Raw genomic sequence first — 72,089 nt, forward strand, 5'->3', positions numbered from 1 at the left:
AAAAAGTAATTTCCCCCTATGACACCTTACGTGAAACGTGAAAAGAATTTTTGGGCGCGCGTTGACACTTGTTGTGCATAGTGACTGCTTAGTGCAACGGACAAAATGCCGAGGGAACGAGACCGAGGAAGAAAATGTTAATCGGGTGCTGAAAAAAGAAATACAAATAAAAGAAAGGAAGGCTTCAGGGCCTCGCTTAGAGGTTCGTTCGAAACATTTCTAAAAACAAGTGAGGCTCCCGTTAGCACCGAAGAAGCTAACGTTACTGCTAGCACTAGCAATGCTAGTAGTAGCACGGCACAGCCCCCCCTGAGAGGCAAAGATGATGTCTCTGAGGTGGAGGAGGACAACTGCTACACCGGCAGCAGTGGGGCTGCCCAGCCCCAGGTGATGATGGTCAGGAGTGGCGAAGTAGAGGATACGGAGGCGGAAGATGGAGCTACTCAGAGCAGCAGCAGGGCTGAGAGTGATGGAACGCAAGACGAGCCTACGGTGTTAGATATGTCATGTATGATGATCCTGGTAAATTGGCCGGTACATATGGACTCTATAGTTACAGAAGTGATCATTAGAAGAGGTCCCCCAAAGATGAAACCTGGATTTAGTTATCCTAAAAATAATGAGAACAGGAACTTTAGTGAAACTTTATTTCTCCGAAAACTACCAAATGGGGAAAAAATAGAAAGAAAGTGGCTTGTGTACTCTCAAAAACGGGACATGTCTTTTTGCTTTTGCTGTAAGCTTTTCAACATAAAGGATAGGCCTACATGGTGGTGAGTAACATCTCTATTCATGTCAATAATGGCTTGTGCGTATTTAATGTTGGGTATGATGACTGCTTTATCCTAAATCCTAATTCTTTACGAGTATAAAAGGTTTGAAATGAAACAAACATGGTTGTAAACTATCTAAATAAGTAGATATGCTATTGTCTATCAGCACAGCATGTGAGCGCATTTCTTGCAATATATCGGTGCGTGCGTGTCGCGCGGTTATAACAGTAGCCTACATCATTAAAAAGAAAAAAAAAGAAATAAATAAATTTAAAAAAAAAAAAAAAAAAAAAAAAACATTATAAAAGGCCTCGCAAATCTGACTTCGCACAGGGCCTCGCATATCTCCCAAGCGGCCCTGGCTGTGTCCATACACTAGCTGTGTCCAAACGTTTGGTGTATTGAGCCAAGAGAAGGAAAAATGCTTCACTGTCCAAACACATATGCAGGGCACTGTAAGATATAATGAATAATACAATATTGGATCCAGTTTGTATGTTTTTCCTCAGAACCAACTTGCTGTCAATATCTTCTCCACTTCCTCCTCACAGTAGCCATCCAGCTGCTTCTTCTCCTGGACTCTGATCAGCTCTCTTTACTTCAGTGCCTCTTCTCTTAAGGGAGTGGATCACCGCAGCAGATATCCTATCACTGTCCTCCACTGCTGCCTTTGCAGAATGTTTCAGTGACATTATAGACTTGTTGAGCTGTTTTTTTATGTTGGAATATTTGACGTCTACTTGATACAACATTATGCAAACAGACATAGCCCTGCCCTGAGTTAGAACAAACTGTAAAGAAAGTTAATACACTAAAAAGAAAAATTAAACAAAGTTGCTGACTAAATCAGAATTTCCAAGAAGAATTTCCAGTGATCATACTTTCTAGTGAAGAAGTAGACTTCATCTGTTTCTAGGCAACCAGCCATATACTGTAGCATAGAAGATAGGTAACCTTGGTCTCTACCTGTTTCTCTGCTGCAGCTGAGACTGTACCATGGCCTTTATGAGCATCTACTGTAGATAACAGATACATTGATTATTAGTCCGGCAGTATATCTCCAGCAGTTTGTCATGAGGACAGCATATCCCAGCCTGAAGTTGTTCAGTTGTTCAGTGGCACCAATAACCTTGTTTTTTCCCGGGGTTTAGGTCATGGTGAAGTTTAAGTTGACTCTCACAATAAGTTGTGTATCATAGCCCACACCCTGTATTTTTGTATACTATCTGTTACGGTCAGATAGGGAACCCAAGCGCAGACACAGACAGAGACAGGTTAAAGTAAAATAAAGTATAATTTATTTTAGGGAGTAGGCAGAGAATGGTCGTAGGGCAAGCGGGGGGTCAGGCAGGGGGCGTAGTCAGCAGGCAGGCAGGGTTGTCGGCAGGCAGGCAGGGGGGTTAGGCAGGAGGGGTAGTCGGCAGGCAGGCAGGGGCTTAGGCAGGAGGGGTAGTCGGCAGGCAGGCAGGGGCTTAGGCAGGAAGAGTAGTCGTTAGGCAGGCAGGGGTCAGGCCGGTAGGGCAGGCAGGCAAGAGGGCAGGTAGGACAGGCAGGCAGGAGGGCAGGTAGCAGGAGTCCGGTAGGGGTACTGGGGTGTAAAGGCAAAACAGGGGTAAGTAGGAGGCAGGTAAGTAAATAGGTAGGGGAACTGGAAGTGTATCTTTAGGGTAAGCTGAAGCTACTATCTGGCAGAGAAGTTGAAGAAGACTCCTCAATGTCTGTTTATGATATTTATTTGGACAAAGATGTCAACACCCTGAGGGTGAGAATACAGCGTATGAGTAAATACAATTACCATAACACGACATACATAACAAGATATAAACAAACATGAGCGATTACTGTTCACCAAAATCTGATAACAAAATACATATAACTAATAACAGACTTACGTATAACAGGCAAACACGTCCTAAAGAGAGAGGAGAAACACCGTGTATACTCTGACCACCTGGCATCCACAATGGCAGCCACAACTTCTCCTAACTTTAACCTCTTAACAGAGAGTACTAATACCACATACCCCAGTACTCCATCGCCCCCTAGCGGTCGGGAGTACACTCCACCCTGCATCCCCCCCAGACCGGGGAGCCACGAACAGGCTCAAATCCATTGGCCAGACTCAGCGTCATATTGCTTAGGTGGCCTCCTAGCACGGGCCGGGCGGGCGGGCCACAGTGGCGACGGCGCAGGAAGAGGTGTAGCGGGAGCCACACCAGCGGGAACTAGGGGCGCGGGGAGAGACGACGCCCCGCCTGAAGGCCCTAGCAGAGAGGGGCCCAGAACAGCAACACGGGCCATATCCGTCCTCTCTGGCGTCAGGCATGGGCTGTGAAGGAGGAGGCCCTTCGTACGCGGATGTCCCGTACCACCGAGTCTCTGTGTTAGGAGTACACTCCACCCTGCAGAAGTGAAGGCTGGAACGGGTCTTTATGCAGGGCTAACGATGAGGTAATAGCAGTGGCGGGCGGTGCATTTCACACCTAGGCCTTCAGTGATGTCCTACCTGAATTATTCCACCTCTTAATACCATCATTATGACGCCATGGCTCTAGAAACTATACATTTAGACAGAAACGCAGCATAACCGGGCGTTGCCATTGTTATTATAGCGGCACCTTGTCTGGGTGTATTCAATTCATTGCATGAAAACGAAAGCGTCAGTTAAGTTCAGTTCCCGAACTTTGGGGTCTGTCGATCTCGATAGGAGAACCGTTTCGAGGTTACATTTAAGGATGGTTATCTTCCTCGTGTTCATACGGTCACGGGGGTGTGTCGTTTTCCATGGTAGCAGCCCGGGAAGTGGTTAGAAGATCGCATTGAAGCCCCACTTACTCACACAACTGAGCCAGGCAACACAACACACATATCTCTACGAACCCCAGGGTCGCTCCGTATGTCTACATCTCTTGCAGAAAACATTAAATGCTTTGTACTCACCAAAACAACTGATTATTTGAACACAAAATCCATCCTCCTTTCTTTCCTCAAGAAGACTTCAATGACTCTGTTGTACAGTTGATCAGTTCCACCAATAAGTCCTTTTACATGGATATCGTCGCTAACGTCGGGGTTCGGCTTGTAGAACAACACCTTCCATCTACACAAATTAGCGAGATCAAGTTTCAGTGTGTTAGCTCCGCCTCCCAATAGTTTGTATCCAATCAAAAGACGTGAAGGGGCTGATCAGGTGCTCCGCCATCCAGAAGGCCCCTTCGTCGGATTTGCTTGGATTTGCTGCCAACTCGAGATCTGACCACGGCACGCCACAGCTCTTTTCTCGCTCACTTTAAATTACAATCTGTACTCGCGCCACTGTTGAATCTGCAGGCGGGCAGATTTCTTGGTACCCTGGCAACACATTATGGCTGAATTTGATTGGATAAAAGCTAAAGGCCAGCCCTCCAAATGTCTGGAAGCAGCGCAACCAAGAGGAAAGCTATGAAATGAAGAGAATAGACTACGGGAATAATTTAATACATATTTGTAGAAAAAAAATATAAAAATTAAATGTATATTCTGATGATGTTTAGGCCAGCAGAGAAGGCCTTGCTGGCCCTGACGGCACACCACTGGGTAATAGTGAACAGCCGGACAAAACGCACACCTGAAGCCACTCCTGCCAATGAGAGGGAGAGAGGGAGAGAGGGAAAGAGAGAGAGGCACTGCCCACTACCTAGAGGTAGAGGGCGTGACACTATCACTATATAATTTAAATTTTAATTTTGCCATTTAGCAGACGCTTTTATCCAAAGCGACTTACAATTACGAATTACAGGGACATTTCCCCTGGAGTAACTGAGGGCTAAGTGCCTTACCCAAGGGCACACTAGCAGTGGTGTTGCTTCAGGCGGGATTTGAACTCACAATCTTCCGATCACAAGTCCAACTCACTATCCACTAGACCACCACTACCCCATCATATACCCCCTATATACGACATATTTATCATATATATGTATATTGTCTGTAATATTGCATGTTCTTGTAGCCTACTATGTAATGACAATAAAGCGAATGTAATCTAATCTGTCTGCCCTGGGGGCAGCTGTACACATGCTTCTGATCATCTTGATCCCAGCAGTCCTTAATACAGCCCATACAGTAGCTGTGTCCACAGGCGGTGGTCACCGGATCCTTCTATAGATCCAGACAAATCGTGCAGCTGAATTGGTCCTTCTCTACAGACATGTTAGTTGGTAAACTGGACTGTACACAACATATTTGTACTACCATTGTACTAACACAACACTTCTAGTAATCAATTGAATTTCAACCATGAAACAAATAATTATTGACCCTTTACTGTGTCCTCCAGTCACAGTGGCAATAATTGTTCATATGACTGATGGTTGAAACTCAGTTGATTCTAGAAGTGTTGTCTAGTACAGTGGTAGTGGAAATCATGTTTAGCCTTGGAAATAATATTGAGTACAGTCCATTATGTGTCCGCTATACAGTACAGCAAGGTTAATTTTGATATTACGAACCCTTAAAAACACATATTATACATTGAGATGATTATATGTTTATATAGCCTCCCAGCTATGGAGGACCAAGTCTGCCAAAATTAACAATAAATATATAGACACATAAATGAATGTATGAACAAATACATCAATGAATAATACACACAGTATAACGCAATACATTTCTATATGTATTTATTCTTTTACGCATTCATTCTTTCATTCTTTCTTTTCCACATTCATTCTTTCTTTTCCACATTCATTCTTTCTTTTCCACATTTATTCTTTCTTTTCCACATTCATTCTTTCTTTTCCACTTTATCAGTAATGTATGCAAATATATGGGGGCGTATCTTGCATGTTGTCCACGCCCCTACGCATTTTCATTGGTTGATACCACGCGTGACGTATGAAAGCAGCGACACTGTTATTACCACAGACGGGTAGAGAGTCTATAGCCCCGTTCTCTCACAGCGTCTTTCTCCCTATAATTTCCATGGAATCCCAAACTATGTCTATGACATGTCTATGACATCCCAAGCAAGTGTTGTCCCCTTTCACACATGTCGGCAATGGTCTATACTAGTCCATCAGCACTGTATGGGAGAACTTGGTGATAACCACAATACCAGTTGACTCAATTAGACATAGCTCTGGGCTATGCGCGATGCAAGACAGCTGAGAGTGTCTGTGTCTCCACTGCGTTTATATCACAAAATGTACATTTGATAAGTAAAAGTAAGCTAGCTAAGTAAGCAATCTAGCTGACTATGACTGGAAACGAAGTACTATCCAGTTAGAATTATAGAAGATCTAGTTGTGTTTTCCTGCTGGTCTCGCTGCCTGGGTTTGAACAGACTTGTGGTGACTAAAAATGGCTTTAAAAAATGCCTTTCCACCAAAGAATATATATATATATATATGCCATATATATGCGATATATCATACCTCCACTATGATTCATATGCCCTAACCCTTTTTTTTATTTTAAAAACATGCTATGATTGGAAATTAGAGTGTCGGCTTCATCACGTCTCGCGCTGTATCAACCAAAGAAAATGCGCAGGGGCGTGGACAACATGCTGCATACATTACTGATAAAGCATACATTACTGATAAAGCGAAAGACAATGTTGTTTTCACCTAGCTATTCACATAGAATAGTTTGTCTTTGTCATTGTCAGATGTGTATGCAAATATAGGGGCGTATCTTAGACGCACTCTACGCATTTTCATTGGTTGATACTGCGCGTGACGTGGTAAAGCACTCAGCCAAGATTACCTGAACATTTCATTACCATCTGGGTGGGCAAATTCTAGATGTGATTTTTTAATTCCTATACATCCCTAGAAAAGTCTGGGAAAATGCCTATTTTAAGTAGATAATGTATAATTTGTATATTTAAACTTAAAAATTCTGAAAACAATAAATGTACCCATCCATGGGTTTAGGGTTAGGGTTAGGGTTATACATTATATATAATTTGTATTGTAATCTGTAAAATATACAGACTTTTCCAGAATAGAAATCTAATCAGTAAAAACTAATCTAAAACTAATCTAAGCAAGCCTTTAGAATATGGATAATAGCACATACAATACATACAAATCTTACTTACTCCTCTTACTGTAGGCTATTGTCTTTATATAATGTGTGCATATAATGCACTTTGAATTGCCCTTGTCGTATGAAATGTGCTATACAAATAAACTTGCCTTGCCTAAACCCTTTTGGAAGGTTTTGTTTATGTCCAGGTTTCACACATCTCTGTAGTTACATGTTCAGTGAGTGAGTCTAGTTGCTGGTGACCGCTAGGACCATAGGCAGATGCCTTGTTGGTAAGTAATTTGTTCAAAGCAAAAAAACAAATAAAGTGTGTGTTTACCCCCTCAAATAAATTAACTTAGCCCCAGTCAGATCCATATTTAGAGGTAAGTTACCTCAGGTAACTTTAGCTAGCAAGCTAGTTTAGAGTTAGTGGTAATGTTTATCTAGCTAGTTACTAAGCGTCCTTATTACATTTATTTTGAACTTATATTCTCAATTGACTTTCACATTGATCTAATTACAGTATAATCAAAGCTGTAAAGAAAATACAGGTGATGAACAAGAATAGAAATGAAAGAAGCAAACTAAGATTGTTTTTGCCAATAGCTATGAAATACATCTCTTAAAAATGTCTGCAAATGCTGAATCACAAAACACGGACGGAATGTACACTATTTTCACTGTCACTGTCGAAATACAGTATTATGTCTGAAAAATCTCAAATAATTCAGAAATAACACTGGCTACAATTGTGTGTGCATGGGTATGCCTGTCTACACAACACATGAAGCACAGAATGTGACAGTGTGTGTACCTCAAATGTACTTTTTGAAGTTGCTGCATACTTTCTGTACAGAGCAAGAAAATTTCAAAATGTTTACAATGTTGCACTTCAAAGAGTAAAGAGTGCAGAGCAGACGGTACTTGGCGTGGGAAAGGCAGAGCAGACGTGTTGACCCGAACACCACACAAGGGTTAAGAGGTGATAACCACTAATAAGCTGCCAAACCAAAGTCTACCACATCAAAACATAATCTAGGGATGTATAGGAATAAAAAAAATCACATCTAGAATTTGCCCACCCAGATGGTAATGAAAAATGGTTTGGCCCAAGGACTATAAAGCAGGTTTCCCAACGGACCATAAAGTCGTGGAACAAGGAAGGTGTGAGCTGGAGCTAATAAGACAAACTATTTGTAGACCAGAAATTGTACAACATGGCAGGGCACTTAACCCTCGTAGAGACAATTCGCCAAGCAGGGTCTCTTCTGATGAACGCGGCGGAGGAATTGCAGTGTAAGTATGATTATTTGATATAGTAGTTTTACTTGATAAAGTAATTTATTAGTGCTAGCTAAAAGCCCATAGCCATCGCTGTGCGCGCACGATGCTGCTCGATGCTGCACGATGCTGAAGGTGATTCTTCAGTGAGCTGCATGAAGTTTCAATGAAAGGTAGCCTACCTACAGGGTTGCAAATGTGACACCGTTAGGTGAAAATAGCTCTGTTTTAAATCCAAGATAGCTCAGTTGTTTGATTTATGTATCAGTTGCATCTTTGTCACATTTTTCACCCATGATGGGTTTACACCCCTGTACCTAGGCTATTGATAGCTAGTGTTAGCTAACGTAAATTAACCATGCACTGGGCAGTGTTTGAATAGGACCAACATATGCGTGGCGTGAAAGACAGATGCACATCCAACGATTTTTTTAATAGGAATGAGAGCAGGGAGGCAACTGGCCATGATTTAACAATACATTGGAGAGGATTTGGGTAATGTTAGGCTAGGACCAGATCGCCTCTGTCAGGGGAAGTGTTTGATCGGTCAAAACTGGATGTGTAGAAAATGAATGTGGTAAATAATTAAGGCCTCGTAGTAACGTAAACGACAGTGACTGTAGTGTGTAGCCAATCTATTGGATTAGTGAAGCAGCTGTGCATAGACTACGTGCATAGCTAGCAAAGAGCCAGTCAAAGAGCCCACATGTAATGGATGTTAAATGGATAGGCGGAGAGGTGTTATTGAATACATAAATAAGAGGATTAGGGGCTGCTTAGGTGTCCCGCCGCACCTGTGCTTGCAGGAAGTCAGTTTGTTGCGGCTGACACCAAGGCTGTTACTGTATTGAGAGTCGACTTGTTTAACAAGGAGCCTGTCATCGCGGGATATCTCTTGCGAACGCTCTCTATTCCCCCCCCCCCCCAAAAAAAAAAAACATTGCTTTTTTGGGGGGCCCAGAGAAGAAGTAGATATTTATCAAGTTCGCATATGTCATTCGGTCGCGTGGTTGTTACCCCTGGTTTCCACGGACACGCCCACTTAAGACTTTTGGCAGTGTTATTTCAAATGTCTAGTGGTTGCCTATTCACCTTTATTTTTAGGACCATGCTTAGCCTCTCTTTACTTAGCTTGTGTACGAGGGAACTATACATTGTAGCTAACGTTAATTTATTACCAGCAGCAACTTTTTCTGGGAGTGGCACCGGAACTCCAGCGCCAGGAACTCCAGCAGTGCTAGGAACTCCAGCAGTGCCAGGAACTCCAGTGCCAGGAACAAGCACCCCACGGCACCCTGTTGATGGTAGGAAATTATTTTTTACTCAAACTGCATTTACATGCATCTACATCAGTTTCAAATGAATATAAGCTGTGCGGGCCTGTGTAGCATAGACGGATCATGAAAAAATGGGCCCCTGGGCCTGGACGTGTAGAAAGCCCCCCCCCCCCTCCCCAGCGCAAACACATGTTTTTTTTAGAGCGCAAGTAAACACAATGCCAACAGCATATAAGACATAGCCTACGTTCACCTGCATCTCAACAGGTTTTACAGCGGAGGAACACTCAAAGCCAACAGCACAATAACTAGAAAAAATTCACCTGTATTTCAACGACACAGGATTTACAACACAGGCATGCCACACTCAATTGAAGCCAACAACAGTACATTAACAAAATACACCGCTTTCAACCAAAAACAATTGGCAACACTATGGTGTCATATATAGCAACCACAGGATGGCTTTATAAGACTAAATTAATAATAAAATAGTCTTACCTTATGCAATGCATTTTTTCCTGGCTCTGCTTCGTGCAAAATCATCCACGATATCATTAAAGTCCAGTGATTTGGTCAGTTAAAGAGCCTTGAGACGGTGTTGCGTCATTTTAGTCCGCAATTGGTTTTTAATCCTGGACAGCACAGAGAATGACCGCTCCCCTTCGCAATTGGTTACAGGCAGAGTCAAAAATAGCCGCAGCGCAACATAGACATTTGGAAACATAGATTGCAGGCCACAATCGATAATTACGCGGAGTAGTCCTTGTGGGCTTTTATCATCTTCAGCCTTAATAAAAGATCTGTAAAAGACCTGCACCAGTGTGACCTCGTGACCTGTCCCCAGTACACAAACTTTAATGGCGCCCTCTAGTGTCAAGTTTCTATAGCCTACTCATTAATCTAATGGGAATGTCGCCTGTATTCGCATTAGAATCTGAGTAGGCTATAGAAACTATGTAGCCCACACAAGCTTCTCTTTTTTTTGCAAGACGTGGGCCCCTATAAAATAGTATATTCAAAAGTATATTCAAAATAGTTTTTTTTACGTTCATATAAGGAATCTCATTTGTCCCAGTTACAGTAGGACATTTTCTACCGGCATCCCTGCGACAAGAAATGCAAAGGCCCCCCTGATCTCTGGGGCCCCTGGGCCTGGGCCCGGTAGGCCCGTTCAGTAATATGTCTTTGCTGTGTAGTAGTGGCTCTGTGCACAGCAGCCTTGTCAGACACTAGTCTGCACTAATCTGGACTCAAATGCCTCAAATCCTGGTGAACGGGGCAGAGGTAATCTAAATACCTGGAAATCCAGGAATTGAACAACATGACTTTGGATTAACTGTCAACTTTTCTTTTGTTAGCAGAAGTTGTGAGACTGTTCCTTCCTTACAATGCAGCCTCCCGGGGAAACAATACAGCCTCCAGGGGAAGGCGCCTCCAGAGAAGCCCAGCTCAGGGATTGGGGGTAACCACCTACACCCACAATTTCTGCTGCCTGGAGAAGAAAGATATGAGGATGGTCCCTACAAGGGTTGTGAAAGACAACCTGCTGGGCATGGGTTTGGGGGACGGTCGCCTGACCTTTCGAGGTATGTCACCTGACAGTCTGTACTGTGTGTAGCCAGTTGTACACTGTAGTGTGTAGCCAGACAGTCTGTAGTGTGTAGCCAGACAGTCTGTAGTGTGTAGCCAGTTTCTGTCATCTCAACCCAGCACCTGATCTGTGCATTATTTGTCTTGTCTGTCCCTCTCAATTTCACAGGAAACCAACACAGTGCAGAGGAATTGGCAGAATTGCTCTTCTCAGCCTACCCTAAACTGCGTGAGGGGGGTGGGTTTGAGCTAATGAAAGTTGCGGGGTCTACACGGAGCCGCAATTTGGAAGTGATTCCATGCCCAAATGAGGGGTACACGGTTCAGTATCTGAAGGAGATACTGAACCATGCAACGGTTTATGTCCGGCCACTGCAACGCAGTCTGACCTCTGTGAATGTAAGATTCGATATCAGTTTGTGTTGTGTCCCAAATATTAATAAAATACTGAATGAATGTTCCTGAAGTTGAACTAATTTATATTTAAATGTGATTTGTCTCCACAAATAGGTCGTGAATAACAGACAGGCCCAGTGTGGACCCTCGGTCCAGTGTGTAAATTGTGGGGAGGAGTTTGACTTCTCCACTATAAGGGCACACAATGCAGTGTGTTCCAGGTAATACTGAATGTAAAGCAATTTAGAAAAGTATCTTCTAACATGCTAAATGTAATTACTTACCCCTGATTCCGTATTGTGAATTGGAAACAACAGTGTTTGTTCAGGAAATACTGTGTCTACTCATTATTACAAGTACTGCAATACTCTGGTAGGAAAATAATGATTTACTGTTGTAAATATATAGTTCTTGTGTGTAGACAAGTATAAGTATGTGATAAATCCCTGATGTTATTAACTGTTTTAACGCCCTCTTAAGTATACTGCAGGGTGAGAGAAGGAGAGCTGACAGTGCCACACAGCAGGATCTTATAGGTTAGTCAGTGTAGACCGAGGGTTTCTGACATTTTAGTGCTTTAAGACATGGCTCAAATGTGAATTAATTTCTGTGAAAATGGCGAACTGCTTTTGTATTATGAAAAAACGGAACTTTTACTGTTCACGTTTAGATTAAGAATCTGAACTTTTATTGTTTACCTAGATGATCAAAACATTTACAGTTTCCTGGTGACTAAGCTGTGGACTGTGCTAACTGCTTTTACTTATTATTTCTTTATTAATTGAACCAGCAGGATCCTCCACAGCCACTCGCCGCTCTGCTGCAGCTGGGTCCTGTGCAGCCTCTCTCCCGTCTGCTGCAGCTGGGTCCTCTGCAGCCTCTCTCCCGTCTGCTGCAGCTGGGTCCTGTGCAGCCTCTCTCCTGTCTGCTGCAGCTGGGTCCTGTGCAGCCTCTCTCCTGTCTGCTGCAGCTGGGTCCTGTGCAGCCTCTCTCCTGTCTGCTGCAGCTGGGTCCTCTGCAGCCTCTCTCCCGTCTGCTGCAGCTGGGTCCTCTGCAGCCTCTCTCCTGTCTGCTGCAGCTGGGTCCTCTGCAGCCTCTCTCCTGTCTGCTGCAGCTGGGTCCTCTGCAGCCTCTCTCCCGTCTGCTGCAGCTGGGTCCTCTGCAGCCTCTCTCCTGTCTGCTGCAGCTGGGTCCTCTGCAGCCTCTCTCCTGTCTGCTGCAGCTGGGTCCTCTGCAGCCTCTCTCCTGTCTGCTGCAGCTGGGTCCTCTGCAGCCTCTCTCCTGTCTGCTGCAGCTGGGTCCTCTGCAGCCTCTCTCCTGTCTGCTGCAGCTGGGTCCTCTGCAGCCTCTCTCCTGTCTGCTGCAGCTGGGTCCTCTGCAGCCTCTCTCCTGTCTGCTGCAGCTGGGTCCTCTGCAGCCTCTCTCCCGTCTGCTGCAGCTGGGTCCTCTGCAGCCTCTCTCCTGTCTGCTGCAGCTGGGTCCTCTGCAGCCTCTCTCCTGTCTGCTGCAGCTGGGTCCTCTGCAGCCTCTCTCCCGTCTGCTGCAGCAGGTTCTGCCGCAGCAGCAGGTTCCTCTGGCACCCTACAGTCAGAGGATCACATCATGGATGGTAAGCACATGTACAGTGTTAAAGCTGGTTGCTAGGAAAATCAGCTAATGGGGATCCTTAATAAAATGCAATAAAATACTGGTGACAACTGTGGACTTATACTGGTGACAACTGTGGACTGTGGACTTAATTGATTATCTTTTCTATATCGATAACAGACCTTGATCCATCTGAGTCGTTGGACTCCATTGCTGGTAAGCACAAGCTGTGAATAAGAAAAACAAAGGTTCTACACTATGTTTAAGTGTGTGTACACCATGGATGGGGTTGAATCCTACAATCACATTGAGGCTATTGACAGGCTACATGTCTGACTAAGTTATATCAATTTAGAACTGTGTACAGTGAATGCAATCTTGTGTGTAGTGTAATTTGAGTTTCTTTCTGTTAAAGCGTGGATAACGGAAGCAGACTCTGCAAAGGCTGTCAAGCTCGTCTGCGCGTCGGCCCTCGCAGATATGAGTAATCAGTTGCCGCTCAACTTCACTCTCAGTTTGAGCGGTTCTCTGGAGGAACGAACACGAGCGATCGTTTCGTTCTACAAAAGGCCGAAGGTGAACTGGGCGAGTCCTCTCACCTGCAAACTGATTGGTAATGATCTTAATACTTTTTCTTGTTTTTAAATGTATTTTTGGGGCATTTTATGCTTTATTGTAGAGAGATAGTAGAGACAATGACAGGAAAGGGGGATAGAGAGATTGGAGAGGACATTTGGGGAAGCACAAAACCAGTTACCCATGGGCCAATCAGGATAATCTATAGATCGGTACAGTACCATTACACTAATGGTTTTCAATAACTTGTTAAGCTAAACTTGTTATTTAAAAATTACGGATTATTTCATTTTTACAAGGGGACCCCGCCGTCGGTGAGGGTGTGGCCAGATTTGTCCTCGCCACCGCAATGGAGAGCCTCCAATATGGCTTCCACCTTGATGAAGAGAAAGGTAATTAAGTCTTGTTACTCGTACATATGTGATTTTTATTTTTTTAATGCATAGGCTATATTTTCCTAGCCTGGTGGTCATGTTAATATTTTCCAGATGTCTAAAATAAATGTTTTACCTTTTTATTCTTTTAAGGGAAAACCTTACTTTTCCACGGGGAGACGGACCATCTGGTTCCGTCTACTGACCAGACCCTCCTCGACAGCGACTTCTTCATTGTCGCGGGCCGCATGATGGGGCACAGTTTCCTGCATGGTGGACCATGCTTGACCGGCCTGAGCCCAGCCATTGCACAAGTCCTGTGTGGGGGGGCGCAGCACATGACAATTGTCTCCCCATTGGATTGTGTGGACATGGATGTTCGGGAGGCGCTGGAACTGGTTAGAAATAGCTTTTTAATTGCTAGTATTGTGCAGTATTTCATGATGTTATATTGCTCTCTATTTACAATGTGTTAAGTAATTGCTTTTTACATTTGTTACATTTCACAATTACATTTCTTGTCAGCTGAACAATGGTCATGACCTCACCGAGGACAACAAAGAGAAGGTCCTCTCCCTATGCCAGGCATGGGATTTCCCAGGGCCTACATCAGCAAACAGGATGTGGCTGGCGGAGAAACTATTGGTGCATGCTGTTTGTCTTTCTTAAGTCTTTGAATTTAAACGAAACCACTGGTTCTCATTGAATTCACTGTTGCCTTAATATAACCATGACACGTTTTTGGGGGGGTTTATTTGTTTTACAGGTGCTGGAAAGGACGAAAAAGCAGGTCAAACACCTGAGGAGGGGGCTAAAAGACACCGGTGGCTGGGAGCTATTAAGTTCCAGGCCGGACACTGTGCCAGTCTTATGGCCAAGAGCCGCAGAAACCAGGATCACGCCACAGGTAATGCAAATGAAAATATTAAAGCTACATGTGACAGCATTTCTATTGCTAAATATTCACTTGTTTTTGTTACGAGAGTATGGATTGGCCTTAGCAAGATCCCCAAAATATTTTTCGTGACATGAGACCCTGTGAATTTCAGATTTTAGACATAGGTGTCTAGGCTAGATACCGTGGGAAATATTGCCAGAAGTGACTTTTTAAGCATGCAACGACATCAACACTCCCCCCTCGGAATCCACAAAGCAGTGTCACAGCAAGAGAGGAGGGAATTGTAGGAGATGGTTCTTAAAACACATGATCATTTTTATCATGACCAGTGGGGTCGCCAAAGTGCGAACTTATCACATGTAGCTTTGCATTAAATGTGTCTCGATTATTTTTTTAAAGATTGTGTATTGAAACGGCTTTTGTAATTGAAAAAGCATAAAGGGGGAGCAAATTTTAACCGGTCATTTATATTAGATGATTCTGGAGAAAATTGAATGGCCGGAGGCAGATTCGGAAGATGGCGATGAGGAGGGCCAGGAGAGGATGCTGGGATTCCTGAGGACCTTCATCGAAACAAGTATGGCTATTTTTCATTATTCGATACTGATGCCCTTACATGGATGTGTATACAGAACAAGCACCAAGCGCATTAGACCACAGCACTCTCTAGGGCACTTGCAATTAATTACTTTATTCTGCCAAAATCTGCCACCTATTGCTCTAGGATAGGTCTCCTAGGGCGGAGACATTCGTTGTTGGCCCTTGTTGAAATGGATTGTTTCTGAATTGATATCCTATCCACTACCTAGGTTCGTCTGAAGGTCTGAAAAGACTTCTGGCTTTTTGGACTGGGTGGGATGTCCCTCCAGAATACCTGCAAGTGGAAGGGGTTGACTGTGTTCTACCACAGTCATCCACTTGCTTCCTGAAGCTGAAATTGTCAAAACATCAACAGACATATGAGGACTTCCACCGCGACCTGATGGCCAGCATTTCGGCCGCTTCCTATGGCTTTGGCCAGTATTAAAGGTAAATAACATTGAATAAAATAAATAATAAAGTATACTTTCATGACATGCAGGCACACACATATACACACACAGACGTACATCTGGAGATACCACTATCATTACATCCATCTATCATTTATACAGAGCGATTAAGACCCCAGTCATGTAGCTCTATACCATAGATCTGACATGATCACCTTTTCCTTCCCTCACAGGTGCCTGGGGGGTATTCCATCAACGTCGCTAAATGAAAATCCAGGCTTATTTTTGATAACTCTCGCGAGACTTATCAGAATATGCCTGGATATTTTTAAGAACTCTCGTGAGACCTGTCAGAATAAACCTGGATTTTCCTTTAGTGATGTTGATGGAACACACCCCTGATCTCCCTCTGTGTTGTTATTGTTGTTGTTCCTGGAGATGGTGTCAGGTGTTGAATAGGACGTCCTGCTTCCTGCTGCAGCAGTGGGTGTGGCAGAGGCCCTGGAGGGGTGGAGGGGTGGCTTCGCCAGGCTGCATGTGACATAAGTGACGGCAAGATAATTCCGATTTGTGGCAAACACCTAACAATTGTTCGTTCACTAAACATTATAACATGAACACAGTTATAGCACCAGTTCCTAGCACCTAGTTTCCTAGCACCAGGGGAGCCCCCCCTCCCAAATTTCGTTGTTTGGTACCTGTACTATATCAATGACAAATAAAGACCATTCATTCATTCATTCAAACAATGACAGTTACAGTCTCGCTCAAACTGTAGCGAGATTAGGAGACTACTAATTGAGAAAAAGAAAAGAAAATACATGAAAGAAAGGAGAGAAAGAGTACAGAATGATAAATCATTCAGAATGTTATTGGTTTTAATATTTCACAATCTGCCAGAATAAGCACGCTCCCTCGCACGCCCAGCACATCATTTTTGATGCCGCTAATGTGTGTAATGAAAAGTGTGACAATGTTGAAAGACATGATGTCATAATCAAAATATAAAACCTGGTTGGATAAAATAAGATTCTGTTGTGATTGTGTTGACATTGTTGTGATGTCAAAAGAGATCTGTGGATTATTATTTATACATAGTGGTCTATATTTATATAGTGGTCTAAATTTGTTTTATGCAACAAGGAGGAGAAAATGGTTACAGAAACACACCGTTGAAACGTGGTGGAGCGGGGGGAACCCGATGTCTTTGTTCATTGATCGGAAACGATCGACAGCCATCAACACTCCCCCCATCAAGCGCATGTCTTATTGAGTCAACACGAGTTGACTCGCTGGAACGAGACAGACTGATACACACCACACCTCTGCCATATCATACATCGGTCCCACATGTATTTATTTACCATCATATTTTTCAATATAAAACGGTATGATATGGCAGATATATATGGTAGCCTACATTGCAGTCGTCCCGCAGTTCTAGTAGATCGCCGACATCATGTTATTTGATGTACACATTTCACGGCAAGATAATTCCGATTTGTGGCAAACACCTAACAATTGTTCGTTCACTAAACATTATAACAAGAACACAGTTATAGCACCAGTTCCTAGCACCTAGTTTCCTAGCACCAGGGGAGCCCCCCCTCCCAAATTTCGTTGTTTGGTACCTGTACTATATCAATGACAAATAAAGACCATTCATTCATTCATTCAAACAATGACAGTTACAGTCTCGCTCAAACTGTAGCGAGATTAGGAGACTACTAATTGAGAAGGCCTGATGCCTCTCCTGCCCTGTCTACCTGACAGCGCCCACGCTGAGCGCTCCGGCGACCTCCTATTCACTTTCTACTTTTTTTAAATATATATTGGTGTTCATATTAATTACCATACTTTTTACTTGGAAGAATTGACGTGAACATTGCAAGTAAATAAAAATGTTACTTGAATTATCTGTCTCTCTGTGTTCGTTTGTAGTAGAAATATCACATCTGATATATCTATGTAAATAGATTTCACTGCAACATGAACACACTTCATTTTCACTTTTCACAACAGCTATTTTCATTTCATTTATAATGTGCAGTAAACAAACAAAATAATGTATACTCTCTGCAATTGGCTACTATACAATGGTGCCAAAATCAACTATCCAAATATGAATCTGCGTATATCTATGTACAACCCTGTTGTAGCCTATTATTATCATGGTCGACATGAGAATTGTTGGCTACTTCATATCACAACTGAACATTCATATCAGAATCAGAATCAGAAGACTTTTATTGCCATGACATGTAAACATGTTAGGAATTTGGTTTGGAACAATGGAGCACGGTTTACAGCAGGATAGGTGCAAGACAGGACAAGACAGTGCAAACCAACATCAAAGTGCAAGAGTCATAATTAATATAAATATAAAGTGCAGAGATCAAGTGTTCATATCCAGACAGTCCAAAGCTCTCTGGGTGGGGGTGGAGGGAGGGTAGATATATATATATATAGCCTATAGCATTATTTGAAAATTGACAGCGCTGTACAGGCATAATCATAAAAAAAGACATTATATACAATATTATAAATATCCGTTTGTTATATAATATTTGTTGATGAACTACTTTGCTGTGGTACCTATGTAATACCACACAGCTTGATAGGTACATACTGTGCAGTGTATCATTCATAACTGTACATAGGCTACACATATCATAATATCTTATCACTATTGCATGGAACTTGGGTGAAAAAAAGCAACGGTGTGCTGGGGATGCTGACTGTCCCATGGCCAGGCCTGATGCCTCTCCTGCCCTGTCTACCTGACAGCGCCCACGCTGAGCGCTCCGGCGACCTCCTATTCACTTTCTACTTTTTAAAAATATATATTGGTGTTCATATTAATTACCATACTTTTTACTTGGAAGAATTGAAGTGAACATTGCAAGTAAATAAAAATGTTACTTGAATTATCTGTCTCTCTGTGTTCGTTTGTAGTAGAAATATCACATCTGATATATCTATGTAAATAGATTTCACTGCAACATGAACACACTTCATTTTCACTTTTCACAACAGCTATTTTCATTTCATTTATAATGTGCAGTAAACAAACAAAATAATGTATACTCTCTGCAATTGGCTACTATACAATGGTGCCAAAATCAACTATCCAAATATGAATCTGCGTATATCTATGTACAACCCTGTTGTAGCCTATTATTATCATGGTCGACATGAGAATTGTTGGCTACTTCATATCACAACTGAACATTCATATCAGAATCAGAATCAGAAGACTTTTATTGCCATGACATGTAAACATGTTAGGAATTTGGTTTGGAACAATGGAGCACGGTTTACAGCAGGATAGGTGCAAGACAGGACAAGACAGTGCAAACCAACATCAAAGTGCAAGAGTCATAATTAATATAAATATAAAGTGCAGAGATCAAGTGTTCATATCCAGACAGTCCAAAGCTCTCTGGGTGGGGGTGGAGGGAGGGTAGATATATATATATATATAGCCTATAGCATTATTTGAAAATTGACAGCGCTGTACAGGCATAATCATAAAAAAAGACATTATATACAATATTATAAATATCCGTTTGTTATATAATATTTGTTGATGAACTACTTTGCTGTGGTACCTATGTAATACCACACAGCTTGATAGGTACATACTGTGCAGTGTATCATTCATAACTGTACATAGGCTACACATATCATAATATCTTATCACTATTGCATGGAACTTGGGTGAAAAAAAGCAACGGTGTGCTGGGGATGCTGACTGTCCCATGGCCAGGCCTGATGCCTCTCCTGCCCTGTCTACCTGACAGCGCCCACGCTGAGCGCTCCGGCGACCTCCTATTCACTTTCTACTTTTTAAAAATATATATTGGTGTTCATATTAATTACCATACTTTTTACTTGGAAGAATTGAAGTGAACATTGCAAGTAAATAAAAATGTTACTTGAATTATCTGTCTCTCTGTGTTCGTTTGTAGTAGAAATATCACATCTGATATATCTATGTAAATAGATTTCACTGCAACATGAACACACTTCATTTTCACTTTTCACAACAGCTATTTTCATTTCATTTATAATGTGCAGTAAACAAACAAAATAATGTATACTCTCTGCAATTGGCTACTATACAATGGTGCCAAAATCAACTATCCAAATATGAATCTGCGTATATCTATGTACAACCCTGTTGTAGCCTATTATTATCATGGTCGACATGAGAATTGTTGGCTACTTCATATCACAACTGAACATTCATATCAGAATCAGAATCAGAAGACTTTTATTGCCATGACATGTAAACATGTTAGGAATTTGGTTTGGAACAATGGAGCACGGTTTACAGCAGGATAGGTGCAAGACAGGACAAGACAGTGCAAACCAACATCAAAGTGCAAGAGTCATAATTAATATAAATATAAAGTGCAGAGATCAAGTGTTCATATCCAGACAGTCCAAAGCTCTCTGGGTGGGGGTGGAGGGAGGGTAGATATATATATATATATAGCCTATAGCATTATTTGAAAATTGACAGCGCTGTACAGGCATAATCATCAAAAAAGACATTATATACAATATTATAAATATCCGTTTGTTATATAATATTTGTTGATGAACTACTTTGCTGTGGTACCTATGTAATACCACACAGCTTGATAGGTACATACTGTGCAGTGTATCATTCATAACTGTACATAGGCTACACATATCATAATATCTTATCACTATTGCATGGAACTTGGGTGAAAAAAAAACCTCAGCTCCAACAAATCTGAAGGGATTGTAAAAGTCATACTGTACAGTTTATCATTTTCATAACTGTCTGTACATATACATATCTTATGTATCACTATTGCTATATATAGCCTATATATAAACACATTATGTTACAAATATCAGTCTTATCCACTGTATCTAATTCAGCACTGAAGCCTGAAGGTTGAGCACAGTGTGTGCCCCCTTGCTACCTCTGCTGATATAAAAGAGAATTGCAGCCTTGGAGAAAAATATGGCAGCCGAATCCCAAGGCAAATACACAGACACACACAGAAATACTGCAAAATCGCTTTATACTAACTCGATTTTGAAAATGTAAAGATGCTGGGTGGTAGAACGCACATATCTAGGAAAAGTCATGAAAGGAGGGTCCTGAAATTTGATCGAGTGCAAAGGTAGATTTTTTTTTGTACTCACTGGTGCTGTTTAACACCTCACGGCTGTTCTAGTGTTAATAAAAGGCCTCTTTGGAGATAATTGATTTAAGCTCTTTGTGCTTTATACGTTTTACTCAATCTAATAAGAGTCAATTAAATCCACGACAATGGCCTACACTGCTGTTCTTTTATAGCCTAAACTGCTGCTGTTCCTAGTTACAGTTTTTTTACGGTCGCTAAGTCACAGTGTTCAATACTGAAGTCACAGAGTCACAACTCTTCAAACAGTCTGCATTACTAACACGCATGTTGGCCAATCACTTCATTCATGTCTCAAAAGAAGCTCGTTCAACCATACACTGGCAACAATGTTCACTCAGAAAGCATACACAGTCATTCATAACATTCTGACTTACAAAACATTAACAACAGGGAGCATTACATAGTCTGAATGATTTTCACAAGAATGAATATTTCATTATAAGAATGGTTTGATTTATAGTAATCATAGACAGAATAGTTGACTGTAAAACTGTAAAGTATTAGGCAACAAGAATGAATCAGAAATGCCGCAATTTGCTTCTATCCTTAAGTGTATTTATTTTTTTCAGTATCTTTGCAGAAAGTAAGTTACGGTACATTTACTTCAAAGTACACTACATTTACTTGTGTAAAATGAAAAGTGGAAAATAAAGTGGAAGATGCAAAGTAAAAAAAATAAAAAAAAATAATCCAGGGCTACAATACAATAGCAATCACACCAAAAATGTCTCACTCCTGAGGGTTTTGGTCCACCCTCTGGTCTGCATCTGGTCACATCTAATGTCTTCCCTGGCAATGCATCTAGTCTATTTAATTTCATTGTATATATTCTGCTAATATTTTCTAGACATGTCAATATGATTACTGCAAATAGTGAAAATACCACCGCTCATCCCTTATCAGACTTTGCTGAGGTGCTGGAACTGAAGAGTATCAATAGAGTGCAAAATAACAGTCACTCAAACACTGTGCAAAAAAACTGTTTATTGTGAGCTTTCTGTCATATATGATAGGAATATGATTACTGCAAAAATACACCAAATCATTTAGTTTTGAACGTGTTCTTCACAGTTTTGAACACAGTATGTTAACAATGAAAAAATGTCATTAATGTGACTTACAATCAGTGCATTGGGCATTGAAGGTCAGGAGAACTGCCAGTCATCAGAAATCGTAAGTAGCCTATGTTAAACCAGCATCCAAGAGCATAACCAGTGTTATAACCCGTGCCAGAATAAGAATTAACAAATGCATGCCTTCGGATGTGTGGCATGAAGGTCGCTTTTACCACGTCACGCGCGGTATCAACCAATGAAAATGCGTGGTTCATCAACCAATGAAAATGCGTGGGGCGAGGACAACATGCAAGACACGCCCCTATATGTGCATACATTACTGATAATCGGGGAAAGAATGAAAGCATGAATGTGGAAAAGAAAGAATGAATGTGGAAAACAATGTGGAAAAGAAAGAATGAATGTGGAAAAGAAAGAATAAATGTGGAAAAGAATAAATACATATAGAAATGTATTGCGTTATACTGTGTGTATTCATTGATGTATTTGTTCATACATTCATGTATGTGTCTATATATTTATTGTTAATTTTGGCAGACTTGGTCCTCCATACCTCTGAGCTTAAGTCTGGACATTAAACTCAAGAGCTGATAGTCTTCAAGTCTCAAGCAAGTTTATTCATCAAACTAAAGTTGTGTAGTCAAGCACAGAAGCCGCCATCAAATAAGAAATATTACCAAAACATGTCTGGACACTTTTTTTTAATTGTGAAGTTTTTAAAAACAAGCAGTAAAAAGTAAAAAAGAAAAGAAAAAAGAAAGTAACACACAATATAAATAAAAAAATAAAAAAATAAAAAATAAAATAAAAATAAATTATAAATAAATTATATAAATATAATATAAAGAAGCATACAATATACAACATGACTCCTTGGAACATGGAGAAAACAAATAACGTAAAAGGCTTCCCTCCTGACGATCCAGTCCGCTTTTCAAGTCAGAACGGGAGGGGTGGGGGCCTCTGTGCAACACAAGGCACAGGACTGAAAACCCAAAACATAAGACACAGTACCAGCATAGATAGTGTAACACACAGACACACGCATACACACACACATTCATACAGTACACAGACAAGCTTCACCCTCACACACACACACACAAACCCAGGCTCATCCCTAGGGAACAGAAGAGGGGGGCAGACAATTAGCCTGCTACTTTAACACTGGGAATGTTTAAACAGAACTAGAGATTTTTAAAAAAGGAGAAAAAAAAGCCTAAAAGCAAAAAAATATCATTTTGCTTGCAAATAAAAAAATTACATTTTTTTCTTATCTTTTTTTTTTTTTTTTTTTACAAACTGATGCTCAATATTAGAAGAAGTAATACTCAAAGAACCAAAAACCAAGATAATCTATTTTTTTTTCTTTTTGTTGAAAGACCGAAAACATTTAAAAAGTCCAGTCCTCTGGCTGAGGGTGCAGCAGGGATCACATGACTCTAGCACTGTGCAGATCCTCAGTGGTCATAATAACACTGCGCAGATCCTCGGTGGTCATGCGGTTGACGTTGGTCATGCGGCTGCTCTCAGGAACGCGGCACTTCCTCACCGTGTTCTTACACGACTTCCTACTGTAGGAAGTCCACACACTCTCACTGAGAGAGAGAGGGGGGGGAGAGGGAGAGAGAGGGGGGGGGGGAGAGGGAGAGAGAGGGAGAGGGGGAGAGGGAGAGAGAGGGGGGGGGGGAGAGGGAGAGAGAGGGGGGGGAGAGGGAGAGAGAGGGAGAGGGGGAGAGGGAGAGAGAGGGGGGGGGGGAGAGGGAGAGAGAGGGGGGGGGGGAGAGAGAGGGAGAGGGGGAGAGGGAGAGAGAGGGGGGGGGTAGAGGGAGAGAGAGGGGGGGGGGAGAGGGAGAGAGAGGGAGAGGGGGAGAGAGGGAGAGGGAGAGAGAGGGGGGGGGGAGAGAGGGAGAGAGAGGGGGGGGGGAGAGGGAGAGAGAGAGGGGGGGGGAGAGGGAGAGAGAGAGGGAGAGAGGGAGAGAGAGAGGGAGGGGGAGAGAACATTATATTTGTACCCTTTTTTTCTACACTATACAGTGTTTGTTTACAACTAAAGCAATCATCATCATTTCAAAGACTAACATGTTTCTACCATGACATATCCATATTCTCCTAAAAACAGAAAAGGGGGGGGGTGGAGGTAACAAGAGTGGGAGAGGAAAACAATGAATGAAACCCTCACCTGGTCTGACCCTTGACCTCTGTGAGGTCACCAACGCCCACAGTGCGACACATTCCGGTGTTGAGGTCCCAGCTCACCTGCAGGCTGGAGTGGTAGGTGTTGGGCCTGGGAACACACACACACGCAGTTACAGACCACCGCCAGCAGAGGGGGCTACTCTGAGAGACAGATTTTCTGACAGTTAGGCTAGGCTCAGGTTTGCTGTGACAGAGCTGTGATTTATTTAATTTTATTAATTGAGTCTCTCTCTCGTTCTCTCTCGTAGGCAGCAGTGGGGATTACTCACCCAATCCATTACATTGCAGTATTTTTGGCTTGACTAGCGAGTTTGTGTTGTGATACTCAACAACATTGAAACGTAGTTCCGTGTTTCAAAAGAAAAGTCTGAACATTTTGATTGGTTGGCGACATGCGGATCAAAACACTAGAACGTGTCACATATGCCCAAATTAACCAAATTTGGGGGGAAATGCTCCCTGATTCGGCCCAAACGAGCTAGGTGTGAACGCGCCGCGCCCTTAGATGAAGATCAGATCACATTTTATGACCAATTAACGCAGAAAACCAGGTCATTCCAAAGGGTTCACATACTTTTTTCTTGCCACTGTATATAAAACCTTGAAATTAAAAAAGGCAGAGATTCAAAATCTTGGTTGCCCAGGCAACAAAGGCGACGTACCTCCTATGCACTAAACACCTGTTTACACGCCAAAAATACACTACAAACTACATGTGAGAATAAACAACCTTTTGTTCTTAGAGAGGAAGAGGAAACAGCCTGGCTGGCAACCAGTCAGAGAGACACGCACTGACACACACGTAGAGAGACAGTGTACCTGCAGTGCTTCTCCTCTGCGTTGGAGAAGGCCAGCAGCAGCAGGCCGATGTTGATCACCACTGTGTTGGTCTCTGGACACACCTGGCACACACACACACACACACACACACACACACACACAGACGGAGTTAGTATTTGTGTGTGTCAGAGACAGGAAGAGAGAAAGTGTGTTTGTGTGTGTGTGTGTGTGTTTGAGAGACAGAGATAGAATGTGTGTCAGTGTGTGTGTGTGAGCCACAGAGATAGAATGTGTGTGTGTGTGTGTGTGTGTGTGTGTGTTTGAGAAACAGAGATAGAATGTGTGTCAATGTGTGTGTGAGCCAGAGAGATAGAATGTGTGAGTGTGTGTGTTTGAGAGACAGAGATAGAATGTGTGTCAATGTGTGTGTGTGAGCCAGAGAGATAGAATGTGTGTGTGTGTGTGTGTGTGTGTGTGTACATCCAGGATGACGACGTCGTAGTCACTGAAGGAGCAGAACTGCTGCTGCCAGGAGGCGTCGCTGCGGATCACATCGTAGATCAGATACCCAAAGTCCAGCGTGAGCTGCTCCACACACACACTCTGAGAACACACACACACACACACACACACACACACACACACACACACACACACACACACACCTAGTTAGGTACCAGGGTGAGCTGCTCCACACACACTCTGAGAACACACACACACACACACACACATCTGGTGAGCTGCTCCACACACACACTCTGAGGAACACACACACACACACACATAGCTCCACACACACACACACTGAGGAACACACACACACACACACACACACATCTAGGGTGAGCTGCTCCACACACACACTCTGAGGAACACATATGGTGGAATAATATGCCTGCTAAGACATTTTATTTATTGACAACACATTCATTACCTTTGAGACTGAATTCACAAGAGTCACTAGACAGTCAGACTGTCTGGGCAGAATCAACACATTGACGACCTCAGCCTAGTAGACAATGAAACCAGTTTCTCTACTTGAAGCTTGACATTGGCTAGACAACAGACACATTTAAATGATCACAAAGACCTAATTGCTCTCTTTTCTCTTAAACCTGCATCTAGAGAGACTGGGCAATCTAGAGCAGTTCTGGGCCTTTGTTTTGCCTCGGTCCAGTGCTCTGAAACTCGACCAGACCAGTTTGTGACTTTTGTTCCCCTTTTCCACCTTTGTGTCTCTAGGAGAAAGTGGGGGTCGATTCCCCCCTAACCTCTTCTCAATCTGCATCACAGCCAGTCCTTCTCATACAGGAAATGCCGGTGATTGGCCTGTACCTCACCTGAGGACGGGCTTGTTGCCTGAGTGTACCTGAGTGTATAAAATACAGATTTGCCCCTGTGTCTGGACTTTCAGAGAACCTTTGTCGTATCAAGACAGATCTTGACACGCTGTAAACTTTCTCCTTTTGCAAAAGTAAATTAAATACCTTTTCCTCTGCAATTTGAAAAGAAGCAGGCTGCCTTTTTGATTCTATATTTAGATATTTCAATGACACACACACACACACATCTAAGGTGAGCTGCTCCACACACACACTCTGAGGAACACACACACACACACACACACACACACACACACACACACACACATCTAGCATGAGCTGCTCCACACACACACTCTGAGGAACACACACACACACACACAAATCTAGTCAGCTGCTCCACACACATATACACACTCTACAGAGAGAAACACACACACACACACACACACACACACACACACACACACACACACACACACACAGACCTGGCCTCCAGACAGGTGGTGTTTAGTCTAAACTAGCACACCTGCCCTACTGTAGACTCATCACCTACCAGCCATAACAGATGGTCTGCACCAAGGACAAGGTCCTTAACACACACACACACACACACACACACACACACAAACACACCTCAAAGTCACGTGGACATCACACACACGCACCTCAAAGTCACGTGGACACCTTTTAAAGACACATGGACACACACACACACGCGCACACGCACCTGTCCGCTGTGCGGTCCTGTCACTAGCTGAAGGTTGCGTCCATTCAGGTCCGTCACTGTGAAGGGCAGCTTGACCGTGTCATCCTCATACCCTGAGAGAGAGGAGGGGGGGGGGGGGGGAGGGAGGAGGGAGGGGGGAGGGAGGAGGGGAGGGAGAGAGGGAGAGGGGGGGAGACAGGTGTGAGAGGGAGGGAGAGAGAGAGGGAGGGAGAGAGAGAGAGAGGGGGGGGGAGAAGGAGATGGAGGGAGGGGGAGAGAGGGAAGGAGGGAGGGAGAGAGGGAGAGAGAGAAGAAGCTTTACATGAGCCTCACCAAAGTATAGGATATGGCATGAATACATTGGGGCTACGTTCCCATATCCTCAGTAGCAGCATGCCACATCATATAAACAGCACAGGCTCCATCTGCCTGCCTATGCATTCAGGAGGAGGCTAATCCCACCATCCCACAACCTCACAGGGAAGTGGCTTACTTCAGTTGTGCTACTGGCATTGATTGACCATTTTAGAAATCGGCAATAAAATAATAAAAGCAATTCTGATTCTGAATGAGTAGGCCTCTGGCTTTGACGGGCCATGTAGAATGTTTGCCATGTTGCTTGAGACTGATTTCATTCACAAATAAGTTATTATTATTATTATTATGAAGTGTCATTGTAGCTTCTGGGTGGCCAGCCCATATGGACTTACACAACACCAGCCTAAACGAAAACATCTGTTCCCTGTTTATCCAAACATGTCTTTATACCAGAGTGTATGACAAGCGGACAGCGGTTGAATAGTTGCAGTAATATTTACTTTTATCTAGATCTTATTATTCATTGTCTTATCTATTATTGTTAAATGTTGATCTATTTATTTTCTCTCTATATATATATGTATCTATTCTTGCCTTTTTTTTTCTTACTATCCTCCTTTTTCTGTATTTTTTAATGCTGTATGTACAGCACTTTGAATTGTCCCTGTTGTATGAAATGTGCTACACAAATAAACTTGCCTTGCCTATGTTCTGCCTGTCTGTCTCTCTGTCTGCCTCTCTCTCTGTCTCTGTGTCTTACCACTGGCGTCCTGCTCTTGCGCCCCCGGCTGTTGGAGGCGGTACTGCAGCCGTGTGTAGTTGACGTATCCCGGCTCGTTGGACCCGGCGTCGTGCAGCGAGGGGGGGGTGGGGGGGAGGCCTGAGGGGGGCGCTGCTCTCTTCCTGTAGAGGATCTGAGACGTCTGACCCAGCTCACCTGCTGGACACACAGATGAGAGGAAGAGGGTTTAACACACACAGGTAACAAACACACACACACCAGACTGAGAGAGACAGACAGAGACAGAGACAGAGAGAGAGAGAGAGAGAGAGAGAGAGAGAGAGAGAGAGAGAGAGAGAGAGAGAGAGACACAGACAGACAAAGACAGAGAGACAGAGAGACAGACGGAGACAGACAGACAGACAGACAGAGAGACTGACGGAGACAGACAGACAGACAAAGACAGAGAGACAGAGAGACAGACGGAGACAGACAGACAGAGACAGAGACAGACAGAGTTATAGTGTGTGGTATCTGGACATAGAGAGAGAGACAGACAGAGACAGAGAGACAGACAGACAGCGTTAGTGTGTGTGGTACCTGGACAGAGGGAGAGAGAGACAGACAGACAGACAGACAGCGTTAGAGTGCGTGGTACCTGGACATAGGGAGACAGACAGACAGACAGTTATAGAGTGTGGTACCTGGACATAGGGAGACAGACAGACAGACAGTTATAGAGTGTGGTACCTGGACATAGGGAGACAGACAGACAGACAGTTATAGAGTGTGGTACCTGGACATAGGGAGACAGACAGACAGACAGTTATAGAGTGTGGTACCTGGACAGAGGGAGATGCTGCAGGCCACCAGAGAGTCGCTGGTGTTGAGCAGGATGACCTGGTCCTTCTTCAGCTGGGAGGAGGGCTGGAAGGTGGGGAAGGGGTAGTACACCTGGTACCTGGAGTTCAGCACGTAGCCGTGCTCCAGACACTCCCCACTACCTGCACAGGACAGGAGGGAGGAGGGAGAGGCTAGAGTCTGGACCTGTATGGTAGCCAGGTGTGTGTGTATGTGTGTGTGTAGCTGTGTGTATGGTAGGTAGGTGTGTGTGTGTGTGTGTGTGTAGCTGTGCATATGGTAGACAGGTGTGTGTGTATGGTAGGCAGGTGTGTGTGTGTGTGTGTGTAGCTGTGCATATGGTAGACAGGTGTGTGTGTGTGTGTGTGTGTGTGTGTGTGTGTGTGTGTGTGTGTGTGTGTGTGTGTACATGTGCGTATGGTAGCCAGGTGTGTGTACCTGTGCGTATGGTAGGCAGGTGTGTGTGTATGTGTGTGTGTGTAGCTGTGTGTATGGTAGACAGGTGTGTGTGTGTGTGTGTGTGTGTGTGTAGCTGTGCATATGGTAGACAGGTGTGTGTGTGTGTGTGTAGCTGTGCATATGGTAGACAGGTGTGTGTGTGTGTGTGTGTAGCTGTGCATATGGTAGACAGGTGTGTGTGTGTGTGTGTACCTGTGTATATGGTAGACAGTTGTGTGTGTGTGTGTGTGCGTACCTGTGCATATGGTAGACAGGTGTGTGTGTGTGTGTGTGTGTGTGTGTGTGTGTGTGTGTGTGTGTAGCTGTGCATATGGTAGACAGGTGTGTGTGTGTGTAGCTGTGCATATGGTAGACAGGTGTGTGTGTGTGTGTGTGTACCTGTGTATATGGTAGACAGGTGTGTGTGTGTGACTGTGTGTGTGTACCTGTGTATATGGTAGACAGGTGTGTGTGTGTGTGTGTGTGTGTGTACATGTGCGTATGATAGCCAGGTGTGTGTACCTGTGCGTATGGTAGACAGGTGTGTGTGTGTGTGTGTGTGTGCGTGTACCTGTGTGTATGGTAGCCAGGTGTGTGTGTGTGTGTGTGTGTGTCTACCTGTGCATATGGTAGACAGGTGTGTGTGTGTACCTGTGCGTATGGTAGAGATGGAGGGGGCAGGGCAGCACTGAGGGCAGGAGCGAGGGGGGGGCATGGAGGCGATGGTGATGTATCTGATGTTCTCGTGACTCATGCAGAGGGGTATTGTTGGTCTAGTGGATAGTGAGTTGGAAGGTTGTGAGTTCAAATCCCGCCTGAAACCACACCACTACTAGTGTGCCCTTGAGTAAGGCACTTAGCCCTCAGTTACTCCAGGGGGAATGTCCCTGTAATTGTAAGTCGCTTTGGATAAAGGCGTCTGCTAAATGGCAAAATTATTAAATTAAATTAAATTATTATCATGCTACGATAACTGGGAGACACACACACACACACACACACACACACACACACAGACAGAGCAAAGGAGAGGGAGACATGAAAATATTGTCAGACAAACACCCACCGTGAGAACCTGACGCCCACCATTTTACATCCACACACACCAACGGTCGACCTGAAGGGTGTGTGTGTGTGTGTGTGTGTGTGTGTGTGTATGTGTGGCTTCGTCGCTGGCGGTCTTACTTGAAGCCAAAGATGACTATCTTGGAGCGGTCGTTGGGCCACTCACACACAGTGAGGTAGAGGTCACCGTCGATGTCCTCCCCTGAGAAGAGACGCACATTGTGCACCTGGAGAGAGGGGGGGGAGGGAGAGGAAGAGAGAGGGGGAGGGAGAGAGGGGAAGAGGGAGAGAGAGGAAGAAAGAGAGAGGGAGGGAGAGAGAGAGGGGAAGAGAGAGAGAGAGGGAGAGAGGGGAAGAGAGAGTGGGAGAGGGAGAGAGAGAGGGGTAGAGAGAGTGGGAGAGGGAGAGAGGGGAAGAGAGAGGGGAAGAGAGAGGGGAAGAGAGAGAGGGAGAGAGAGGGGAAGAGAGAGAGGGAGAGAGAGAGAGGGGAAGAGAGAGAGGGAGAGGGAGAGAGAGAGTGGGAGGGAGAGAGAGAGGGGAAGAGAGAGAGGGAGAAAGAGAGGGGAAGAGAGAAAGGGAGAGAGAGAGGGGAAGAGAGAGGGAGAGGGAGAGAGAGAGAGAGTGGGAGGGAGAGAGAGAGAGTGGGAGGGAGAGAGAGAGGGGAAGAGAGAGTGGGAGGGAGAGAGAGAGAGGGGAAGAGAGAGAGGGAGAGAGAGAGAGTGGGAGGGAGAGAGAGTGGGAGAGAGAGAGAGAGAGAGAGTGGGAGGGAGAGAGAGAGAGTGGGAGGGAGAGAGAGAGAGAGAGAGAGGTACAGATGAGAAAACAAAGAGACTAGACAACATCCTGTCCTTCCACCAACTACAGAACAACCATTTTTTTTACGGTACTGCAGACGAGCCAACGCCTGGGCACAAATAATACTGGAAATCATTTAAAATACTCAATTGTAAGTAGCCTTGAGGACCGATGGTTCGAGCCTAACGGCCCACAGGAGCCTATCTCCTGTTTCCGTAGCGTGAGGCGGCTTGATGTACAAGTACACCCCCCCTGGACATGACGCTGGTATGTCGCAGGGTCTTACCCCCCCAATCCAACCCTTAATGCTGAGTGCCAAGCAGGGAGGCATCGGGTACCAGTTTTATAGTCTTTGGTGGTATGACTCGGCCGGGGATCGAACTCACGACCTCCCAATCTCAGGGCGGACACTCTAACCGCAAGGCCACTGAGCTGGTAAAAATACTCAATTGGGATAGTCCCAAATGTGCAAAGCCTGTCCATCTGCCACTCCAAGCAGGCTCAAGCTAATGATACAAAAAATAAAAATAGAACAATAGTAATCAATAAAATAACAATAGCAGAGAATAGCAATAACATAAACTACATAATAAAACAAGAATAAACCAACTTAAGCGTTGTTAGCGCCGTGCTCTACCAACTGAGGACCACATAGCACCACAAAGTCCTCCTCAGCGTGAGAGAGGCATCTTCTATTGAGCTCTAAAGTATGTGGCTGGACGGTTTAGTGGGTTGATGTGTGACAGTCAGTCCAGGTAGATTGTAGAAGGTGTGGTCACCTGTTTGAGACGCCGGCTGTGCAGGTTGAACACCCACCAGTACAGGTGGTAGGTGTAGTCGCTGGTGTAGGACAGCACGTAGCGACCACACTCGCTGAAGCCCAGGTAGTTGTGTCTGGAAAGAGAGGAGTGTGTGAGTATGTGAGTGTGTGTGTGTGTGTGTGTGTGTGTCTGGAACAAGAGGAGTGTGGGTGCATGTGTGCGTGAGTGAGTGGGGTGGTGAGAGGGGTGTGTGTGTGTTATTGTGAGTGAGTGAGTGAGGTGGTGAAGGGTGTGTGTGTGTGTGTATGTGAGTGAGTGAGTGAGTGAGTGGGGTGGTGAGAGGGGTGTGTGTGTACGTGTGTGTGTGAGTGAGTGAGTAGGTGAGTGAGGTGGTGAAAGGTGTGTGTGTGTGTGTGTGTGTGAGTGAGTGAGTAGGTGAGTAGGTGAGTGAGGTGGTGAAAGGTGTGTGTGTGTGTGTGTGTGTGTGTGTGTGAGAGAAGATGTATGTAGTTGCAGAGGTGGTGTGAACAGAGACTACACTCTTTCAGAGAGGGAGATACACACACACTCACCCGGCTCTGAGCAACGCCTCGCTGACAATTTTCTTCAGCGGAACACGCACAAGCAGCTTCCGGAACAGCCGTTGAGAAAACTGACCTGACAGCTGAGGAACAGGGGAGAGAAGAGATGAGAGGGGGAGTGTGTGTGTGAGAGAGAGAGAGTGTGTATGTAAGACAGAGACAGGGGGAAAGAGAGAGAGAGTGTATGTAAGACAGAGACAGGGGGAAAGAGAGAGAGTGTATGTAAGACAGAGACAGGGGAAGAGAGAGAGAGAGTGTGTGTGTGTGTGTGAGACAGGGAGAGAGAGAGAGAGTGTGTGAGACAGAGAGAGAGAGAGAGAGTGTGTGAGACAGAGAGAGAGAGAGAGAGAGTGTGTGAGACAGAGAGAGAGAGAGAGAGAGAGAGAGAGAGAGTGTGTGTGTGTGTGTGTGTGAGACAGAGACAGGGAGAGAGACTCAACATGAGAAAACTATGCACCGTGAAAACAACTTAGTGATCCCCCTCATAACGCGTAATGTCAACCCTCATTCAGCATGTCTATCCAATGCCCAAGTCGCCCCTGCAGGCTTCTGGATATCGGACATACATGTACATTGGCTAGACTGACCACCACCCCTCACCGCACCTGTCAGTACACAGCTGAGAACCGAAAGGCAACTGAGGACATAGCCACGAGCATGCCTACTAGTACTCAAGTAAACACCAGCAGCACAAACGGGTGGATGTGGACAGACACCTAGCATTGTACCTAGCTAGCACTGCCTAACGTTAGCTAACTAACTACAGGGTTGTTTAAAAAGCAAGGTCATGGGCTTGTACAACTGACTTGTAAGCCACCATCTCCTGAGAGAGAATTATCTAACCATGCAAGAGGTGCTAAAGCAGTTTGCGAGCCGTGGCTGAATTTGAAAACTGAATGAAAATAATGAAAACTGAATTGAATACAATTCAATCTGTCGAATATAATAGGCTAGGTGCACGATCTCACTACTTCCTGAAAGGCAACTGGTATGAACATATCCTGTCTCACTCTATTGGTTTAATTGATTAATCAGCTGTGCACTGTGTGTTCCAACGGTTTACCGCACAGCTGATTAATCAATTAAACCAATAGAGTGAGACAGGATATGTTCATACCAGTTGCCTTTCAGGAAGTAGTGAGATCGTGCACCTAGCCTATTCAGTTTGTGCTCAGATTCAATTCAATCTGTCAAATACAATTCAATTTGTGCTCATATTCAATTCAATCTGTCAAATACAATTCAATTTCTGGCACTAAAATAGCTCCATACAAGTGTGACTGGGAGATGGCGAGCTGCCAGCGACCCCGCTGGAACACTTTCCGTTGGCTAGTTCGACAAGACGGTCAGTTAGAAATGGCTAGTTCGTTAGCACTGTCGAAAACGTTGCTTTCGTTGTTTCTACGTTCGCGACGGTGTCGTGGTTTGTGCCCGTCACTTGTTTTGTGTCAAATGCATACCTTGTTACGGTTAAGAAGCTTGACGACATTTTCGGATTTCGAGCTGGGCGCCATTTTCGAGTAGGGTCCAACTGCGCGCATCAAATCCATCACCCGGAAATGTGATGTACCATACGTCATCATACTGCGCCTGCATATTTGCATAGACTACGTCATCGCCTTACTACTGTAACGGTGGAAACCATGAATCGCCTTACTACGGCCTTACTACGGTGGAAACTACGGAAAAAACTAATATGTAGAGTACAGTCCTATCAATTGTTCGAAAAGGAGTAGGAAGAAGCCTGTCGTACCCCTGTTTATACTTAACAATTATGCTTACATTATATAATCCAATTAATTAATACATATATTTCAGTATCATCCGTTCTAATACTTTTTCATTAAAAAATAATTTAAACCTTTTTTTAAATAGAGCAATAGAGCAATATTTCTGCTTTCCTTCATATTTTCTTCATATTTTTGACATTAGGAACAAGTTATTAGTGTGATCACGATATCCGACCTCATGTACAATCCTCATAGCTTTTTTCTGTAGTGTAATCAATGGTTTTAAAGTGCTTTTATATTCATTTCCCCATATCTCCACACAGTAACTCAAATAGGGTAAGACAAGACAACAATATAGAGTATACAACATCCTCTGTTCCAGAATATGTTTTGCCCTGCACAATACTGCAATACTCCTTGATACTTTGGATCTAACGTATCTTATATGAGATTTCCAACAGAATTTACTGGGCTTAAAGTGCAGACTCTCAGCTTTAGGTTAAGGGTATTCACATCCAAATTGAAGGAAGGGTTTATGAATTATAGCTCATATATAATAACCAAAAGTAATTAGACAATTGACTCAAAAGCTGTTTCATGGGCCAGTGTGGGCTATTTATTCCTTCATTATTTCTTTATCAATTAAGCAGGTAAAAGGTCTGAGTTGATTCCAAGTGTGGCATTTGCATTTGGAGGCTGTTGCTGTATACGCACAACATGCAGTCAACAGAGCTCTCAATGCAACTGAAACAGGCCATCCTTAGGCTGTAAAAACAAAACAAAAATCCATCAGAGAGATAGTGGGAACATTAATACTGGCCAAAGTAACTGTTTGGTACATTCTGAGAAAAAAAGAATGCACTGGTGAGTGTGATGACATGGACATGCATGGCTTCCAATGGCACTGGGTCACTAGTGTTTATTGATGATGTGAAGACAGAAGCAGACAGATGAATTCTGAAGTGTTTAGGGATATTCTGTCTGCTCAGATTCAGACAAATTCAGCAAAGTTGATTGGATGGTGCTTCACAATACAGATGGACAATGACCCAAAATATAGTGTGTAAGCAACCCGGGACTTTTTTAAGGCAAAGAAGTGGAATATTCTGCAATGGCCAGAGTCAATCACCTGATCTCAACCCAATCAAGCATGCATTTCACTTGCTGAAGACAAAACTAAAAGGCAGAAAGACCCACGAACAAACAACAACTGAAGACTGCTGCAGTAAAGGCCTGACAAAGCATCACAAAGGAGGAAACCCAGCATTTGGTGATGTCCATGTGTTCCAGACTTCAGGCAGTCATTGCCTGCAAAGGATTCTCGACTAAGTATTAAAAATGAACATTTTACTTACTGTATGATTGTTAATTTGTCCAATTACTTTTGAGCTCCTGAAAATAGGAGACTGTGTATAAAAATGGTTGCAATTCCTAAATGTTTCATACAATATTTTTGTTCAAGCCCTTGAATTAAAGCTGAAAGTATGCACTTCAATTACATCTTGATTGTTTCATTTCAAATCCTTTGTGGTGGCATACAGAGACAAAATTATGGAAATTGTGTCACTGTCCAAATACTTCCAGACCTAACTGTATATAAATAAAAGAATGTCAATGACCCCAGGTGTGGGACTTTATTAGGTCAAACACAATGTATAGGTGTGTTGCAACACAAATGCCCAAAAAAGTGTACAAGGGATCAAATCAATTGTATATACAAGTTTTATTTGTATAGCGCATTTCTTACAAGATGCGACTCAATGCGCTTCACGTAATGACAGATGTTCAGTGTCCAGTGTAGTGTTCAGTGTTGTGTCCAGTGTCCAGTAGTGTTCAGTGTTGTGTCCAGTGTCCAGTGTAGTGTTCAGTGTTGTGTCCAGTGTCCAGTGTAGTGTTCAGTGTTGTGTCCAGTGTCCAGTGTAGTGTAGTGTTCAGTGTTGTGTCCAGTGTCCAGTGTAGTGTTCAGTGTTGTGTCCAGTGTCCAGTGTAGTGTAGTGTTCAGTGTTGTGTCCAGTGTAGTGTAGTGTTCAGTGTTGTATCCAGTGTCCAGTAGGGGTGCAACGGTTCTCGTTTTTTTTACGGACGGTACGGTTTGCGTTCCACGGCTCAATTCACTAGTGAACCGTGACGGTTTTCGGTTTATGCTGCGATTTGGCTGCGTTCGTAAATTAGCTCTGAGAGCGCCGCAACAGTTTGAGGAAGCCCCGGATTCCTACAAGTCTGCGGTGTGGGGTCATTTCGCTTTTCCCGTTGAATACGACAATAAGGGGGGGGGAAACAGTGGACAGAAATATTACTGTCTGCAAGCTCTGCTTAAAGCGTGTGCCATATGCAAATGGTTGCACCTCTAACATGAACCAGCATATTCGCCGCTACCACTCAACGATAACACTGACTGGGAGCAGGAAAGCCAGTCAGGCAGCGTCAGTGAGCAGACAGCAGTCTCTCTCTGATGCGTTCGGACAGACGTACACTACCACTTCAGAGAAACACAAAAAAATAACCAATGCAGTGGGGATGTTCATTGCAAAGGATTTGCAGCCCTTTTCGGTGGTTGGAGATTTGGGTTTTCGAAATCTGATAAAAACTCTCGAGCCCCATTACAGTGTCCCCTCCCGTACATCATTCAGCACCAAAATAATCCCCGGTATTTACCAAACAACGCGCAGAGGCATTGAAGACGATTTGGCAAAAACACAGAGCTTTGCACTGACTACGGAGGGTTGGACCTCCCGGGCAACGGAGAGTTACCTCACTGTCACGGTCCACTACATGTCACCGGATTGGGAGATGAAGAGCGCAGTACTGCAAACTCGTCCACTATACGAAAGCCATACCAGCGCGCACCTGGCAGAGGAACTAACAAATGCAGTGACTGAGTGGAAGTTGGAGAGGCCAAACATAACAATTCCCGTAACAACAGACAACGCAGCAAATATCGTAAATGCGATCCATGAAGCTGGTGGACTGGGGCCACAGATCGGCTGCTTTGCGCACGTCGTAAATCTCGCCGCCAAGAAGGCAGTGGCAATAACCCCGGTGTCCCGCCTCCTGGGTAAGATCAGACATGCAGTCACTTTCTTCCACAAAAGCACCACAGCCCACCATATTCTGACAATATGTTAGATATGTTAGACTTACCAAAACACAAATTAATCCACGATGTCGCAACTCGTTGGAATACAACACATGACATGTTGGAACGCTATGTGGAAAGTGTTACTTTTGTAGTGTGAATTTGTTTTCCTCCTGTTTGTATACGGGCTACCAGCTGTCAAGGCTAAAGTGCACTTTTACTTTCGAAAGTGTTTATTTATTTTTGGACATTTGAAAGTGTTTTTTGTTTATATACAATTATATATACATTATATACATAACATATACATGTGTATGTTAAAGTTCCATATTATGTATAAGCAAAATAAAGTAAAGTAACAGTTTGTAAATAAATAGTAGCATTTGTTTCTGAACCGAACCGTACCGAAAACCGTGACCCAAAATACCGAACCGTACCGAACCGTGGGCCAACTGAACCGTTGCACCCCTAGTGTCCAGTGTAGTGTAGTGTTCAGTGTTGTGTCCAGTGTAGTGTTCAGTGTTGTGTCCAGTGTCCAGTGTAGTGTAGTGTTCAGTGTTGTGTCCAGTGTCCAGTGTAGTGTAGTGTTCAGTGTTGTGTCCAGTGTAGTGTTCAGTGTAGTGTTCAGTGTTGTGTCCAGTGTCCAGTGTAGTGTAGTGTTCAGTGTTGTGTCCAGTGTCCAGTGTAGTGTTCAGTGTTGTGTCCAGTGTCCAGTGTAGTGTAGTGTTCAGTGTTGTGTCCAGTGTAGTGTAGTGTTCAGTGTTGTGTCCAGTGTCCAGTGTAGTGTAGTGTTCAGTGTTGTGTCCAGTGTTCAGTGTAGTGTTCAGTGTTGTGTCCAGTGTAGTGTTCAGTGTTGTGTGTAGTGTAGTGTAGTGTTCAGTGTTGTGTCCAGTGTAGTGTAGTGTTCAGTGTTGTGTCCAGTGTCCAGTGTAGTGTAGTGTTCAGTGTTGTGTCCAGTGTCCAGTGTAGTGTTCAGTGTTGTGTCCAGTGTCCAGTGTAGTGTTCAGTGTTGTGTCCAGTGTCCAGTGTAGTGTTCAGTGTTGTGTCCAGTGTCCAGTGTAGTGTTCAGTGTTGTGTCCAGTGTCCAGTGTAGTGTAGTGTTCAGTGTTGTGTCCAACCCCCAGTGGTCAGACACGGACAGCTCCGTTGGTGGCCAGTCGTCCCTCTGCTCGGGACCACAGCTCGGCGCCTGCAAAAAGTCAGCTCTCAAAAACAAGAAAACAAGCAATAAAAATAGGGGGATAAGTAATCGGTAGACATCTGAGAATGTAGCTATTGTGAACTTTTAAATTACATTAAGTGGTTGAAGACAACGCAGCGTTTTTTAGCCCTGCCAGCTGTACATCTTATATGCATAACTGCATTTTGTTGTTGGTACTTGTACTCAGCAATGACAATAAAGTTGAATCTAATCTAATATCTCTGATAACGCTAAACCACATAGGATTACCCAATTAGCCAAGCCAGATGAACAAAACTACGTGCGAAACAGCCGCGTAACACATGCAACAACCTAAATAATAAATACACATCTGAAAACTATAACATGTTCATTAATAATATTTCGAAATTCTCACCTGAGCTGCATTTGCCATTGTATTTGTAATTCTTCTTCTTCTTCTTCTTATCAATTGCGTGTTCAAATTATTGTTCGTTAAATGTCCTATACAATGTCGCCGTGTTTTTAAAATCCATTTAAGATCCTTCAAAATCTCGCGGTTTCTCGCGGTTACTTTTACCGACGCGCTTACGATGACGTGGTCCAAAAATGGTACATCACATTTCCGGGTGATAGATTTGATGCGCGCAGTTGGATATACTTGCAACCCACAGCAAGCCACTTCCTTCTCCAGGCTTTTAGAGCTGAGCTAAATCGAACTACTGCCCCCATCTGGGACCGAAATACATTACACCCAAGTCTGAAATTCACACACTAGGTGTAGAACATGTCAATAACGCGATCCCCGCGAAAAAAACAAAACAAAACAAAGACGCCATTTGGCGTCTTTGGCAGTCAACGTTACTATTCTATAAGACGGCAATTGGCGTCTTTGGCAGTCAAGTAAATGTTTAAATTGACATATTCGTCTATTACTTGTCATTTTATATAGGACACATATAATGGACTGTATACAAATATTGTGCCTTCATCATGGCTAAACTTGATGTTTAGTACCAATCTACTCAGCAACACTTCTGGAATATGGAGCAAGTGAGTTTCAACCATGAGCTGTGTCATACATGTTGATGCCCTGTAGGCCTACACAAATATGTTTCCAAGGCTAAACTTAGGTTAGGTTATTTACTACCATTTCACTCAACATTTCAAGAATATGGATCAACTGAGTCTCAACCATATGTGTGTACAGTCCTCTATACCCTCAGCTGCCTCCCTGTGGTTACAGGAGTAACGTTCAAATGGTATTTTCACTAACTCTTAGCAAGACTGCTTTTGAATAATAATACTTTTTAAAAGCATTGTGACTGCCAATGGCACCTGGGGGGTGGGGTGTTCCATCAACGTCGCTAAAGGACAAACACATTTTATAGATTCCGCGAGAAAAAAATATCCAGCCTTATTTTGATAAGTCTCGCGAGACGACCATAGATGTGTGCTTATGGTGACTGATGTGTGACTTACTTTAGACAAATGTACTTGTTGTAAGTCACTTTGGATGCGTCTGATAAATGTAAAAAAATATATATAGAGCGTGCATACTTTTGTTGCAAAACACATAATAGAAAGTCAGATAATTCCAACAGAGGGCGCTGTTTACTTATAGTGACGTGCCTCCCTCAGGCTAAACAGGGAGACATTAACCGTAATCTCATAAGAAGACGGCAGACACACCAGATAGGACTTGATGGCTCAGAGTTTTCTCTCAGTGAAAATGTCACAGTCAATAACTTTCCCCATTCCATCATAACGCTGGAGAGTGTTATGTTCAATAACGGAGCCGAACTCAGAGCTTCTAGTCGGAGCTGGTAACTCCATTTATTCAAACACGAGTGTCACACATAACGTAATACGGCACTGTCGTAAAGCCCAAACCGTCGTAAACTACAGACGTAACATTTCCCCCCCCCCTCACACAACCTAGGTGTGATACTCCTCAGTCATGTAGTCCCGCAAGTGCTCGGGCCTGTTGCGTGCTCGAACCAGACGTGGCTCTGGTGCAGCCACAGCCACTGGTGGCGGCTCCACGCCTTGGGGCTGAGCCTGGTAGGCCGGGGTTGCTGCTTCATCCAACCGTGCGGCTGGCAAGACTGTGGAAGAGGCCACACTCAGCGCTGGGCCAGGGGGAGGCTGCACCTTACGCAGGCGGGTAGCATGCCAGCGAGTGCCGTCGGCGAGCCTAAACGAGGCCGGGCCAAGCTGTTTGCTGACCTGGACAGGGTCAGACCAAAACGACTGGAGTTTGTTGTCCCGATGAGGTCGTCGGATCCTGACCCAGTCCGACACAGCAATGACAGGTGGCCTAGCACGTCTGGCCCTGTCGAAACGATCCTTCATCAAGCGCTGGTGTTTGGTGACTGTGGCTTGAACTGGATGGACCGGGGGCTGAGCTAGTGTAGGGCGGAGCCTATCGAGAGGCAGCTGGAGCTCCCGCCCCAGCATGAGGGAGGCTGGGGAGACTCCTGTAGTGGCGTGTCGCGTGGCCCGATAATGCAACAGCGTCTGGAGGAGGCTGGTGGTGAGCGTGCACCCTTGTGCCAGGTGGGCCCTGATGCCATTTTTCAGTGTTTGGTTCAGCCGTTCCACCCCCCCGTTCGCAGCAGGGTGGTAGAACGCTGTGCGGATGTGGTGGATCCCTTTACCCACTAGATAGGAGGACAGTTCATGGGAAACCATTTGAGGACCATTGTCAGTCGTGATCCTCTTGGGCAGGCCCCAACGTGCAAACAGAGCATCGAGAATGTCGATCAGCACCTTTGCTGTGACCGAGCCCACAGGTGTCACCTCTGGCCACTTAGAGTGGAGGTCGTAGGTCACGACGAGAAAACGCTGGTGATGTGGTACCCCATGCAGCTCGCCGCAGATATCCAGTTGCAGGTGCTCCCAGGGTTGAGATGGCCAGTCCAACGGCTGCATGGGCGGGGGTGGAGCTGGAGCCCTGGTCTTACCACTAAGGAGACAGGCAGTGCAATCCTTGACCAGGGTTTCGAGTTCCCTGTCGATGCCTGGCCACCACACAACATCACAACAGCGCTGTTTGAGCCTGACTATGCCCAGGTGACCCTTGTGCGCCATAGCAAGGATACGCGCCCGAAGGACACCTGGGACCACAGTGCAGAACCCGCGAGCGACACAGGTGTCATTCCAAACCGACAACTCCTCCCTGATCCTGGAGTAAGTGAGTAGCTCGTCAGGTACTCTTGCCGGCCACCCCTGCGTGATGTAGGTTGAGAGTGTAGAGAGGGTGGGGTCATCGGCTGAGGCATCCCGGAGCTCTTTCAGCGACACGTCTCCTGAAGGGGTGTGTGGAGGAGCTGGACCAGGTCATGCTCAGCCTGGTCCAGTCCGGGGGTCAAGGTTGGGGCTGTGGGTGGGCTGGGGATTGAGCGTGATAGCAAGTCGGCTACCACGTTGTCTCGTCCTGGCGTGAACTGTAGCCGATAGTTGTACTGCTGCAGGCGGTCGGCCCAGCGGTGGAGGCGGAGTGGCTTGTGACCACCGGTGCCAGACGTGGCCAGGAGGGTGATGAGGGCCTGGTGGTCTGTCCTCAGTGTGAATAAACGTCCATAGAGGTACATGTGCCAGCGCTCACATGCCCAGAGGCATGCTAGGGCCTCCCGCTCCCCCACCGAGTACTTCTGTTCCGTGGGGCTGAGAGCACGGGAGGCGAAGGCGATCGGTCTCTCCACCCCCCCTTGCAGCTGGGACATCACCGCACCAATGGCTGTGGCAGAGGCGTCGCACGTGACAAGAGTGGGGCTGGCCAGGTCGAAATGCGCCAGGACCGGTGGCGAGGTGAGTTGGGCCTTCAGGAGGCGTACGGCGTCTGAGCAGGCAGACGTCCAGAGCCAGGGCTCGTCATGCTTCAACAGCTTCCGCAGTGGTGTGGTTGTGGCCGAGTACTGTGGCAGGAAACGGGGATAGTACGCCGTCATGCCTAGAAAGGAGGCCACCTGAGCGGCTGTGGTGGGCTCCGGGACATGATGGATGGCCTCGGTGTTCGAGTGCAGCGGGTACGTGCCATCAGCTGAGAGGCGGAACCCCACAAAGTCAATGGCTGGGGCGGCGAATACACACTTCTCACCATTGAGTGTGAGGTAATGCTTGGCCAATGCACTGAACACACTGTGGAGACGCTCGTCGTGGCTCTCGACGGTGGCCCCGTGAACCACGATGTCATCAAGATAGATGGCCACACCTGGGATCCCAGCGAAGATGGAGGCCATGATCTTTTGGAAGCAGCTGGGGGCGGAGCTTAAACCGAAAGCCATGCGTTTGTAGCGGAAAACCCCTCTGTGAGTGATGAACGCTGTGAGGTTGCGGCTCTCGGGGTGTAGTGGCACTTGGAGGTAACCCTGACGGAGGTCCAGTTTAGAGAACACGCTGGACCCGTAGAACTGGGCGGTGAGCTCCTCTATCGTTGGCAGGGGGTATTTGTCAGGGATGATGGCCTTGTTTACCGCTCTCAGATCCACGCAGATGCGCAGCCCCCCAGACTTCTTCTTCGCCACCACCAGGTTGGAGATCCAAGGCGATGCATTTACCTGCTCAAGGATGTCGCTATCGAGCATGCTCTGTAGTTGAGAGGAGATGTCATCGCGGAGAGCCAGGGGGGAGCGGCGGAGGGGCTGTATAACAGGCATCACTGTAGGATCTAACAGAGGCTGGTGGGCAAAAGTGTCGAGGCAGCCTACACCGCTGAACAGCGCAGGCCACTGTTGCTGCCAGGGGATGGAAACGGTGTGAATCTCTGAGCCAGCTGTGTCTAGCAGGGTGAAACCGAGGGCGTTGAACCGGTCGAGGCCTAACAGGTTGGTCCCGTGGCGTGCAACGTTGAACCTGAAAACCGGCAGTGTCCTCTCCCCGTACTTCACAGGCAGCTGAAAAGAGCCCACAATGTCAATCTCAGAGTTGGCATAGCCACGCAGGGTGGTGGAGGGCAACCCCAGGGGCACATGGGAGAAGAACTGTGTATAGGTCGTCAAGTTCACAAGGGACACTGTGGCTCCAGTGTCTAGAAGGAGCGGCAGAGTGACATCACCAACCATCAACGAGCATGTTTTGAATGGCGCTCGTCCTGAGCTGACATTATGGATGACTGTGGTAGGTGACTGGGAAGCTCTAGCTGGGGCAGACCTGCAGACCTTGTGAAAGTGGTTTAGTCCCCCGCAGTTGGAGCAGGTTTTACCACGGGCTGGGCATGTCTGAGCTCTTGAATTGTGTGCAGAAGAGCTGCAATTCCCACACGGCTGGTGTGGCTGGTCGCGTGACCGAGAGGCCAGTAAAATGCTCTCCCCGCCGCTGGCTGCACTCACGTGGAGGAGGGGCACCTGTAGGCTGTGCGCGCCCTCTGCCGGTGAGCTGGGAGAGGCTGAAAAACTAACTGCACATTCCAATGCTGTTTCGACCTGGACCGCTATGTTCAGAGCTGCTGATAATGTAAGTTCATCATTGTCCAGTAACAGTTTTTCCCTAATCTTGTCACAGTTCGTGTGTAAGATGAGTTGGTCTCTTATCATTTCGTTCTGTAATGCCCCGAACTTGCATGAGCTCGCCAGACCCCGCAGATCAGCCACATACTGTGTCACTGTCTCACCTGTACGTTGGTATCTTCGTCTGAATATGACGCGGCGGAGAAGAGCGCTTTGTGGAGGGGCGAAGTGTTGCTTCAGTAGTTCCACAGCGTCTGTGTATCTCGCCGCGGTGCCGAGAGTTCCGAACACGCGCTGACCCTCTGCTCCTAGGCAGTGCCGCAACAGCGCACATTTCCTCTTGTCAGATACGTCCTCTAAGCCGGCGGCTAGGATATATGTCTCGAACGAGGAAATCCAGCGGTTCCACGGAATCGGTGGTTCTGCCGGGACTGCTAGGAAAGGAGAGGGTGGGGATAGAGAACAATCAGCCATCCTCGTCGCCAATGTTATGTTCAATAACGGAGCCGAACTCAGAGCTTCTAGTCGGAGCTGGTAACTCCATTTATTCAAACACGAGTGTCACACATAACGTAATACGGCACTGTCGTAAAGCCCAAACCGTCGTAAACTACAGACGTAACAGAGAGAACAAGTATCTCTTAAATACTGTCTTCAAAAGTCTCTCCACTAACTCAGCCAGCATGGTGTTTCTGTTCAGAACAGGCCTTCTAAGCCATTATGGTGTTATATAATAATATGTTATTATATGTCTTTTGCCCTACTGTAAACTTACTGTAAAATTAACCACTTTATTTTAAGATGCACATTTAATTTCAAAAGCTCTCTTATGTAATGTAAATTAGTTTATTATTTATTATTATTTATAATCCCTCCAGTTCAATGTGAACATTTACAATAAATATAGTTTAAATATTATTGAATTGTATTAATATATATATTAAAGTACATTACAGTATATTAAAGTATGTATGACACATCATTTGAAAGCTGAAAAATGACGTTGCCAGACTTGCAGACTTTTTCATCAAACCCTGTCACGTATTGTAATCTTCAGTGTTGTGTTACCACTTCACGACAAAGCCCCATCCCATATTAGAAATATCCCTGTTCGTTGGCCTGTGAACGGCCTAAGTCATAAACGGACTAAGCAGTCGCTTAGGGCCACAACCACTAGAGGGGGCCACACTTAAAATAAAATAAAAAAGGGTTAGGTTTTTTTGGGGGGGAGGACTGATGTTGGATGGTCCATTGAGTCCATCTTAATGCAAGGATTACAGTTAATGTCATTTTGGAATCAATGTCTTTGTTTTTTATAGGGTCTCTGATTTGCATAGGAATCAATGATCAGGTTGTCATTATAAATTGAGCAAATGGAGAGGAACAAAACTGCTCAGGAATGTAACCCTGAGGCCTGGGGAGACAAACATGTACACAGTTGAATGGTGGAGAGGAAAAGGCACAGTCGATGGGACAACATCATCTCAGTCACTCTACAAAATTGGTCTATAACCAAGTGGCCCAAAAAAAACTTTGATGCTCTCAGTTTCTGCACCATCTCTCGTGTGAAGAATAGTGGTAGCTGTATCAATTTATGGGTATATTTGTCATTGGCAGGAACTGAGGAGTTTGTCAGGATCAAGAGAAAATTATACAATTTGAGAGTTGGTAGTGACATCCTAATCTACACAGTACTACACAGTGTGTAGTTGATTCTTATGCAAATCAGAGGCCCTACAAAAACAAAGATATTGATTCCAAAATTACATTAACTATTATCCTTGCATTAAGATGAACTCAATTCAACTGAGTGATTTGTTGATTACATTTTTGTCACTCTTTTTAGCAAATTCTATGCACATGAAGTATTCCTGTGTTTCAATTTGAATACATTTTCAGAAAAAAGAAAAAAAACGTTGTCATTATGGGGTATTGTGTGTGGATTGATGCCAATTTTGATGCCCCCCGTTGTCGATTAAACACCCGGCTATCAAAAACACCTGTCAATCGAAAACTCCAACCCCCCGACAAAACGTGTGTGTGTGTGGGGGGGGGGGGGGGCACATTAAAAATCTCGCTTAGCACCACAAAAGTCCTAGGGCCGGCCCTGCCTGTGAAATTATTGCTCTAAATGCAGAGGTCTTGATGATGGAGCTGATGTGGGGATCAGATGAGAGGGTGGGGTCCAGGAGATGAGAGGGTGGGGTCCAAGGTTGCGAGCCGGGGGGGAGGGTGTGGTGGGAGTGTCTGTCCTCAATGGTGATGTGATGGGTCCTGATTACTTACATTGAGACAATCATTGTTTGTCTCAATGTAAGTTTTCAGAAATGTTATGTTTAAATATGCAAATGATGCATTATCTACTTCGCGAATGCGTCCCCCTTGCTCCAACACTGACTGCTATGATTCCTGCTGCCCACCACCAAACTAAAAGTGGACAAGACTAACTTCAGTGAGATATCTATCTAGCTGGCTAGCTAGCTAGAAAAGCAACTGTGTGGGATGTACAAATTATTTACATATTGAGGAGTGCGTGTCAACACTTTTCATTGCTTTAATTCAGTCGAGTACGAAGGCCTGCTATATGGCCGTGATGATGGCGCCCTCATGCGTTCATCAGTTAGTATTGCAGTGCATTTCTGTACATGAATTATCCAATAGATTGTTCGGATCTCAAATCATTTCAAGGATTTTTAATAAATAATGTTAACTCGTTCATAAAGACAAGAAACATGTACACAGATTTTTTTTTCACAGTTTAATTACAAAAGAATAGACTGAGTGAGTGACGTAGTGGGTAAACATGGTAGTGGTTTTGTCATCGCCATGGTTACGTGTCTGGTAGGACCCCTTTAGTCAGTCATATAACCCTAACCACACTGATATTTGTTTTCTAGCTCCACATCACATTGTATCTCTATACTAGATCTGTTGTATCTATACTAGATCTGTTGTATCTCTATACTAGATCTGTTGTATCTCTATACTAGATCTGTTGTATCTCTATACTAGATCTGTTGTATCTATACTAGATCTGTTGTATCTATACTAGATCTGTTGTATCTCTATACTAGATCTGCGAAAGATCACAGGGACAGTCTCCCTGGAGTAACTGAGGGTTAGACAGTCTCCCTGGAGTAACTGAGGGTTAGACAGTCTCCCTGGAGTAACTAAGGGTTAGACAGTCTCCCTGGAGTAACTGAGAGCTAAGGGCCTTACTCAAGGACACACTAGTGGTGGTGTTCCCAGGTCTTACTCAAGGACAGGGACAGTGTTGACAGCGTCTCGGTGCTTCAGAGGCATTTCCACACAAACAGGCTGTGGAGAGAAGTAGAAGGAAGTGAGAGAAGTAGAAGTAGGAGGAAGTGATGTCACTGGTGGTTCATTGGCGTCTCTTCTGCAGAAAAGCAACATTCCAAACAGAACACAAACGTCATGACAACCAAATGTTAACACTATAAGAGCCGTGAGGGGTCATAGTGACCCCTGTGAGTAAAACAAAAAATATATCTTTGCACTTGATCAAATTTCAGGACGCTCCTTTCATGACTTTTCCTAGATATGTGCGTTCTACCACCCAGTATCCTTACATTTTCAAAATCACTTCAGGATAAGATAGTATAAAGCTATTTTGCAGTTTTCTGTGTAGGAGGCAGGCTAAAAAAAGAAGCGCCCTCTAGTGATCTCTGTGTGTAAATAGCAGATTTACATTCTAAAAAGGGGGTCTATTTGACCCCCAAGGCGGCTCTACTAGTAGGTAAAATAGGCACGGCTGTTGTAGAGTTAATCGTCATGACAACCAAACGTTAATCGTCATGACAACCAAACGTTAATCGTCATGACAACGTGACTCCAGACTTACCTGCAGTCGTTGCCCCCGGCGCTGATGACGTACTTGTCATCGCAGGAGAAACGGATGTTTGTCACGTGACCAGAGTGACCAGGGTACCGCTGGTGTTTGGCCTGGAGGGAAAATCACATGACCTTCAACATTCACACTGACCAATCACATGACCTTCAACATTCACACTGACCAATCACATGACCTTCAACATTCACAACGACCAATCATGTTCTCAGGATCACTGACCAATCACATGACCTTCAACATTCACACTGACCAATCATGTTCTCAGGATCACACTGACGGCTTCTAATCTGAAACAGTTTGAATTAATAAATGTTGTTTTTTTTCCACCGGAAAACTTACGAATCTTTCTGTGCACGGAAACTCAAAGAGTTTGACGAGTCCTTGGTTGTCCCCGGTAACCAGGTTGAGGCCTGCGTGAGAGGCGCACGCACAGCTGACCTCCGCCGGCCCAGGAGGCCACACCCCCAGGACCTCGTCTCCGAGCATGCTGGGAAACCACACGTTTAACCACTTAACCAGATCAACCAGTCCAACCAGTTAACCAGATCAACCAGTTAACCAGATCAACCAGTTAACCAGATCAACCAGATCAACCAGTTAACCAGATCAACCAGTTAACCAGTTCAACCAGTTAACCAGATCAACCAGATCAACCAGATCAACCAGTTAACCAGATCAACCAGTTAACCAGATCAACCAGTTAACCAGTTCAACCAGTTAACCAGATCAACCAGATCAAACAGATCAACCAGTTAACCAGATCAACCAGTTAACCAGTGAACCATTCCAGCCAGTCCAGGGTTAGGGTTAGGGTTGACCACCCACCTTGTCCAGGTGGCCCAAGTGATCCTCTGGATGATTGACAGCTCCGTCACCATCTTCCCTGAGGGAACCTCGTGTACCTGACGACTGAACGCCCCTGTAGACACCTGCAACACACCTGGTCACTATGGCAACAGACACCTGCAACACACCTGGTCACTATGGCAACAGACACCTGCAACACACCTGGTCACTATGGCAACAGAGAGGGAGGGAGGGAGTGAGAGAGAGAGAGAGAGAGACAGAGAAAGAGAGAGAGAGAGAAAGAGAAAGAGAGAGAGACAGAGAGAGAGAGAGAGATAGACAGAGAGAGAAGGAGGGAGTGAGAGAAAGAGAGAGACACAGAGAGAGAGACAGAGAGAGAGAGAGACAGAGAGAGAAGGAGGGAGTGAGAGAGAGAGAGACAGAGAGAGAGAGAGACAGAGAGAGAAGGAGGGAGTGAGAGAGAGAGAGAGACAGAGAGAGAGAGAGACAGAGAGAGAAGGAGGGAGTGAGAGAGAGAGAGAGACAGAGAGAGAAGGAGGGAGTGAGAGAGAGAGACAGAGAGAGAGAGAGAAAGAGAGAGAGAGAGACAGAGTGAGAGAGAGAGAAAGAAAGATGGAGAGATGGAGAGAGAGAGAGGGAATGGAAGTATTTTCTTCTTCTTTGCTACCTGGATGAACTTGCTGTCAGCAGAGAAGTCTGTCTGGAGGACCAGTCCCGGGATGTCCTGACAGTAGCCAATCCGGTTGAGGGCAGGGCCGAGTGTGAGGTCATAGAAGTCCACCGCTCCGTCCAACGATGCCACGGCTAGCAGACGGTTGTCTGGGCTGAACCTGCACAACAGCTAACACATTAGCACACCACTAGGCTAACCAACACACAGGTAAAACCCATCACATACCGCCAGGCTAACCAACACACAGGTAAAACCCATTAGCGCACCGCTAGGCTAGCAGCTAGGCTAACCAACACACGGGTAAAACCCATTAGCGCACCGCTAGGCTAGCAGCTGGGCCTCACCGGATGTCCTGTGCGGCTACGCTGCGGTCCCTCTTCCTGCCCCACACGGCCAGAGGGTCGGGCTCAGAGTCGACCAGCAGCACCAGGAACTCCCCGTTCTCCAGGCCCACAGACGCCATGTCTCCGTTGGGGCTGAACGCCACGCATCTGGCCCCCTGACCCAGGGTCACCTGGCTCCTCTGCCTCTACAACAGGGAGGAGAGAGAGGAGAGAGAGAGAGAGAGGGAGAGGAGAGGAGAGGAGGAGATGGAGAGGAGGAGAGAGAGAGGGGAGGAGGAGATGGAGAGAGAGAGGGGAGGAGGAGATGGAGAGAGAGGAGAGAGAGGAGATGGAGAGGAGGAGAGAGAGAGGGGAGGAGGAGATGGAGAGAGAGAGGGGAGGAGGAGATGGAGAGAGGAGAGGAGGAGATGGAGAGAGAGGAGAGGAGAGGGAGAGAGAGAGGAGAGGGGAGGGAGAGAGAGGAGAGGGGAGGGAGAGAGAGGAGAGGAGGAGATGGAGAGAGAGGAGAGAGAAGAGAGGAGAGAGAGAGGAGAGAGAGGAGATGGAGAGTGAGAGAGAGAGAGGGGAGGAGGAAATGGAGAGAGGAGAGGAGGAGATTGAGAGAGAGGAGAACATAGTCAGGGTCAGGGTTAAGGTCAGGGTTAAGGTCAGGGGTCAGGGTTCTCACCTTGTCAGCAGCGTCCCAGATGCGTATGGTCCCGTCGTCGCCTGCGGAGATGAAGAGGTGCATGCTGGGATGTGCCGCCAGGCCCCAGATGGGTCCGTGTGTGTGGCTGCTCACCAGCCTGACCTCTGACCTCTCCTCCCCCACCTCCACCACCTCCCCGGCCCTGGTCCCCACCAGCACCTTACCCTGCCACACACACACACACACACACACACACACACCACACACACACACACACACACTCACACCACACGCACACACACACACACACACACCACGCACACACACACACACACACACACACACACACACACAAACACACCACACACGCACGCACACACACAATTAATTAATAATTAATTAATTAATTTGCATTGCTCGTCCATATTGAACAAAGTGGCTCCAATCACTGGCTCCCCTCAGTGATCCGCAACGCCCCCACCCTGGACTCCTTCAAACTAGCCCTCAAAACCCATCTGTTCTCCAAGGCATTTGGCCCCTAGTCATTGTTTTAGTTTTTGCTTTGTTTGTTTTCTGTTTTGTCTGTCCGTTTTCATCCCCTTGTACAGCGCCCTTGGGTTTGTGAAAGGCGCTATATAAATTAAAGTTATTATTATTATTATTATTATTATTATTATTAATCTCCCTGGTTAAATGACACCATTCGTTGTTTTAGGCGAACATGTTGGAAGGTGGTTATGGAAATCCACAAAACTCCAAGTCCACCGCCTCTATTACAAGGAACTGATAAGCGACTTTAACAACATGGTTAAAGATGCAAGAGCTTCCTACTTTGCCAATCTAATCAAAACTAGTAAACGGAACCAAAAATCTTATTTGACATCATCTCCAATATTGTCACCCCCGCCCCCCCCCCCGGTTGTACCCTTGTTTTCAAACAAGGACTGTAATGATTTTCTCTCTTTCTTTGTAAACAAGGTTAACCAGGTTAGGGCTAGCATCTTCCCCTCCCCTACCCCCCCCTCCCATCCCCCCCTCCCGCCCATCAATTCTTGATGAATTCTCTCCCATCTCCCCGAAGGACCTTATAGAATTGGTGGGCTCTATGAAAACCTCATCTAGCCCATTAGACATCATACTGACATGTATGCTTAAAAACGTAGGCCTACTCACCTTCATTGGTCCATGTCTGGTTTCCATTATAAACTGCTCCCTTCAAACTGGTTGTGTCCCACTATACTTTAAACAAGCAGTTGTTCAGCCTCTCTTAAAGAAGCTGAACCTTGATCCTTCCCTCCCCCAAATATACAGGCCCATATCAAAATTAGCTTTCATCTCAAAAGTTACAGAAAAGGTTGTTGCCTCTCAACTCACTGCTGCTCTGAATGCACACTCCATTTACTATCAATTCCAATCTGGTTTCCGTCAGAAGCACTCCACTGAAACAGCTCTCCTCCTCTCTACTGAAACAGCTCTCCTCAGAGTCTCAGAGTCTCAGGTCTCTCAGGTCCTCTGACCAGGGTTTGTTGGTTGTCCCCCGTGCCAGACTGAAGACCCAGGGTGACGGAGCATTCCAAACCGTGGCTCCCAGACTTTGGAATGCTCTGCCCTTGGATCTTAGATCAGCGGTCTCGGTCATGGCTTTTAAAAAACAGCTCAAGACTGTTTTTGGCCAACCCCAAAAGCCTCCTGTCTTTTTGTGTCTTGTTATTATTTGTTGTACACTTTTTATTTGTTTCTTGTTTTTATTTTCACTTTTTAATGTTTTTAAAGCCAATGTAAAGCACTTTGTGACCGCTGGTCTGTGATAGGTGCTATATAAATAAACTTTACTTACTTACACACAGACACACACAGATCTCTTCAGGTTACAAATAATGATAATTCTTTCTTTCTTCTTCTATCACGACGACTGCCAATGGCCCCTGGCCTGAATGATGATTCATTACACACACACACACACACACACACAAGCACACACACACACACACACCCCCCACCTGTGCGCGACAGACAGAGCGGGCGTGGTGGCGGCCCCCCAGCTGGAACGCCCGGCAGCGCCTCATCTCCTGGTCCCACAGCTTCACCACGGCCCCCCCCCTACACACACACACACACACACACACACACACACACGTCTCTCAGGGTGCTGTGTGTGTGGTGTGTGTGTGTGTGTGGTGTATACGTGCGTGGTGTGTGTGTGTGTGTGTGTGTGTGTGTGTGTGTGTGTGTGTGTGTGGTGTATGCGTGCGTGGTGTGTGTATGTGTGTGGTGTGTGTGTGTGTCTGGTGTGTGTGTGTGTGTGTCTGGTGTGTGTGTGTGTCTGGTGTGTGGTGTGTGTGTGTGTGTGTGGTGTGTGTGTGTGTGTGTGTGTGTCTGGTGTGTGGTGTGTGTGTGTGTCTGGTGTGTGGTGTGTGTGTGTGTGTGTGTGTCTGGTGTGGTGTGTGTGTGTGTGTGTGTGTGTGTGTGGTGTATGTGTGTGGTGTATGCATGCGTGGTGTGTGTGTGTGTGTGTGTGTGCCTGTGTGTGTGTCTGTGTGTGTGTCTCACGGCCTCTCCTTGGCTCCCGTCAGCACCAGGCCGTCCCTCAGGCAGGTGGCCATGCAGAACACCGGCCCGCCATGCGCCGCTGCAACCACCCGCTGCAGCACGTGCTGCTGCCACACGAACACGTCTCCACTCACGCCGCCAGAGAAGGTCAGCTGGTTCTGTTGGGCCGGTGACGTCACAGTGATGTCACAGTGTGTTTAACTGGCAGCAATGACATTTCGATTGGCTACAAAATGAAGCTGTTGTTGTGGTGGTGGTAGTGGTGGTGGTGGTGGTTGTTGTGGTGGTTGTTGTGGTGGTGGTGGTGGTTGTGGTGGTGGTTGTTGTTGTGGTGGTGGTGGTTGTTGGTGTGGTGGTGGTGGTGGTGGTGGTTGTTGTTGTGGTGGTGGTGGTTGTGGTTGTGGTTGTTGTGGTGGTGGTGGTGGTTGTGGTGGTGGTGGTTGTTGTTGTGGTTGTTGTGGTGGTGGTGGTTGTTGTGGTGGTGGTGGTTGTGGTGGTTGTGGTGGTGGTGGTTGTTGTTGTGGTGGTGGTGGTTGTGGTTGTGGTGGTTGTTGGTGTGGTGGTGATTGTTGTGGTGGTGGTGGTTGTTGTGGTGGTTGTTGTGGTGGTGGTGGTGGTTGTGGTGGTGGTTGTTGTTGTTGTGGTGGTGGTTGTGGTTGTGGTTGTGGTGGTTGTTGGTGTGGTGGTGGTGGTGGTGGTGGTGGTGGTGGTTGTTGTGGTTGTGGTGGTGGTTGTGGTGGTAGTGGTGGTGGTTGTTGTGGTGGTGGTGGTGGTTGTTGTTGTTGTGGTGGTGGTTGTGGTTGTGGTTGTTGGTGTGGTGGTGGTGGTGGTGGTTGTTGTGGTGGTTGTTGTGGTGGTGGTGGTTGTTGTGGTTGTTGTGGGGGTTGTTGTGGGGGTGGTTGTTGTTGTGGTTGTTGTGGTTGTTGTGGTTGTTGTGGTGGTGGTGGTGGTGGTGGTGGTTGTTGTGGTGGTGGTTGTTGTTGTGGTGGTGGTGGTGGTGGTGGTGGTGGTGGTTGTTGTGGTTGTGGTGGTTGTGGTGGTGGTGGTGGTGGTTGTTGTGGTTGTGGTGGTTGTGGTGGTGGTGGTGGTTGTTGTGGTTGTGGTGGTTGTTGTGGTGGTGGTTGTTGTTGTGGTTGTTGTGGTTGTTGTGGTGGTGGTGGTGGTGGTGGTTGTGGTGATGGTTGTTGTTGTGGTTGTTGTGATTGTTGTGATGGTGGTGGTGGTGGTTGTTGTGGTGGTTGTGGTGGTGGTTGTGGTTGTTGTTACTTACGGCACCGAAGGCGACAGAGAGCATGGTCTGCATGCGTCCGTCCTTCGCGCCCGTGACCACGCCCTTCCTGTGCAGCAGAGCGCCGCCCGCCAGCGACCAGAACCTGATGTGTCTGACGCCTGCAGACACCAGCTGGCTGTCGCTGTCCGGCCGGAACTCCGCCACGAACACCCGCGCCTGCAGCCCCGCGCTGGCCACCACCGTGCCTGGAACAACACTACTGTCACCATGGTAACTAGGGAACAGCCCTCACTGTCGCCATGGTAACTAGGGAACAGCCCTCACTGTCGCCATGGTAATTACGGAACATTTGTTACTGTCACCATGGTAACTACGGAACAGCCCTCACTGTCACCATGGTAACTACGGAACAGTCGTTACTGTCACCATGGTAACTACGGAACAGTCGTTACAGTCACCATGGTAACTAGGGAACAGCCCTCACTGTCACCATGGTAACTACGGAACAGCCCTCACTGTCGGCATGGTAACTACGGAACAGTCGTTACTGTCACCATGGTAACTACGGAACAGTCGTTACAGTCACCATGGTAACTAGGGAACAGCCCTCACTGTCACCATGGTAACTACGGAACATTTGTTTCTGTCACCATGGTAACTACGGAACAGTTCTTACTGTCACCATGGTAACTACGGAACAGCCCTCACTGTCATCATAGTAACTAGGGAACAGCCCTCACTGTCACCATGGTAACTACGGAACAGTCGTTACTGTCACCATGGTAACTACGGAACAGTCGTTACTGTCACCAAGGTAACTAGGGAACAGCCCTCACTGTCACCATGGTAACTACGGAACAGCCCTCACTGTCGGCATGGTAACTACGGAACAGCCCTCACTGTCGCCATGGTAACTACGGAACATTTGTTACTGTCACCATGGTAACTAGGGAACAGCCCTCATTGTCACCATGGTAACTAGGGAACAGCCCTCACTGTCACCATGGTAACTAGGGACCAGTGTCTGACCTTCCTGCCAGCGCCAGACGGTGATGGTGCGTTGAGGCTCCGCCCCCACAGACAGCAGCAGCTTCCCCGAGGCGCTGAAGCTGAGGTAGGCCACGCCCCCAGGGGAGGCCACGCCCCCAGGGGAGGCCACACCCCCAGGGGAGGCCACGCCCCCAGGGCAGACCAGGAGGGACAGTGTCTGCTTGCTCAGCGCATCCCACACATGGATGACCGGGGCCAGGCCTGGAACACACACACACACACACACACACACACACACACGGACACACACACGGACACACACACACACGGACACACACACGGACACACACACACACACACACACACACACACATACACACACGGACACACAGACACACACGGATATGGACACGGATAGACAGAAAGGCAGACAGGCAGACAGTAGAACTCAGAGGAGGGGGGGGAGGGTGCCATCTTACCTGGCGCGTCTGTGAGGTCACCTGTTCAGGTGACAGATGAGGAAGCAGCAAAAGAAAATGGGTAGAAGAATGAGATGGGGTCAGGGATAGGGTGTCAGGTTTCTAGTTTATTGTTACGTCACATTACAAAAGTGTAAAATAATAACATTCTCAGGCTTCGGTTCCTGACATTGCACCACAAGACAGTAAGGTACCTTAGACATTCAGGATAAAAGAAGTGTCAATAGTACAGGACATGAGTGACAAAAAAGACAGGATGCAATTAGCAGTACAATTAGTAATAAAAAGTAAGGTAGTCCATATGCTTGGGGCTTGTGGATGATAGTGATGGTCTACAGTAGGCTTGTTCATGAGCCTGATCGCCTGGAGGAAGTAGCTGTTGGTTAGCCTGGGGGAGGTAGCTGTTAGCCTGGGGGAGGTAGCTGTTAGCCTGGGGGAGGTAGCTGTTAGCCTGGGGGAGGTATCTGTTGGTTAGCCTGGGGGAAGTAGCTGTTGGTTAGCCTGGGGGAGGTAGCTGTCGGTTAGCCTGGGGGAGGTAGCTGTTAGCCTGGGGGAGGTAGCTGTTGGTTAGCTGTAAGGCGATCAACTTCTCCAGTATCGATTTAATTGAGTCGTCACTTTACAAGCGAGTTCGTTTAATCTCAACGAGACGTCCTTGATATCACTTCTTAAGATGATATGATCCAATCAAATATTAGGCACCACTACTGAACTGTTCATTAAGATAATATTTATTCAAGCACATCAGCAAGCAATAATTAGTTCATTTCCATGGAAAAGTGGTCTCATCTAGTTTCACCTCTGCAGGCCCGTCTCAGCTAGCCGTCAACAAGTTAACTGCAAGAGCTCCACCAGACCAGACTCCCGTTTAGCCCTGGTACATAGTCTTTATACCATTCATCAAACATTTTGGGCTGGGTGATGCCCCCCCCTCTATCTGGTAGTTTTCCAAGTGTCAGCACAAATCCGTTGCAGCTGCAGAAGGTCTTCTCGTTAGCGTTGGCCTTCAATTCTTCTGGTATGTGGGTGCGAGAGTGTATGTATGTTATCAGCCTGAGTGTCCTGCTAGCGTCTCGTTCCCATGGTGATATCATACTTTGTGAGCAGAGCTGTGAGTTGAGTTCTTATCAGTAGCTTGTGAAAACATTTGAAGTTGCACAGTAATATGAGTTTAGGATTCGATTTACAAGTTAAAGTATAGTATAGAAGCAATAGACTTATCATTAATCATTAGTTATGAAAGTATAAAATCAGTACAGAAAAATAGAATATCATAACAGCAGGTATACAATGGTTGTTAGCACATAGGTAAAAATAAGTAATTTATAGGCAGTTTGAATCATAAAACGTTCTTTTAGTCAGGAGCTTGTCTTCTTGTCGCTCAAAAACAGAACCTCTCTTTTGGCTTTGCGTGACCTTCCTATTGTTCTCAACTGACCGCATTCACATATTATTTAAATGAGCACATAGTACATGATTTATCACTTCTAGTGATTTTAATACAAATTCCCAACAAATCCCCCCTTTGGTCATTAAAACAAAATTATGACCATTACAGAGAATTTGTAGCCAGAAAGGTGAGATGGGTCGTAGACCGCAAATGCCTTTATTTACACCATTCCTTCACAAAACTCCATAATTACAACATATCTTCAACTCCTGTATCATGATCCATCTCCTCACCCTCCAACAGTGACTGCTGCTGCTCAGCAATAAGCATTTGTAAGTGCATCTGTGTTCCAGCATCAACCTTGGTTAGGGCCGTAGTAATCAGTCGCTGTGCCAGGCCTCTAATGCAAGGGACAATGCAGCAGCCAAACAGGATCAGCACTGTGGCAGAGATGAGGAGGGCAGAGAGCATAGACATAGCCAGATTTTTCCATTTACCAAAAACAGATTCGAACCACTCTCCAATAACATTGTTAACTCCAGCGTTTGCATACACCTCTGCACGGAGCATACGCAGACCCTTCAGTGCTCTTGTGACGGAGCCATCAGGAGCGGTGTTATTGGGTATGACCGTGCAGCAAGTGTCACCAAACATAGTGCACACACCTCCTGAGGAGGCTAGCAGAAAATCAAGCGCAATCCTGTTTTGATAAGCGGTAAGGGTGGTTGCATCTAACTGTGCCGCGAGCCCTGTAAGAGCATCCTCAGTAAAGTTAATAAATCTCTGTTGGTTATAGTATATGTAATTTATCCAGTCTACATTTTTATTAATAGTGCACCACCAGCACAGGACCGACTCAAACCCGGCGGCAATCTGATCCCGAGCCTTGAAGTCGTTCGGAACGCCGCGTGGCACTCCTATCGCATCAATGTATACCTGAGTGTCATATGACCCTTTAGGAGCGTCGCGTTTGTGTCTAGCAGTAGTGGGAGATGCGAGGGCCATAACAGTACTGCTATCCAGTATCTCCATCTTAACCACCATTACCACGCGTGTACATAATCCCTGCCAATCTAAAGGCAGATATCTATATAGCTGTGAACCCCCACATTTCCAAAACATGTCTGCTACAGGTTGTGTCTGATTCCCTGTCACCTGACCAGTCGGAATACCATAGCCATTAAAAGTACAAGTAGTGCTGTTACCGCTCTGGCACAAAGTCCTACAGAAGCGCGTAGCATTAAGGCGTCCCACATCGCCCCCCTTGCCCGTCCTGTCAAGGCAGTCGTAGGCTTTTTCTAAGTGTAAAGGGTGATGTCCCTCATATATCATGGGGCCTTTAGTGCTAGTCATACCGGGGCAGTTTTTCCTAGAGAGAGAGTGGCTGACAGGTAGGCCCATCAACAAATTGCAGTCGTACATACAGTATATCCCCCCTCTACCAATGTCAATTGAGAACTCGTCACTATCAGCTATTCGTTTTCCCCCTCGTCCCATCCCTACTCTATAACTTGAACAATCATCCGGTTTGTAGGGGGAGGGAAACAGTCTAGTATCTCTGGGTTGTTTCAAGCAGACTACACATGTCTCCTTAGAGATGGTGGACATTGTGTAGTTTACCCAGTTGTACCAAACATTATTTGAGGCTAAGTTATGAAATGCTTCGTCGGAACCCAACCCCCCCCCTGGGACCCCAGTAAACATCCCCATTGAAAGGAGGGTGCATGCTGACAGAATCGCCAGGAATTTGAAAATTTTACACATTGTCTAGGCGTTCTCTGATTTCAGCCAAAGTTCTATGTGGTGGGTCTGCTTTGGTGCAGTGTGACAGGTGATGCCAATCTGCACCTGGTTTACCTTTGACTTTGACTGCGTGTGAGGTGGTCAATACCACCTCCCACGGTCCTGTCCACCGTGGCTCGTTCCACTTCCTTTTGTGGACTCTGATTCTTACCCAGTCGCCTGGGTCTAGAATAGGAGTCTGTTTTTCGCCGGTGTCTGCTTTCTCCGCTGCATTCAGTACCTGTGAAGACAATACTCGATTTAGATTAGTTAGAGCCCTGACATATACATTCATTTCCATGGAGAGGAGGTCCAATCCTGGGCCCACCTCCCTCTGTCTCTGTATCATGCCTGTCGGCACCAACATCGGTCTACCAGTTATGATCTCATGGGGTGTCAAATGAGTCATTGAATTGGTCTTATTTCTCATTGCCATCAACACCATGGGCAATGCCCCCACCCACGACAGTCCTGTCGAGGCACAGGTTTTAGCAAGCTTTCTTTTAATAGATTGGTTAGCCCGTTCAACTAGCCCCTGTGATTGGGGGTGATAGACTGAACCAAATCGATGCTTAATCCCCATTGCTGTCTCAATTGCAGCCATATGGACATTTTTAAAATGTGACCCATTATCAGAGTGTATCATTGTAGGGAAGCCAAACCGTGGTATGAAATCCTGTAAAAGGCACTTTATTACAGACGCAGCATCCTCCCGTTTACACGGATATGCTTCAGGCCACCTTGAAAACCTATCAATCACCACCAACAAGTATCTCTTGCCTTGTACTCTATTGTCTAATCCCATGTCCGTGAAGTCAATACATATCTCTCGAAATGGGCAGGGAGGCACTGGATATGTGCCCATTGGGCATTTAAGTACTGTTTTTGGGTTGTGCTTATTGCACACATCACAGTCTGAGATGAAATTCTTAACCATCTCCAAACCATAAGGGGTCCACCAATCTCTCATTATCAGTGCCCAAGTGTCTCGCACCGACCCATGAGTGGGACCGTGTGCTTCAGCTATCAGCATATTCATTAGGCCTGCAGGGGCCACTAGTCTTCCGTCATGCGCTCTCCACAACCCGTAGCCCTTTTCAGAGGACCCGCCTCGCGTCGCCCCCCTTTTTACCCACACTGATTGTTCTTGGGGGGAGGCGGCCCCCTGTATTTCCTCTATAGTCTGCACAGAGCATTTAGGTTTGTCTAGCTGGATTGAAACCAGCTGGTGTTCTCTGGGGACATATCCCCCTGCTAATTTAGCGGCTGCATCTGCAGCATCATTTCCTTTGGCTTCGTCTGTGTCGGCTTTCGAGTGCCCCTTGCACTTTATAACCGACACCTGGAATGGCATCTGTACTGCTGCCATTAAATTTTTTAGAGCCATCTCATGTTTGACTGGATCACCATTCGAGGTCACCCATCCTCTCCTGACCCATTGGGGGCCGTCCATCATTAATGCCCCATGGGCATATGCTGAGTCAGTGTAAATATTGACACTGCGTCCTTTAGCATGGCGCAGTGCTTCCGTGAGCCCCACTACTTCTGCTTTTTGGGCTGACGCAGGCTGCGGAATTATTCCACTGACTACCGTGTTGTAAGAGCCATTGACCATTCTTTTCACTACTGCAAATGACGCAATATTACCATCCGGGCCTCTATAACAACATCCATCACAATACAGTGTCAGTTCAGCACATGAATTTGCCTGTGCTTCTAAGTCAGGTCGTATCTTGTGTTCTTTTCTTGCTCTCAACTCACAAATGTGTGTTACACTATTTGCGGGGAGTCCTTCTGCCATATTTACCCCTAGTGACGTATATGTGACATGTGGTTGAGTCAGTATTCGTTCTAGCTTTTCTTCTCTCGAGCTGGATAGAGAGAAGGCCTTAGATTCTAAAAATGCCACCACACCATGGTTGGTGTGGACTATTATGGGGTGACACATAGTCATTGATGCTGTCTTTTCTAGGGCCGTACTTATTGCTATCAGGTGTCGTGTACAAGTAGTCTGTCCCATTCCTACACTGTCCAGTCTGCTGCTGTGATAGAGTAACACTGCCCTTCCTTCTGGTCTTTTCTGAAATAGTACTGCATTTATCACTCCTTTATTCTCTCCTACATCTAAGTGAAAAGGTTCTTCATAATTTGGTACTGCCAACTGTTCAGCCTGTGCCAAGGCCTGCTTCATGTTTATGAATGCTTCCTCAGCGGCGATGTTCCAATCCAATGTTGCTTTTAGGTCTCGGTGGCCTGCTGTCGCCACTATGTCTCTTAATGCCGCTCCAGTCTCCACATAATGAGGTATGTATTGTCTGCTGTAGCCTGTCAGCCCTAAAAATCCCAACATGTCTTTCACCGTCACAGGCTTGGGGTAAGTCAACGCTGCTGATCTTTGGGATTCCACCACTTGCTTCGTGTTGGCTGCTATCACTCGTCCGAGGAAGATTACTTTTCTCCGGCAGCCTTGTACCTTTTCTTTCTTGACTTTGTATCCTGCCTCTTCTACTGTTCTCAGCACGGTTTCTGAGGCCATCAGGCAGTCCTGTGCATTTTCACTTGCTATCAAAATGTCGTCCACGTATTGAATTACTGTGGTTCCTTCTGGGAGAGTGATGTCTTGTAGGTCTTCTTTTAGTGCCTTATTGAACAGGCCAGGGCTCTGTTTGTAGCCCTGAGGCAAACGATTGTATGTATATTTGGACCCTTGATAGGAGAACCCAAATATTTCTTGACTGTTTGGGTGCAGAGGCAGGCAAAAGAAAGCATTAGCCAGGTCTATGACTGTGAATCTGACTTGTTTGGGGGTCAGGCAATTCAATGCAACGTACGGGTTTGGGACGGCGATGTCATGGCCTGCCACTGCGTCATTTATTCTTCTGAGATCATGGACCATCCTCCAGGTCCCGTTAGGTTTCTTTACTGGTAGTATTGGTGTGTTCCACGGGGAGCAGCTGGGCCGCAACACCCCCGTTGCAGTCAGTCCTCCAATGGTTTCTGATATCCCTTGGGTGGCCGCTGGGGAGATATTGTATTGTGGCTGCCAGATCACTGCTTGGCCTTCTTTTAGTTTTACTTCGATCTGGTGATGGGGCACCAGACCCACATCATGGTCTCCTTTGGACCAAAGTCTTGGGTTTATTCTGTTCACCATCCCATCCCAGTCCTGGTGATTGTCATTCTCTCGGCCATGGTCTCTTTCGAGATCTTGTCTCTCCCCGACGGTGTTTTCGTCCGTGCAATTCCCTATTCTCCACATCGTCAGGTCCTTGCTTCGCCAGAGGAGGGGGTTTACAGTCGACCTCCATTCCTGGACTTGTGCTCTTTTCATCATGGGTCCCAATTCCTTTGCTACTCCACCGTGAGTGATGGCCAGGGTTATGTGCGGCGCGCTCTCAGCTTGGAGGGCGTACCACTGGTGCTGCTCATCCGTGAGTGTGCATTCCGCTGCTACCCCTTCTGGCCCCACAATGATGTCTGTAGCCCTTAGCACGCTCTTCTTTCCTTCTTTACGGGTTTCCCAGGCTTCTTCATAGGACTCATCTGGTTCTCTGATGTAGTTAAAAGTGCAATGAAGAGGGTCTAGGGGAGGCCCATAGGGCCTTAGCTGTTGTATCCATGTCTTCCATTGATGATAGGTCTTAGTTACTCCCTCAGTGTTTTCCGAGAGTAGTCTAGCCCAGAACACAGCCGTGGTCTGGGCGGTGGCTCCTGGTTCCTCTCTCATCATTAGTATTCTGCATGGGGCTTCCCCGGTGACTTTCCTGCCGCCGGGAAGTGTTACTGTTAATCCGCCTGGTCCACAAGTTACCTCCGCGTTCAATTTACATAGCAGGTCCCTCCCCATTAAGTTTACGGGGCATTGGGGAGCGAACAGGTAGTTGTGTGACAATTTCTGGTGGCCTATTTCTGTTTCTAGGGGGATTGTGTATTTCTGTGTCTGTGCCTGCCCGGAGTAGCCTACTGTCGTCATGGCCAGATTTTTTGACAGAGGAGGAACTCTACCCTTGTGGTTTGTCATGGTGGACGCTGCTGCTCCAGTATCTACCATGAACTGTTTTTTCTCTCCTCCCACCAGTATTTCAATCATTGGTTCTTCGTTCGGGTGGAAGTGGTAGGTTCCTCTTTCGCCTCCTGGGCATCCCTATAGGCTTTGACCATAAGGAGCCCCTCCTTGTGGTTGATTCATCATGGGGGCCATCATGGTTGGTGCCGGTTGGCCTGGCATCGGGCCCCCCCACTGTTGCTGTGTGGGGGGTTGAAACTGCTGGGGCTGCCATTGCTGCTGCGATGTTGGTCCCGATGACTGCTGTTGGCCCTCTTGGTTAGGGCATTCATTCCTCCAGTGTCCTGTTCCTCCACATGTGTGGCAGGCACCTGCTCCTGGTGTTCTTGGTCCTCCACGGCCTCTCCCGCGGCCTCCTCGCCCACGTCCTCTCCCTCCGCCTCTCTGTTGATATTCGGGGAAGGATTGGTACTGAGCCGGGGGCTGTGGTGCTGCAGAGGCCTGCGGCACCTCTCCAAGCTGGACCAATATCTTGCCTTCTTTACATTCCTTCTTCCTTGCCGTAGCCACAGCGTCAGCTTCGGTCACCTGCATTTTCAACAACCTCTCACGCTGCACGGCCTGTTTCTCCTCGGTCTCGTCGGTTTTTCTTTCTTCCTGGTTGCTATGATGAGTGAGATTTTGTACCCATAGGCTCTCTCCCATAGAGCCCAGGCCTACTACCGTGCTCAGCCTTTCTTGGATTGCTTTGCCTAGGCCTCGGCCCACCTCTGCTCGGAACAACATTTCCGTCGCTTGGCTGTGATCATATCTGGCCCCAGTTCCTTCCTCCCATGCCTCAGCGGCCCTCTTGATGAACTTATGGATGTCTTCGTCCGGCTTCCGCTTTATCCCTGTCATGGCTGCTGTATCCGGGGTGTGGGGCCACAGTGTCCTGAGCGCGGTCCACAGGGCCGTCCTGTGTTGGTTCAGTGGTGTTTCTCCGGGGATATTTCCCATTCCCACCAGGTCTTCCACCTGGTTCCATTTTCCTTTTCCCTCCGTAGAGGCAATGAGGGCCTTCACATCCCCCCAGGCCACCCTATCTGCCATGGTTCGGGCCTCAAACGCTCGTATCCACGGGGCGGCCCCTCTGGGGAGGGAGGGGAGGCTGTTCTGGAGAGCCTCCATGTCCCGATGTCCCCATGGTTGGTAAAGTAATCCTCCTCCTGCTACGGCAACTAAAGGGAACATGCCTGGTCGCTGCTCTTTCTCTGTGGCAGGGGGCATGCCTCTTGTTTTCATATCACACGTCTGAAGGAACTGCTGTGGTTGTTTCTTGACTCGTGTGGATCTTCTGGGGAGTGGGGTCCGTGCTTGTGCCTCGCTTGCCCTCTCCTCTTCTGTGTTTGACTCACCGCTGCAGCTATAGGTTTCCCACTCGCTGCTTTCTTCCTTTTCTCCTTCTGTCACCCCTGCCCTTTTAAACTCGCCCCTGAGTCTCAGCGTGAGTCCTTGTTTCCCCCTGTTCGCCTTCTTCTTTCGGCGTTTCTTTTTCTTCTCTTCCTCCTTCCATTCCTCTTGGCTCCGTTCGGGGTGCCTTCTGCGCAAGTCGTCTTCTTTTATTTGCACATTCAGTTCGTTCAGTCGGTCAGCCAGCTGTTTTTCTATGTCCTCCATCAAGTCACTTCTCCCTGGTGGGCCGTTTCCTCCGTGGGGCGTGCCGATGGTGTATGGCGATGCTCTTGGAAGGCCCATCGATCCTGACGTATTCCAAAGCAGGTCGTCGCATTGTCCTCCAGGGCTGTGATCCTGGGTAGAGTGGAGAGTGTTGTGCGCCTCCTCTGATCGTACTTGCACTGCCACTGTCCCACTCATAATGTCAAAGACTGGTGCCTGTATGGGGGTTGGCCCTGTCAGGTATTCTTTGGTAGGTTTCAGAGGGTTCACATCCCAGGCATATGGGGGAGGGGTTGAGCTCAGTCCCTTTCGTACCTCCAGGGGCCAGGTGCTTTTTAGGGGAAGGGGGTGTTTTTCTGCCTCCGACCCCCACCTTGCTGCTTGTAGCAATGCGGACAGGGGATACAGTTCTCTTGGAGGAACCACAGCGACTGAGGCCGTCTCCATGGGCACGTCGGCTGTCGGAGCCACAGTGTCTGTGCCTTTCTCCCCCGCCTGTGCTTCGACTGTCTGTTTGGCTTGGCGTTGAGAGTGTTCTGCTCCTCTGAGCCATCCGACCACTCGTCTTGTTCTCACCTCCTTTTCCTCCGCCTTCTTTGCCTCTCGTCGTGCTCCAGACCACCTTCCCTTGCCTACGGCAGCACTCTCCTTTTCTTTTGATTTTTCTATGGCCTCTTCAATGATCGCCAGTCTTTGCTCTGGGGTGGGTGGCCCTTCTGGGGGGAACAGACCTGCCTTCTTCCATTTAGCTACTGCTTTTACCATCTTCTTTTCCTCTTGCTCTCTTCCGTCATGGTCTGTCCTTCTATGCATTTCCTTCAGGGCCTGAAGCCACCACTGTGGAGTCTCTTTCATGGTCATATTGTTTCTTAACTATACCCCTTGGGGTGTCTTATTGCTGTGTCTTAATGCTGTGTCTGAGAAAAATAAAAATAAAATAAAGAAAGAAAGGAAAAAATAAAATAAAATAATAATAATAATAATAATGCCTTTGGTAGTATTCAGAGCCTTTCACTTTTGAAAAATGGATTCAATAAAATGTGCCATCAATCTAACACACAACACAGAGTCAGAATGACAGAGCGAAACTTTTTTTTTTTTTTTTTTTTTTTTTTTGTAAATGTATTAACAATTAAATGCAATAGTTCATGTGTTTATTTTTCTTATTCTTTTGTATTTGTTTTTGTTAGTTTTTTTGAATTAATTAAGGTCTTATATTATATTTTATAGGGTCTCTGTGTGTATCTATCCTGTCGGTCCTCTATGTATTCTCTGAATTATGTGTTCTGTATTATCTGCTCATCTAGATAGTCATTCTACTGAAGGTCCACTGTATCGTGTGGCTATGCTGCCACCCTTATCATCAATATTATTATTGCCAACCAATACTAAACAAACTGAACAACTAAACAAAATCACCCTCACCCAATATGTCAATATCAGAGCACACCAAAAATACTACTATTATACAACCCGTGAGACATACATCACCGTGCGTCAGAGGCACTCCTAGTGAGCTTTTTTTTTTTTTTTTTTCTCCTGCTGTCTGCGCTTCAATGGTGGGTTACACCCGCAGCACAACACTTCTTTAAACACCTTGAACGAGGCATAACATATTTTATAAAGTTTGCAAGTGATATTTGAGTGATACCAAGCCAGGGAGCACTCAGCCTAGACCAGTTGCTCCTGGGCGCTTTACTCAACTATCCCTTTTAATAGTAATAATTTACAATAATAATAACAATTCCAATTATTATTTACATACAATATTACGTAACACCTTTGCACGAGTTTAGAATTATAAGGTTCTATCTCCGTTTAGGGTAGTTCAGAGACACTGAGCGTCATGGTTTTTACATTCCATTATGTTTTGTGAGATGGAACCGTTGTATTTTATGAATCACCCACTCAAAATGTCAACATTTTAAAAATACCACCACACATTAATAAACCACTTAATGGATCAGATTATGCAAAAAACTCAATTTTGACTAAAATGATGATAGAACCATATAATCCTAACGTCACAATTATTTTAGCGCCCGCTGTGAGGGGAGGCACGCTAATACTAGGACCTCTACCGGACTGCAGTCCTGCCGTAGACGCTACCCTACTCGCAATGACCTCACTTCTCACTCGGTTTGCAAGGTATTTCAACCTTCGGGACACCGTCCTTTCATTAGACCTCGTCGGGTCTAAACTGGGGGCTGGTTACCTCTTAATATCCAGGACTGTCGTGTCTTTCCTTACCTTAGACCTCGGCGGGTCTATCCTGGGGACTGGTTACCCCTCTTTATTTCCAGGACTTAGCTACTGTCCCTTCTTTTAGACCTCGGCGGGTCTTATTACACGTTAATACAAGATGTGCTTAAATATCAGACAGTGGTGTTCAATAATGTATAGAATGTCAATTTAATTAATGATTATCCTTACTTTTGACGGATCTTCAAAGACACAGATCAGAATGGGTTTGACGATTCCAGGACCCAGCACTTCCAGCTAGAGTACTATTGTCTACCTAAGCAGATTTCATTAAATGGCTCTGCTCACCTCTTTTGTGTTGGTACCGTGGAAGTGCTTAGTCCGAACCCAGCCTCGCCCACTCCTCCCTGCATCCCGTTGAAGATCACGTCGGGGTCACCAATTTTGTAAGGCGATCAACTTCTCCAGTATCGATTTAATTGAGTCGTCACTTTACAAGCGAGTTCGTTTAATCTCAACGAGACGTCCTTGATATCACTTCTTAAGATGATATGATCCAATCAAATATTAGGCACCACTACTGAACTGTTCATTAAGATAATATTTATTCAAGCACATCAGCAAGCAATAATTAGTTCATTTCCATGGAAAAGTGGTCTCATCTAGTTTCACCTCTGCAGGCCCGTCTCAGCTAGCCGTCAACAAGTTAACTGCAAGAGCTCCACCAGACCAGACTCCCGTTTAGCCCTGGTACATAGTCTTTATACCATTCATCAAACATTTTGGGCTGGGTGATGCCCCCCCCTCTATCTGGTAGTTTTCCAAGTGTCAGCACAAATCCGTTGCAGCTGCAGAAGGTCTTCTCGTTAGCGTTGGCCTTCAATTCTTCTGGTATGTGGGTGCGAGAGTGTATGTATGTTATCAGCCTGAGTGTCCTGCTAGCGTCTCGTTCCCATGGTGATATCATACTTTGTGAGCAGAGCTGTGAGTTGAGTTCTTATCAGTAGCTTGTGAAAACATTTGAAGTTGCACAGTAATATGAGTTTAGGATTCGATTTACAAGTTAAAGTATAGTATAGAAGCAATAGACTTATCATTAATCATTAGTTATGAAAGTATAAAATCAGTACAGAAAAATAGAATATCATAACAGCAGGTATACAATGGTTGTTAGCACATAGGTAAAAATAAGTAATTTATAGGCAGTTTGAATCATAAAACGTTCTTTTAGTCAGGAGCTTGTCTTCTTGTCGCTCAAAAACAGAACCTCTCTTTTGGCTTTGCGTGACCTTCCTATTGTTCTCAACTGACCGCATTCACATATTATTTAAATGAGCACATAGTACATGATTTATCACTTCTAGTGATTTTAATACAAATTCCCAACATAGCCTGGGGGAGGTAGCTGTCGGTTAGCCTGGGGGAGGTAGCTGTTAGCCTGGGGGAGGTAGCTGTTAGCCTGGGGGAGGTAGCTGTTAGCCTGGGGGAGGTAGCTGTCGGTTAGCCTGGGGGAAGTAGCTGTTGGTTAGCCTGGAGGAGGTAGCTGTTGGTTAGCCTGGGGGAGGTAGCTGTCGGTTAGCCTGGGGGAGGTAGCTGTTAGCCTGGGGGAGGTAGCTGTTAGCCTGGGGGAGGTAGCTGTCGGTTAGCCTCTAAGTTTTGGCCCTGAGGCTCCGGAAGAGGCTTCGTCTTTTGGATGGCATCGGTTCAAAGAGACTGGTTGGAGGGGCTGGGGTCTAACAGACTGTGGTTGGGGGGGCTGGGGTCTAACAGACTGTGGTTGGAGGGGCTGGGGTCTAACAGACTGTGGTTGGAGGGGCTGGGGTCTAACAGACTGTGGTTGGGGGGGCTAGGGTCTAACAGACTGTGGTTGGGGGGGCTGGGGTCTAACAGACTGTGGTTGGAGGGGCTGGGGTCTAACAGACTGTGGTTGGGGGGGCTAGGGTCTAACAGACTGTGGTTGGGGGGGCTGGGGTCTAACAGACTGTGGTTGGGGTGGCTGGGGTCTAACAGACTGTGGTTGGAGGGGCTGGGGTCTAACAGGCTGTGGTTGGAGGAGTTGGGATCTAACAGGCTGTGGTTGGGGTCTAACAGACTGTGGTTGGGGGGGCTAGGGTCTAACAGACTGTGGTTGGGGGGGCTGGGGTCTAACAGACTGTGGTTGGAGGGGCTGGGGTCTAACAGACTGTGGTTGGGGGGGCTGGGGTCTAACAGACTGTGGTTGGAGGGGTTGGGATCTAACAGGCTGTGGTTGGGGTGGCTGGGGTCTAACAGACTGTGGTTGGGATGGCTGGGGTCTAACAGACTGTGGTTGGGGTGGCTGGGGTCTAACAGGCTGTGGTTGGGGTGGCTGGGGTCTAACAGACTGTGGTTGGGGGGGCTGGGGTCTAACAGACTGTGGTTGGGGTGGCTGGGGTCTAACAGGCTGTGGTTGGAGGGGCTGGGGTCTAACAGACTGTGGTTGGGGTGGCTGGGGTCTAACAGACTGTGGTTGGAGGGGCTGGGGTCTAACAGACTGTGGTTGGAGGGGCTGGGGTCTAACAGGCTGTGGTTGGGGTGGCTGGGGTCTAACAGACTGTGGTTGGAGGGGTTGGGATCTAACAGGCTGTGGTTGGGGGGGCTGGGGTCTAACAGACTGTGGTTGGAGGGGTTGGGATCTAACAGGCTGTGGTTGGGGGGGCTGGGGTCTAACAGACTGTGGTTGGGGGGGCTGGGGTCTAACAGGCTGTGGTTGGGGGGGCTGGGGTCTAACAGACTGTGGTTGGAGGGGCTGGGGTCTAACAGACTGTGGTTGGAGGGTCTGGGGTCTAACAGACTGTGGTGGGGGGGCTGGGGTCTAACAGACTGTGGTGGGGGGGCTGGGGTCTAACAGACTGTGGTTGGGGAGGCTAGGGTCTAACAGACTGTGGTTGGAGGGGCTAGGGCAGGGGTCGGGAACCTTTTTGACTGGGAGAGCCATAAAAGCCAAATATTTCTAAATGTATTTCATTGAGAGCCATATAGTATTTTTAACATATAATAAATTAAATATGTCTTACTTTTAATGCGATTTCTGGTGCTGCATGGTTTTGCTGATGTCCTTGTAGTCTGGTTCATACGTGGTGAGGTTGAGCTTCATGCAGGCGTTGAGGCTTCCATCAGTTAAACGTGAGCGTAGGTTGGTCTTAATGTTCCTCATATGCGAGAATGACTGCTCACATACATATGTAGAGCCAAACATGGTCAATACGGCAATACTAACACGCTGCATTGTGTGGTATGTCACAGGAAGCTCGTTCCAAGTTTTCAGAATCAGCTGGTCTTCAGGTTGAAGTTTTTTCATTTCTGTCCACTTGTGTTCCCTCGCCAGCTCTGCTCGCTGTCGCGCAAGACTTTCCAACTCTCCATTAAGTGTCTTGAACTTACTCATCCACATGTCTGATGCCTTCAGGTCAGCAACTTCCAGCTCAAAGTCTCCCATAGAGACCCCAAGGATGCATGTCAGGTCGATTTTGTCCACTGCACACTCATGTGGATGAGTGATGAACTTGAAAAGACCAGTGCGCGCACGAAATTCTCCAAAACGTGCTTTGAATGACTGCAGGAGATTGGACGTAAAGCCAGCTAGCTGCTGGAGATCCAGATGTTGAGTGGAGTCACTTGCTAAGCATGCATCTCTAAATTGTTGCAGTGTTACAAAGTGCAGAAGACGACCTGTTTCAATGTCCCTGAGAAAGACTTCCAGCTTGCTTTCAAATGCAAACACTGCTTGTTGAAGGGATGAGATTGTATTTCCAATACCTTGCATTTTCACATTGAGCTGGTTCAGATGGCCTGTTATGTCCACGAGATAGTGAAACTGCAGGAGCCAGTCAGTGTTGTCTAGCTCAGGATGCTTGACGCCTTTCATTTGAAGAAAAGTCCGGATTTCACTCAGGCAAGCTGCAAAACGGCTGAGCACCTTTCCCCTTGACAACCAACGCACGTTGCTGTGTAAAAGCAGACTGGGATAATGATTCCCAACTTCTTCTAACAGAGCTTTAAACTGGCGATCATTTAAAGCTCGGGCAACAATGAAGTTGACCACTCGAATGACCAGCGACATCACCTCACCTAGCTCCTGGCCACACGTCTGAGCGCAAAGCGCCTCCTGGTGCAGGATGCAATGAAAACTTAGGATGGCTCTCTTTTCATGTTCACGGAGAAGCTCTACAAATCCTTTGTTCTTCCCCAACATACAGGGTGCACCATCAGTACAGACAGAAATAAGTTTATCCATCGGCAGTTTTTTTTCTTTAGCAAACTCCATGAAAGACGTGAATAAATCCTCTCCTCTGGTTGTCCCTTTCATTGGCAAAACAGCCAAGCTTTCCTCACGCAGTGTGTCACCTGCAGCATACCTGGCAAATATACTGAACTGAGATAGATGGCTAACATCTGTTGACTCATCTAACGCGAGAGAAAAGTATGTCCCGGCGTTTATGTCCTTAATTTGTGTTTCCTCAACTTGATTTGCCATCATGATGCTACGATCGTGAACAGTTCTTGCTGACAGAGGCATGTCTTTTATTCGTTTGATTATCTTGTCTTTATTTGGGAAGTCATCAAACAGTTCATTGGCCACATCAAGCATGAATGTTTTGGCATACTCGCCATCTGTGAATGGCTTTCCATTCCTGACTATTGCCAAAGCACCCGCAAAGCTAGCGGAATTCCCGTCACCATGCTTGGTCCACCCACGCAGTTGCTGTTGACTCGTCTGCACTCTCCGCTGTAGCTCCTCGCATGCCTTTTTCCTGCTGTCCCCCGCTGGATATTTCGATGCAAATGAAGCATGATGCGTATCGAAGTGCCGCTTTATATTTGACCGTTTCATCGATGCAATTTTATCATTGCATATTAGACATACCGCAGATCCTGCGATCTCCACAAATGCAAATTCCTCTGTCCACGCAGCCTGGAATGCACGGTAATCATCGTCTTTTTTTCTTTTTGCCATCTTTCTCGTTACAAGGGTTGAAGCGTATAAGCTAGTTCACTATCTGATCAAATTGTTTTTTATTTGTTCATCTTTACAACGACCTCTGACACTCTCGCGAGACATTGGTTCCCGACCCGACCCACGGGTCACGGGTCATGGGTCCCGTGAAGAGTCCCGTGAAATTTAACTTCAAAACTAATTTCTGTTTACTTTAAAATGACACAGTATTATTACGCAATATCACAAGTATTTTAAAATCAGTTCCAAACTGAATTTTTTTCCCCAACTTTTTTTTTTTTAATTTTTTTTACTTTTCAACCCAATTGTCTGGGAGCCATATGCCGTCACCGGAAGAGCCATATATGGCTCGCGAGCCATAGGTTCCCGACCGCTGGGCTAGGGTCTAACAGACTGTGGTTGGAGGGGCTGGGGTCTAACAGACTGTGGTTGGGGGGGCTGGGGTCTAACAGACTGTGGTTGGGGGGGCTGGGGTCTAACAGACTGTGGTTGGGGTGGCTGGGTTCT

The 72,089-nt window shown here is 46.2% G+C and overlaps 2 protein-coding genes across 2 annotated transcripts in view; both read right to left on the reverse strand.

Moving 5' to 3' along the window:
• Window positions 1-23,462: 23,462 nt before the first annotated feature.
• LOC308170418 (DDB1- and CUL4-associated factor 15-like) lies at window positions 23,463-34,094 on the reverse strand (the record flags this gene model as incomplete). The annotated part of the gene is made up of 12 exons (XM_080545211.1): window positions 23,463-23,628; window positions 24,213-24,317; window positions 25,049-25,131; window positions 25,490-25,612; window positions 27,062-27,153; window positions 28,119-28,295; window positions 28,922-29,083; window positions 30,030-30,151; window positions 30,564-30,670; window positions 32,018-32,132; window positions 32,572-32,663; window positions 34,041-34,094. 12 exons carry the CDS (start codon window positions 34,092-34,094, stop codon window positions 23,463-23,465), a joined length of 1,398 nt encoding a protein of 465 aa, XP_080401337.1.
• Window positions 34,095-47,288: 13,194 nt separating this feature from the next.
• The window catches only part of LOC308170419 (echinoderm microtubule-associated protein-like 6), a gene marked incomplete at both ends in the record, with an annotated part of 69,893 nt that continues 45,092 nt past the window's right edge, over window positions 47,289-72,089 (reverse strand). The window contains 11 exons of the mRNA XM_080545212.1: window positions 47,289-47,313; window positions 47,858-47,958; window positions 48,206-48,353; window positions 48,692-48,795; window positions 49,341-49,503; window positions 49,691-49,875; window positions 50,358-50,543; window positions 52,319-52,418; window positions 52,869-53,026; window positions 54,139-54,344; window positions 55,261-55,374. Coding sequence (XP_080401338.1) covers window positions 47,289-47,313; window positions 47,858-47,958; window positions 48,206-48,353; window positions 48,692-48,795; window positions 49,341-49,503; window positions 49,691-49,875; window positions 50,358-50,543; window positions 52,319-52,418; window positions 52,869-53,026; window positions 54,139-54,344; window positions 55,261-55,374 — 1,490 coding nt within the window. The remainder of the gene's footprint in view (window positions 47,314-47,857; window positions 47,959-48,205; window positions 48,354-48,691; window positions 48,796-49,340; window positions 49,504-49,690; window positions 49,876-50,357; window positions 50,544-52,318; window positions 52,419-52,868; window positions 53,027-54,138; window positions 54,345-55,260; window positions 55,375-72,089) is intronic.

This window comes from Nansenia antarctica, assembly GCF_963989245.1.
Source record: "Nansenia antarctica genome assembly, chromosome: 14".
Classification (NCBI taxonomy): Eukaryota; Metazoa; Chordata; class Actinopteri; order Argentiniformes; family Microstomatidae; genus Nansenia; species Nansenia antarctica.